General features: G+C 34.3%; 6 protein-coding genes across 16 annotated transcripts; 4 read left to right on the top strand and 2 right to left on the bottom strand.

The window, feature by feature from the left end:
- Positions 1-15,543: 15,543 nt before the first annotated feature.
- Positions 15,544-20,969, top strand: LOC111878018 (mitotic spindle checkpoint protein MAD1). Its single transcript, XM_023874529.3, has 15 exons — positions 15,544-15,862; positions 16,317-16,416; positions 16,632-16,792; positions 17,607-17,804; positions 17,870-17,962; positions 18,095-18,211; positions 18,357-18,604; positions 18,693-18,864; positions 18,991-19,299; positions 19,387-19,549; positions 19,624-19,714; positions 20,014-20,083; positions 20,187-20,315; positions 20,426-20,464; positions 20,613-20,969. The coding sequence occupies exons 1-15, from the start codon at positions 15,695-15,697 to the stop codon at positions 20,700-20,702; spliced, it is 2,148 nt and encodes a 715-aa protein (XP_023730297.1). The 5' UTR covers positions 15,544-15,694; the 3' UTR covers positions 20,703-20,969.
- Positions 20,970-27,269: 6,300 nt separating this feature from the next.
- Positions 27,270-31,874, bottom strand: LOC111878019 (DExH-box ATP-dependent RNA helicase DExH9). Its single transcript, XM_023874530.2, has 12 exons — positions 31,392-31,874; positions 30,517-31,275; positions 30,331-30,435; positions 30,088-30,198; positions 29,566-29,816; positions 29,357-29,480; positions 28,996-29,278; positions 28,754-28,908; positions 28,459-28,608; positions 28,143-28,375; positions 27,803-28,067; positions 27,270-27,721 (listed from the first exon to the last, which is right to left on the bottom strand). Exons 1-12 carry the CDS (start codon positions 31,683-31,685, stop codon positions 27,443-27,445), a joined length of 3,009 nt encoding a protein of 1,002 aa, XP_023730298.1. The 5' UTR covers positions 31,686-31,874; the 3' UTR covers positions 27,270-27,442.
- Positions 31,875-36,910: 5,036 nt separating this feature from the next.
- Positions 36,911-42,199, top strand: LOC111878021 (uncharacterized). The gene is made up of 18 exons (XM_023874531.3): positions 36,911-37,299; positions 38,064-38,303; positions 38,412-38,475; positions 38,569-38,698; positions 38,936-39,077; positions 39,181-39,423; positions 39,507-39,591; positions 39,662-39,764; positions 39,859-39,984; positions 40,093-40,206; positions 40,381-40,499; positions 40,596-40,683; positions 41,006-41,098; positions 41,167-41,256; positions 41,350-41,469; positions 41,548-41,639; positions 41,751-41,808; positions 41,901-42,199. Exons 1-18 carry the CDS (start codon positions 37,110-37,112, stop codon positions 41,979-41,981), a joined length of 2,178 nt encoding a protein of 725 aa, XP_023730299.1. The 5' UTR covers positions 36,911-37,109; the 3' UTR covers positions 41,982-42,199.
- A 4,843-nt stretch (positions 42,200-47,042) lies between these two features.
- On the top strand, positions 47,043-51,447 carry LOC111878022 (pentatricopeptide repeat-containing protein At1g05600). Of its 10 annotated transcripts, none has more exons than XM_042902798.2 (3): positions 47,043-47,817; positions 47,899-47,954; positions 48,958-51,447. In XM_042902798.2, the coding sequence occupies exon 3, from the start codon at positions 49,797-49,799 to the stop codon at positions 51,288-51,290; it is 1,494 nt and encodes a 497-aa protein (XP_042758732.1). In that variant the 5' UTR covers positions 47,043-47,817; positions 47,899-47,954; positions 48,958-49,796; the 3' UTR covers positions 51,291-51,447. The 10 variants fall into 10 exon arrangements, with proteins under 10 accessions (XP_042758732.1, XP_042758733.1, XP_042758734.1 ...); XM_042902799.2 differs by having other exon boundaries at positions 47,043-47,821; XM_042902800.2 differs by having other exon boundaries at positions 47,043-47,954; positions 48,880-49,337; positions 49,813-51,447.
- Positions 51,448-56,415: 4,968 nt separating this feature from the next.
- Positions 56,416-58,640, top strand: LOC111878024 (uncharacterized). The gene is made up of 3 exons (XM_023874539.3): positions 56,416-57,102; positions 57,195-57,344; positions 57,829-58,640. The coding sequence occupies exons 1-3, from the start codon at positions 56,497-56,499 to the stop codon at positions 58,078-58,080; spliced, it is 1,008 nt and encodes a 335-aa protein (XP_023730307.1). The 5' UTR covers positions 56,416-56,496; the 3' UTR covers positions 58,081-58,640.
- LOC111878023 (protein tesmin/TSO1-like CXC 2) lies at positions 58,241-62,581 on the bottom strand. Of its 2 annotated transcripts, none has more exons than XM_052771554.1 (10): positions 62,262-62,581; positions 61,325-61,485; positions 60,528-61,092; positions 59,959-60,440; positions 59,806-59,880; positions 59,544-59,718; positions 59,357-59,452; positions 59,163-59,229; positions 58,905-59,043; positions 58,241-58,816 (listed from the first exon to the last, which is right to left on the bottom strand). In XM_052771554.1, the coding sequence occupies exons 1-10, from the start codon at positions 62,355-62,357 to the stop codon at positions 58,471-58,473; spliced, it is 2,202 nt and encodes a 733-aa protein (XP_052627514.1). In that variant the 5' UTR covers positions 62,358-62,581; the 3' UTR covers positions 58,241-58,470. The 2 variants fall into 2 exon arrangements, with proteins under 2 accessions (XP_052627514.1, XP_023730306.1); XM_023874538.3 differs by having other exon boundaries at positions 58,281-58,813; positions 62,262-62,577.
- Positions 62,582-71,349: the final 8,768 nt, after the last annotated feature.

The raw sequence follows: 71,349 nt of genomic DNA, 5'->3' as shown, positions 1-71,349 counted from the left end.
AAGGTGGAGTATCAAAAGCCCTCGAGGGTACTTCAATAGCCAGAGATACCTGAGTGGAAGTGGGAGCGGATTACGATGGATTTCATTACCATGTTACCTAAGACAACGTGTGGACTTGACACCATTTGGGTAATCGTCGACAGATTAACCAAATCCGCACACTTCCTACCAATAAAGGAGACAAATAAAATGGAGAAACTGACAAGGATCTACATTAAAAAAGTTGTGCGACTTCACGGAGTACCGATATCCATTATCTCTGATAGAGATAGTCGGTTCCGGTCACGGTTCTGGCAGTCACTACAGAAGTCTATGGGAACTAGACTGGACATGAGTACAGCCTACCACCCACAGACCGACGGGCATAGTGAAAGGACCATTCAAACGTTAGAGGACATGCTAAAAGCTTGTGTGATAGACTTTGGTAAAGATTGGGATGCTCACTTACCCCTTATCGAATTCTCATACAATAATAGTTATCACACTAGCATCAAAGTTGCTCCGTTCGAATCCCTCTATGGCCGTAAGTGTAGATCCCCCCTGTTTCGGGCTGAGGTGTGCGATACGCAACTAGCAAGAGGGCAAATTCCTAACAGCGCACTCACTGGCCTGGAGATCATAAGGGAAACAACAGAAAAGATCGTCCAAATTCGAGAACGAATGAAGGCTTCGCAAGACCGACAAAAGAGCTAAACGGATAGGAGACGGAAGTCTTTGGAGTTCCAAGTTGGGGATCGAGTACTACTAAAAGTATCACCTTCGAAGCGATTAATACGTTTTGGAAAATAGGGGAAACTAAATCCGGACCATTCGAAATCCTAGCCAGGATTGGCCTGGTGGCATACAAGCTACGGTTACCATAGGAACTCAACCGCGTTCATCCTACCTTTCATGTGTCAAACTTAAAGAAATGTTTGTCTGACGAGACCCTTGTTATTACTTTGGAAGAAAATGAGATCAATGAGAACCTCCACTTCGTCGAGGAAACTGTTGAAATCATGGACCGAGAGGTCAAATCGACGAAACAAAGCCGCATTCCTATCGTAAAGGTCCGCTGGAACGCCAAGCGAGGACCCGAATTTACTTGGGAACGTGAGGACCAAATGAAGCAAAAATATCCACATCTATTCCCCAACCCTTGAATTCCCACTCAGAATGCAAATTTCAGGACGAAATTCCTTCTAACGGGAGGATAATGTGATAACCGTCAATTCAAGTCAAAGTCAAGGTCAACAAGTCAAACTGATCAAAATTAACTAGTACTTCTATGATAAAAGTTATTCTATGAATAAAAATGTGCATTTGTATGTCAAGAATTCAAGTGTCTCGGAGAATCTATGTGTTTATCAATGTAAAACCCTAAGAAGGGAGTTAAACGCATCAAAACACGACTATGGACCCTTTTGGGGACTTAAAATAATCATAAACGACGCATAACGGGGTTCACGAACCTTGCATTGCGAGGCTATACAATAATATTTACTAAAAATAAATCTCTCCCAAATCTCTCTCAACTTTTTATAGTCATCCAGGTCATCCCGACCCTTAGCTTGGCCAAAAACCACTTGAAACAGGAAGTTTACTTGAAAAACAGCCATATAGGACCGAAACCCTAATGGAACCGAGCCTCTTGGAAGCGAAACCCTAAGAAGCAAAACACCTCTTTTGGGACCAAAGCTACTTATGACTGAACCCTCTCAGGACAGAAGGTCCCCTTTAGAACCGAAGTCAGCAGTCTCGGACTGAACCTCATCAGAAACCGAAATGAACCGAGCCTTCGGTCCATTTTGCTTCCATTTCCCTTCGAACCCAAGACCCACCTTCGGTTCCTTCTTCTCCCTACCCTCGGTCCTTAACTCCAAGAACCGAACCCTCGCAGGTTCGCTCCTATTGTCCGGTTTTCAACTACTTTCGCCTGTTAAGCCCGTTTTTGACGGGGATTTTTCACCAAATTCATAGTTTTATCATTTTAAACTCCCTAAACTCATATTTTATTCATATATCAAGGATTTATTGAATATAAATCATTATTTTACAATAAAGAAAATAGCTTAGAATATCAAGTGGGTCAAGTGTGCCCACTTGCCTTCCATGCGTCTCCTCCTCATTAGCCAACCCTATCCACATCACACAAACCAAGGAAAACATCCTATCAATCTTGAAAATTGCTCCAGCAACCTCCTATATAAAGAAATCCCTCGAGGATTTCTTGGTTTTCCTTGATCATTTCCTTCACCATCAAACACTTAAACTTCTCTTACCCCTCAAGAAAGCTTCTTTTTCTCTCTACTTCCAGCCACTTTTTGAAGGAGGTCTTGAGCTATTAATTCACATTTTGGTAAGTATTTCATCTAAACTCAAGTGTTATTCCATGTTTTCATAACATCCTTGAATCATCTACACACATTTTAACACCAAAAATTGTTCTTAGGATCATCCAAAACTTCACGTGTTCATCAAGTGTTCTTGACTTGATACTTTTCATCTTCAACCTTCCGCTCTTCAAGAAATCACTCAAGGTGAGTTCATAACCCTAAATTTTTCAATTTTCTTTAGTTTTCAGGGGGGATACAAGTTAAAACACCAAAACATATTTAAAACTTAACTTGACAGCTTACAACAGAAAAGTTGTGACCTGTTCACGAACTGTTTAACCCGACTTAAACTTGATATTTTTCAAAACTGTTTAATATAAAAATATTTCAGGTTTATACCTTTAAAATGAATACTTGCACATCTCCATAAAAATTTCTACAATTTATGGTGATTTTTAGAAAACTGCCTATCACCGCAACAACAAAATCGAACCAGACTGTGAAGATGAACATTTTCACACTGGTTTGAGACCACCAAAAATTATAAGAAAATTTATGAATACATTAGACTCATTTTCCAAATTCTCAGATTTTACGGATTCAGTTTTCGACTTATGATGATTTTTCTATAAATATTCTAAAACATGGATAGTTAAGGGTACAACTGTCAAAAACAAGTTTAAGAGTTACTCACCTTGTAACATGTTGAGCAAGGTGTGTAAGATTTACACTTGGTAATTTCAATGTCATTTTGATTGAAATACAAAGTCATGCATATCAAGGTTTCATTAAATCATAAAACACTTTCGATAAACTATAATAGGTATAGTTTGAGCACCCCGCTTAACAAAGAAACGGTAATACAATCGATTTACAATACGAGTATTTCATTACAAACTACGTGAACTCGTTAATGAATAAAATTGTGAGACATTCACATTCAGGGTACCCTTAAGTACCAAAGAAAATTCCTTTAGTTATAACCAGAATCTCTTGTAGGGAGAACGTGTCATTTGTGTGTAGATCTATATTGGGTCAGACAAACCCGCACCTAAGCTGCTTGCAACAGCTAGACTGGCAGGTCTGGGGTGACAAATGCCATAACATTCCGACGCCTGAAGAACGTCCAGTACGAGGTCTTCAAGTTTTAGCATGGTTATAACAACTCACATGGGGAATTAACAAAACACACAGTTCACGGGGATTTAAGAATACCACTAAAAGGAGTTTTATTTAAATATAAAACCACACATAAGTATGACGATTTACTTACATATACTAAGCCTTGGTTAAGTTAAGACTACAATAAACCTTTTAGAAAATATTGGATTTTCTGGAAACAAACTTGTAACAAACTTTAAGGAACAACATCCCTTTTTCATTCATAATTTGCTTATGAACTCACCAGCTTTAATGTTGATACTTTTTCAAAAACAACTTGTATTCTCAGGTATTCAGTAATATAGATAACCACAAGATTTTGAAGGCAAGACGCTAAGGTGCAGATTTTTGCAATATTTTGATATCATATGTAATTTATTTGGAAACATGTATTTTTGCAATGACGTAACCTTTTAAATTATATTTATGATGGTTGTATTGGATTAATGTCTAAGTCCATAACTATAATTGGTAATACTTGACCCGGCCCGTTGGTCTATTTGGGTTGCAAGGCATCATGCATTTGGATAGACTATAATGAGAGAAATAACACTGATGGTTTATTAATATATTATAAGTTCTAATATATTAATAAGATTATTTAATTAGTATTGATCAAGAATTAATTAAGTGATCAAAAGAAGACTAATTAAATATATGGGTTGATTGTGTAAATCATCCATACTTGTATAGTGGGCTAAGACTCCATGGATTATCAAGTTGGGCTAAAACCCATAAGATGCTCCATGGATGCTCCAAGGTATATTTGAACCCATAGATCCAAGGAAATGGAAATCCATGACAATTAGGGTTTACTCTAATTGTCACTAACTATATAAGCATCTTATTGTTGACAAAATCGGTACTAGATTATATGTGAAAGGGCTAGCCGATTTTATGAAGTGTTCCAATTTCTCTCAAGTCATTCCATGTGTATTTGATGCTGTGTGAACCATTTGAGGTGTCACACTTGGGGCACTAGGTACTCAATCTTCATGAAGGCATTCTACATCAAATAGGTATGTAACTCTAACTTAATATATTCATATAAATCAATGTTATTATGCTAGTTAGGACGAATATCTTGGAAAGTTCATATTTGCATGTATATTAGAGAAAACATAGATCCAAGGTATTTAGGGTTGCATGTACACTTAGGAGTGTTAGAATGCTCAAAACCCAACAGTGGTATTAGAGCCTAGGCTTGTTTTCTTGTTATACTTGCAAAATTAACTGAAAATTGAATTTTGGTGCTGTCTGCACAGAAGACTCGCCGAGTCCACTGATGGACTCGCCAAGTCCAAGGCAAAAAGCATCCAACTTGCCGAGTTGGTTCGTGCACTCGACGAGTTGGACCCCCAGACAGCATATATTCGACTGTTTTGGCTAGAATTGGACTAAGAACATTACCCTAAGATGTTTTTGAACTTATAAACTTGGACTCCAGGTGAAGAAGGGTACAAGGGCAGCCAAATACGCGGAAATTACTAACAAATGGCTTGTGACCATATAGAATTTTGTACGGAGTCTTCATTTGGGCTTTCTTGATCAAATCACGATTATGAACATAGCATGTTGTGTTGATCGCCTTAGCCCAAAAGAAAACTGGCAGCTTTGAGTCACACAACATCGTCCTTGCAGCGTCTTGCAATGTTCGATTCCTCCGTTTAGCAACACCGTTTTGTTGAGGCGTGCGAACAGAACTATATTGACGTACAATTCCCTTTTCTGCGCAAAAGTGATCAAGAACCGCATTCTTGAATTTTGTTCCATTATCAGTTCAAAGCGCCTTCACTCGGTTATTGGTTTTGCTCTCTATCATTATGATGAACTTCTTAATCAAATCAAATACCCCAACTTTGTTGGATAAAAAGAAGACCCACGTAAAACGCGAGAAGTCAACGATCACAACTAGATAGTATGAATTTATGTTGATACTTAGGAAATTGACCAGACCAAATAAATCCATGTGCAATAATTGGAGCCCCTGGATGATTGAATTGACCTGTTTTGGGAGGTGTGGTTTTTGGTGATGCTTTCCCTGGGCACATGACACACACTTTTCGAATGTTATGAAGTCTCTGACAAGTAGACCACACACCATTTCATTTTCAGCAAGACGATTCAGATTTTTAGCGTTCACATGATCGATTCGTCGGTGCCACAACATAGCATTTTGTTCTGAGACTTTTGAAAAGAGACAGGTGACTTGTTTAGGAATGTTGCTATTCATGTCGATGATGTATGCATTTCCATCCCACTTTTATTTAACAAGAATCCACTCATCCGGGATGACAATGCCTAGCTTTAGAATCAGACATTCCTTATCAGTGAAGTGAGTTGAATAACCCATGTCACAAATCTGAGAGACGCTCAATAGGATATGCTTTAACTCGGGAGCATATTTGACGTTCTCGAAACTCAGCACTCCATTTAACACAGTTCCTTTCTGAGTAATTTTTCTGCCTTCTCCGCCCGCAAAGGAAACGAATCCCTCATTAAAAGTTTGAATGTCGTTCAACTGGGAGATGTCTCCTGTCATATGCTGGGAGCAGCCGTTGTCGACATACCAAGGTCTGACGACATTCCTCCGCAACTATCCCTACAGAATGAGCGGGACCATTTAGATTTGGGGACCCAGGTCATTACTTTCCTGGGTTGACCCTTTATGATCACAGATTTATCTTTTAAAGTTTTTGATTTTGAATCATCATTTAAAACATTTTCAGAGGATGACGATGACTGGTTGGAAATTACTTTGGGCACCCACTGTTATTTAGTTTTCTTAAAAATCACGGGTGTTTTTGAAACATTTTTCCTTCCCGTTTGCTTTGGTCATTTAGATTTTCTACCAGAACTGGTTGAAGATCCAGATTCGCTCTTTGACGAAACCGACCTCGGCTTAGCCTTATTCAATTTTGGCAAACTATTTGTGACTTTATTATTGAAAACCTGTTTGTTCTTTTGAAAAAATGCCCTTTTCTTGTTTTGATTAGCCTTCCAATCATCATCTCGAGGACGAGATCTCGAGGGCTTTCTAGTTAAAGACCTTCCTCGAGTCTCGTTCTCTACTCTTTGAGATAAAAAAATGCACAAATGCCCTATTAGGAAAATTCCTAGCGATGTGACCGACAGCGCTACAGTTAAAACAAATTTGCTTATTATTATTGTAACCGGTACTGCCTTTGTCTGATTTACTTTCTTTACTGACACCCTTACTTTTCCCACAAGAACATGTGCAAGAATTAGATTGTGTGATTGATGAGGGTGAACCATTTTGTGTGATTGGTGAAGTGGATGTGCTTGAAACAGAAACATCGCTATTGTCAAACAAATCATGAAATATATCGAAAAAGTTTGAGTTATCATTTTGTGATGCAAAATCATCACAAGATACATCATTTATTTTAACATCAAAAACAAACATGTTATCATTTGAAATAGAAACAGCAGGTTCAGAAACATTTTTATTTTCATAAACACATCCTTCAACTTCTTGCTTTGATTGACTTAAAGATTGATCTGCATGGGAAGCAGAAACATTAGTATTTTCAACATTAATATTACCTCCTGACACAAATCCATATTTAAGAAATGGATCTCTGTCCATCTCTTCTTCAGTCAATGGTTTAAACTGATAATTATGATTAAAAGGAGGAGACACTTTATCATATCCTAAACCCTTTTGTTGGTTATTTTTGAATTGCAAATTATGTTCTATCATGGACGCAACTACTTCACTTGACACATCAAATTTTCTAAAATTAAAATCTGCATTTTCAAATTTGTTTTTCAATGTGTCAAGCTCAGCAGTTAACTCAGCGAGTTGTTCAGTCACAAATCTATAATTGGCACACTTATTGCTATACTCTTCCTGAAGTTTTCTAAAATCATTTGTTTTTACTTCTAATTGAGCTTTTAGATGTTTTTGTCCTTTCCTAAGTTGATACCCTTCATATTTTAGGTCCTCGTTCTCTCTACGCAATAATTCTATATGCTCAAGTAAAATTTTGACATTATCAATGCATGTTTGAGAACAGGAAGATTGTCTTACCTCTTTCATCTCAGGTTCTGGAGTAGAAGATACCATAAAGGCAAACTGCAACTCCATCATCTCTTCTTCAGGATCAACCTCAACTTTCTCTTCTGGAGCATCATCGATTTGAGCAAAGTGAGCACTCTCAGGTCCTGAAATATTTAGTGCCTGAATCTGGTCCTCCTAGTCAAAGGACTGAGCAACCACTGCCAGATTACCAGTCTCACTGTTCATAGCAGCACTTCCACGACTATTTCCCACTGGAACCATTATTCTATCATTGCTTACCCTTCTATCTGGCTTTGGACACTCACGAGAAAAATGACCTGACTCGTGGCAATTGTAACATTGAAGCTTTCCCTTGTTAAACCCAACCTTCTTGTCAGCATTCATCCCCCAGTTGTTCTTTCCTGTCTTCTTTGAAAATTGCTTTGCCCTGAACATTGTCATTGATATCTACCAAGTAATATCCATTTCTTCCACATCTTCTGGATGAATTAGATCCAGATCAGCAAATGAGAGTTGAGGTGGAAGCTCTCCAGCTACAAAAGCGTTGTAGCAATTGACAAGTCCAGTGGCAAGAGCTAAGTTTTCATCGCTTTCTTTGGAATTGGGAGAAGGAACCATAACTAGTACTTTGGAGGAGGAAACAGGTTGTGGAACAACAAAATACTGACTTTGTGGATGAGACATAGATGATGAAGCAACAAATGGTGCAGCTGATGAAGCAACAAAAGTTTGATTCTGAGGTTGTTGAACGGCAAAAGCTTGACTTGGAGAGGAGGTAAAAGATGAAAAGGCATTATTTGAATAAATCCCAAGATTTGCAGTCGAGTAGGAATTCACATGATTGATCTCTCTTTGCTTATCATCAAGATCACAAGCTTTGATGATTGCCATAGTTTCAGCAAGACTGAGACGATTGAGATCTTTCGTCTTCTTGATGACAACCACATTCATATCCCATGCCTTCGGAAGTGAATTCAGCAGCTTTTTGTTTATCTCAAACTTAGTCACGTAAATCCCAGTTGAACTCATTTCAGTGGTGAGTGTGGTAAAACACTGCAACTGGGCTTCTAGAGTTTCTCCAAGAACATAATTAAACATATTGAATTTCTATCTTAACATGTCTTGGCGACTCTGTTTCATGTCTTCATTAACCTCATAGACCTCAATTAAAGCTTCCCATATTGCCTTGGCTGAATCATACACTCTAAATCCTTGAGTAATATCAGGAGATAAAGCCATAGTTAAAGTAGCCAACGCCCTTTCCTGTTCTTCAACCTTTTCAAAGTCTTCATCCGTGTAATCAGTATACACTTTGTCAATTATTTGTCCATTCGCAAGAGTAGTAGTGATTTTGGCTGGGCCTCTGAGAATGCTTCGCCAAACCTTAAAGTCTTTCATCTTGATGTATTTCTCAATCCGGTGTTTCCATTCCAGGAGCCCGTCTACAGATAACAAGCGTGGAATGTGAGTGGTTGTTCCCATGATTGAATCCAATTCATGATGAGTTGCTGAGATTTGGGAGTCCATTCTTGTTTGTTGTTTTTGACTTTTCAGAGATGAACAAATAGAGAATCAATCAAGAAAAACACTTAAAATTAAGAAGTTCAAACAACTGAGGAGTTTACGGTCGTACACTCCATATGTACACACTCAACCGTACACTGCAGTTGTACACTTCCAACCGTACACTCAACCGCACACTCTTAACCGTACACCTTCAATCTTCAACCGTACACCTTCAACCTTCAACCGTACACCTTCAATCTTCAACCGTACACCTTCAACCTTCAACCGTACACCTTCAATCTTCAACGGCACACCTTCAACTGAGCTCAACCGTACACTCCAAAAGCACTTGATTTTCAATCCAAAGCCTTAAATGATGTTTCAGAAACAGATAATCTATAAGAAATTTCGAATTATCTTCAAAAATGGTGAATTTACTATGGCCGTACACTCACAAGAATCCAAATTGACACTGATTTGGCTCTGATACCAATTGTAAAGTCTCAAATCTTAGATCCAAATCAGTGATCAAATGATATTGTAATCAATCATAGTGTAGAAGGAGTAGAAGAAGAATTAAGTCAAGCCTGCACACATTTATATCACATAAACGTCAAATACACCTTGGGAAATACACACTTACGTCACCCTAAGACTGACACATACACCTACTATTTATAGCACCCCCAACAGTACACGAGTGTACAGCCGCACATGCGTGTACGGCGATACAAAGGGTGTACGCTTGTACACACATGTCCAGTCATACACAGCCACACAAAAGTTACAACCACCATTACAAACACCAAGACATACCAAGACCTATACAATATGGATGCCTAGCTCAAACCACTATATTATAACCTATCAGTTGTTTGTGGTAGTGTCGAAAATTTACCAAATAAGGAATGGTTCTCATCACCCAAGTTTTAATTGGACAGAAACTTAGAATCATGCAATTGGTACTGTATAATGAATGAGAACCTTCTTATTTGGGAAATTAAGACTAATTCATTGTTCACATAAGTATATGAGTCAAGTGAAGGACTAAAAGATATAGTACGCATTGTTGTGCACCAGGTCAAGTCCACCAAAAAGAACGATAAGAATATTCGTCATGATTTGCTAAAAGTTTAGTAAACATGGGTATGCTTACAAGATTAAGTGTAATTCTGGATCATTGGAATAGTTTCGATGTATAGCAGAACGAATAAGAAGAATCGATTAGGAAGAAAGATAAAAGTTTCTCCAATCTGAAAGGAAGGAAGAGTACTTATGTATCGTGTTTTATGATTAACTTAGTGATTATGAAACCGTTTCACAATTGTGTAACATCCCAAGTTCAGGTATACCTCGTAACCCTTGGTCTTTTGAGTAATTGGCCATTTTAGTCCCTTTATGAGAAAAGGTGGTGAATGAGTATGCGGGGCGTACGCGAGTGTACGCTCAGCGTACTCATATGCATGCATTTGACGCGGAAGACACCTAGTACGCTGGGCGTACTAGGCTCAAAGTGAAAACCCTAATTTAGGGTGAGACCCTTATTTAAAGGAAATGATGGCCTCATTCCTGGCCACCATTCTCAGTCACCAACCCTCCTAAACCCTAGTTTTCGTTCTTAGAGCTTGTGAGTGCATTTGAGAGCCTTGGGAGCATTCTTGAGTTTCTTTGGAGTGAAGAAGGAGTCTTGAAAAAGAAGGAGTGGGATTTCAGGCCTTGGATCTGAGCTTATCTTAGTGTGAAGCTTTGTTTTGAGGTATAAAGCTCAGAGCTTTCTCACTCTTTTGGTTTTTGCATCTTAGTAGAGTATTCTAGGGTTTTGTCCCAAAAGTTGGAGACTCTATGTGATATTGTACTCCAGAGACCATGATCCACCCTCTTTGAGTATATTCAGTGGTGTAGTGTCATAAAAATCCTATCTTGGACGTTGGGATCAATCCATGCATGGGATATGTGCTTTTTGTCATAAGAGGGTGAGTGTTTTGTGTGTTTGGGACCTTTCCAGCCATGAAAAGGCTTAAAGTACCTGACTTTATGGGTTAAGAGCTATTAGAGAGTCTAGATCTGAAATATGAGCCAAGGTCTTAATTGTTTAAGACCAAACAAGTGAGAAGGGTGAAACTGGAGCGTACGTCGGGCGTAATTCCAGTACGCGCAGCGTAGGGGTCGCGCATCCCCGATGTCTGCATGGCAACCGAGTACGCCCAATGTAAGGAGCTGGTATGCGCGGCGTACTCCCTGTCGTTGACTTTTGTTGACTTTTAGGGTTTGGTCAATTTATGGACATTTAGGGTCATTGAGGGTTAAAATGGTCTTTTGGTCTTCTGTGAGTTAGTGTAGCCTCTTGAGAGTCGTGATTAATTAGGGATAATTGTCGTGTATGTTAGGTGGAGGCTAGACCGGTGATTTGAGTTCAATTTTTTGCTAACTTCTTGCAAGATGAGTCTTCTCACTATACTTTCCTTGAGTGGTACCTTGTGTGATTAAGTTGTTTATTGTGATTATCTGTGTATTTGATATTTTGCATTATGTCTTTGTGATTTATGATGAGTATTGTTATTATGAGCTTACTGATTTGGGACTGAAGGGTCCCACTGAGACACATTGACCGGAGGGTCTTATTGAGTTATAGCCTAAAGTGGCTAATGAGTTGTATGTGATATTTTGGGGAACTCACTAAGCTTCGTGCTTACCGTGTTATGTGTTATATGTTTTAGGTAGTTTCGATGATCGCGGGAAGGCTCCGGCTTGATTGTACACACACACTCGCATTGGAGATATGTCTTGGAGGATCCTAGTTTATGTGATAAACAACTTTTGATAAATAAATTGTATTAATGTTGATACTTGAGATTTTCGGGAAATATGACATGTGATTTTTATGTTAAAAATGAAAATTTTGGTTTGAAAAATTTTGGTGTTACAAATTGATCCTCCAAGGACACCTTAGTGAACTAGTATGACTAAGAAGAGGAATCGACAATTATTGAAATGGTTAAATCAAAAAGTGAATCATACTTTGTTCCAAAATCAAGTCTTAGAGTCGTACTCCAAGATTATGACTTGAGTGACATCATCTCAAGAAGGTTTAAAACACTCATCAAATGTGGAATAGAAAAATGTTTTTCTTACTCTTGCACATTTGAAATTGGTAAATTGTGATGTATTGGATAAGACAAAGACCAACTAAGACCAATTGTGTGAAGTGTTTGTCTTGATAAGAATCTGCACTAACTCTTGAATATTTGTTTGTCAAGAAATGCTTCTTGATAGGAGAATCTTATATGTAAAGAGGTCAGTGGGAGTCTTAATGATCTTGAATAGCTTCAGGAGCTAATCAAGAATAAACCTACTGTCTATCACTAGCACACAACTTGAGGTTTATAACCTATCGTGTTGACATATTCTTGTTTTATGTGTCATTCCAGTTTAGTTAACTATGCATGTGAGTCCTAAGAGTTCTCAATTGATTGCATAAGGCAAATCACCTTGATTGGTGAAAGTTCATTGATTTGTATGGGTGAGCTCCTTAAATACTTGGAAGACATGGTAGGCCCTTGTGCTGCCAGATGGCAAGAAATGAAGATTGAATAGGTTCAGTCCATATGAGTTTGGATTTGTCACAAACATTGTCTTGTGATAATTGTTATGAAAAATTCACATGGATAGGAACACATATACCTTAAAATCAAAGTGACAAGTTTTCTCTCCGTTTCATAAAAATGATTGTGAGGAAACACTTTCACTAAGAAGATTTAAAGGAGATAGAAATTGTGTAAATTGCATTCTCAAATTCGATTATGATTACGGCATCCCTCTTCATAGTTCGATTTGTGAGATTTGGCAATTAGTCTGAACATTTGGGACTTATTGTTGTAAGTTCTAGAATTGTTTAGACACACATATGAGCAATCTAAGGAAAAGGTGTATGAGTTTGAGGAACTTAGATAAAGCTTATCGAAGCTTCTTGTATTAGAAATATGAACTTTGGTAAAGAAGTCGATAAGTATTGATTTCTAGAAAGTCTAGCTAATTTCTAAATACATCTCAAAACTAGTGGGAGCATAAGTGTTATGCTGGTAAGGATATAATTATCATGTTAGTGTGAGCATGATTATTATGTTAAATGTTGCGAGTTAGCAATATTAATTATAGAAAACAAAAGTTTCAATTCGCAAAGTTGCAGAGGTTGAAAAATTGGTTTGCTATAATTAAGGGAGAGGAACTTATACTTCATTTCAAATCTAAAAGCTTAGATCGAGAAATTTTAATCAAATTTAGTCAAAGGACATATATGAACGTTATGTTGGAAAGGTTCAACATAAGGAAATTCCATATATGGCAATATTATAGCAGGAGATTGGTAAGTATCATGTCTTTATTATGTATTGTATCCCATACACTTCAGATATAGGATCGATTACATATGTTGTAATATTCGACCGTTCTGTATATTCCAAATGTCTTAGGGCATTAAGAGGGAAAAATGACCAGAACCGGTTATGACTAAAATAATTAAACAACTGTCAAGGACGATATAAAGCTCACTAAGGATTGGCCACTTGTGGGCAGTTGGAAGTATAGTAATGAATGGACCATATCGAAATTATTATGAATAAATAGGATTCTATTAAGAATGAGTTGTCATATGGCAAATATGGAAATGTTTCCATAATGGGAGTTAGATATTAAGAATCTGTGTAGATTAGAAACTTTTATGCAAGAAGGATGTTCAAAGGAATGTACCTTGGATGTGAGACTTCATATCTGTGGAGTTGTCTTGTAACAATCTCCAATAGAGCGTTTTGTAATATCATTGGCAAAGTCTTTGTGACTTCGGTGCTATGACATTACAAAATGATCAATGCATAAATTGTTAGAATCTAGCATATTCTAATAGTGACAAGAATTTGGTATTCTTACACTTGCAATAAGGATTAGAAATTGTGAAATAAGCATCATTGGAAATGTGTACCGTTGATATATTTCACAAAGTAAGGACCATAGGTAAACATAGTGTGCATGCTTGGAGCATATATGGGACAACTATTGTTATAATTCAAGTATTAAGTTGATTATCCAAAACATTATACAATGAATAATGTGTAATCAAAATGGTGATTAAATAATAAGTGTTTTATTTATACTCAAAAGTTTTGAGACCATATTGAATTTGATTATTCTTGTGTTTCATTTCACATGTTTTGACTTCCCGAATAACTAGATTTCGTCCATGGGCTCTAAGGAAGGAGTTCATGGGTTGCTTGTTGCCTAAGTTAGGTATTAGGGTTTACACCTGAAAACCCTAGCAGCCCACACAACTATAAAAGGACCCCTTTACTAGTGGAATTCACCCCTATGAGTTTCTGGGAAACCCCGACCGAATTCTTATTCTCTCCTAAGTCATCTTCATGCATTGGGTGTTTGTGACTCCATTAGAGATGCAACACTTGGGGCACTAGGCTTTCAGAAGTCAAGATCAAGAAGGATTAAACTTGTTATTGCTACATAACAAGAGAGGTAAAGATTATAACCCTAATCATATGTGATTTTTGATATATGTATGCTAGTAATATGGTTATTGCTTTGGTATTCATAGTTGTATGTTCAAATTAGAAAACCTAGATCCAAAGCAATTAGGGTTGCATGTACACCATAGGAATGATGTTACGCTCAAAACCTAACACATTCTTACATAATAGTATGTGTTTATGAAAACCATGTCTTACACTGCCCAAACGAATATCACCCAAAATAGTCAAATAACAGTGGATGACTAAACATGCATTCTAGCCTGATTTCATATTCATAAGCAACACAAGTTCAACAAGCATGCTTCTTTTAACATACATTATGATTTCAGCAAAAAAATAATAATAATAAAATTTTGAAAAAAAAAGACGCAAGAGTACTTCGGGGGACAGAGGAATGGCACAGAGGGGTCGATGACAATATCTTAATTGAATTTTAAGTCTCTTCAAATTAAAGTATGTTATTTTAACCATCCAAACGTTTTCAATGTTTAATGGTTAAGAGACAATATTTTAATTGAATAGTTAAGAGATAAAACAAACACCTTTTTAGCCATAAAGACTACTTCCAATGAATTTCAAAATCAAAGACCATCTTTGCAATAAATTTATCGCAAGACCAACCTCGACAATATTCTATAAATATGTTAGTTTGTTGTTTAAAAAAAGAGTTAATGTCATAAAAACCCTCAAGTTTTCTGGGTTTTGTCAGTTTTGTCCAAAGTTGAAATTTATGTCGGTTTTGCAAAGTTAATATAATGGTAACCTGTTATCACCAGTAAAAGGGTAAACCGAACATTTTTAGAAAAATGTTAGGGTAAAAATTGACATAAAATTCAACTTTGAGCAAAATTGATAAAACCTTAAAAATTTAAGGATTTTTATGACATTAACCCTTAAAAAGAATGTAATTTAATTTCGATCATTTTATGTCATCATTTGGGCTTACCCGCAGTTCAAGCCCGGCAAATTATACCCTGAATCGGTGATCCGAATACAACAGAACACAAACACAAAGGCAGCAAGAACATGGCGCCTTTCATTTCAAATTAACCTCTTCTCCTAATCAGACATCCATAGTCCAATTGATTCCCCTTCCAATCTTTCGAATTTGGAGTTCATAACCGGAGACAAAGATGATCGTAAGAACGCCTTTACCTAAGAAACGAAAGCCTGAAACGACCGGCAATTCGGAGAGCCCTAACTCTGATGGTCATTTGGTGATATTCGAGGACTTGCCGGTGCCGGAACCCTCACACCAACATTCCGACCAGATGATGTGCACTTACCAGTGTCGGCAAATGGTAGTACTTTTTCTATTACTTTACCACTGATCAGTAAAGCTCATCTATCAATTTGCGATGCATTGATTCGATTTTATGTGTTACTCTCGTTACCCAAATCGAGAGATAGAGAGATAGTTTGGGTCGGACGTAGTACTTTTCAAATTCAAAGGATTTGTGCGTTTTTTGTTTTGATTTTTACTAAACTTTAGCGTAGTCCTGTTCCCAGGGATTTGGCCCCTTTTTGCTGTACGTACCTCCATACGTGGCGTAGTATAAATACTTTGATACTTCTTATAGATTTTGTATTTTTTTATCAAATGTTTGTTTCACACCTAAAGGTGAAAATACTTTAACGGATGGAGCAATAGATTGTCACAAATCTTTTTTACTTTTGCACAGGTTTTTCTTGTAACTGCTAATTGCTAATTTTCTGCTTTTCATCTTTTGGGTGTAACACCTGTTGCCATTACAGGTCAAAGCAGATTTCTTAGATGCTTTGAGTAGTGCAGAGAAGCAATCACAAAACTATCATTCCAAACTTGAGGCAATGAATGATGACTTATTGAAATCTGGTGAGTAATAAACTCAATTCTAATGTTGTTGAATGCCTACCTACATTTCCTTCGTTCAATGCTTTTGGCACATACACCATTCTTTATTGTTTCATAGTAGTTGCTGTTGTTTTTTTTTTAACTATATCACTTTTTAGCCCACCACTTTTCATTATCATGTCTTTGAGAATTTACATTTACAGCCTTAGTTTAAGAGTGACTTTCACTTGCTGCAGAAGCTGAAAGGATGAAATTTCGCGATCAGATTCTATATGCAGAACAAGAACTAGCTGCTGCAAGAGGGCGTGAAGAGGCTCTGCAAGACCAGCTTTTGGAAGAGATAAATGAATCTCAAGAACGACTAAGAAAGCAAATCCATATCCATAGTGAACTTGAGGTTTAATATTAAACCATAACTATTCTAATATACTTATTTTTCATTCAAGTTTAAGTTCATTGCATAAGGGGCTGTACCTTTTTGTCTCATGAAGTTTTGGATGGGTAAAGAATGGCTGAATGGGTAATGATGTTTGTATGGATAAAGTGTTATCTACATGAGGTCTTTTTTCTTTTCTAGACTGAATAAACCATCTGAATGAGACTAAATTACCATTTTACTGTTACATTCCAAAAAACAAACTTAGAGCATTCACAATGGTGAGTTCAATGGGAGAGTTGAATGAGGTGGCAAGTCTATGTGTTATTCAATGGATGGAACTCTACCATTGTGAGATGCCACCATGGCATTCAATGGATTTGGAGTTCAATGGCCATTGAACTCTTCAATGGGAAAAAGGAAAGTTTTTAATTCATAAATATTTACTATAAATTACATTTTGTAATATTCTATTGAACTTTGTAGAGTTCAATGCATTGTAGGAAAAAAATTGTAGAGTTGTATGGATTGTAGATGCCCTTAACAATACTCATCAATTTTAACTGGAGAGGAGTTTGGGAGTAAAAAAGAAGGGCAAATAGGTAAAGTGTTAGTGTCTGAATACATTAAGCTAGGTTTTTTTGGCTTAATCCGTTAAGTCACTCTATCCAGATTAAGTCAAAAAAGAAATAACCATGTATAGCCATCCAGATTAAGTGCTTATCCATTAAGCCCATTAAGTAAAAAAAGAAACAGCCCCTTGGACTATCTAATTATTAGTTGATGTTTTTTTATAGAGTGCAATCTTGATATTTCTCTGATTCTCTTCTTTTAGGTCAAATTTAGGAAAGAGATGGATCTTCGCAAAAAAGCAGAATCTTTGTTATCCTCAGCTGAAGAAAAAGCAAGTCTTTTAGAGGGGAAATTGAGCCATGTCTCTGAAAGCACAGAGAGGGAAAAAGTTCGTCTTCAGAAGGATCTTACACAGCTTAAACAGGAATCAAAACTTTCAATTTCTAGAATTAGTGCAGATGTGAGTGGTCTTAATTCGTTAATTCTTGCATGATATGGAACTAATTACTGCTATTCTTTACTTAGCTTGAGAAAATGGAATGCAAAGCTATTAACTTTGAGAAAGAAGCAACTCTCCTGAAGGAACAACTTGAAAGTCTTCAAAGTCAACTTAATGAGGTTATAACTTTCTTCTGAATATGTAATATATCAGTTATAACTTGTATAGAAATAGTATTGAAATTTGTTTGTTGTCTAATGGTCTATGCTACTAAATACTAATAATATTTAGTGTTATGTTCTTATCCCCAGTGCTTGCATGAGAAGAATGAAGTAGAGAAAAAACTTTCCACTTTAACATATCAAGAAGCTCCTTCCTCAGATGACAGTATCTTGGTGAAGCATTTGAGAGAAGAGCTCAGAAATTATGTACGTTTTTTTTATCCTTCCTCATTTCATGAAATGTAATTTTGATAAAAGGGTCAAAAGGGCAACATCAATTACAGTAATGGAATCCACTGGCTTTAAAGTTAAAGCAGAAACAATAATCATTGTTTTGTATATTTGTGATCAGGAATCAGAAGTCCGTGAAGCTAGGAAATGGAAATCCTCTCATGAGGACATTGAGTTGTTGAGGGAGAAATTGCTGGAAGAAAAGAGCAGGAGAGAGAGGGCAGAGTTAGGGATTTCAGAATTATCAGAAGCACAATTAAATGCAAAGAAATTGCAGGATGAATTGTCATGTTGGGAATCAATGATGAAGGAGATTCCTGGTGTGACATGTGCTGCTGACATACCTCCCAAGTTTGCAGCATTGCAAAAGTTGGCACCAATAACTTTTTTCACAAGTTAATAAATATCTTTGGGGTGACTTATTTACCAAATTGACCTTTTTGGTTTTGCATGACAGGGATGTTATTGAGAGCATGATGAAGATGGGAGAGGTGAGTGCACGTTTGAAACAAGTAGAGGTTGCTTTTGATGCTGCTGAGAATGGTAGACAGACTGCTGAAACAGAGTCTGCATTGACCAAAGAGAAGGTTGAACTTTTGAAGTTGGATCTCAAAAGAAACGAGTTGCTGGTAAGTTTGTATCTTGTACCTTTTTTGATTTTGAAACTCTTTTTGATTCTCTTTTCTAATAAGAAAAGAAGTATTTTACTAAACAATAAAGTATTGATATTCTTAGGAATTGAAATATTATTGCAGCTTTCTTCAGTTACCGAGGAGAGGGATCGTTTGAAAACTGCTGTTGATCAGTTGAAGCAGCAAAAGAATGCTGAAACAGGGGCTGCAAGTGCAATGACTGATGGAACACTTGAATCATCTCTTGCCATTAAAGAAGATTATATAAAGAAACTGGAGAGCTCTGTACTTGAGCAAAAAGACGCAAATGCCCGTCAGCATAATGAAATAAAGCTGCTGAATGAGAGGCTGAATAATGAATTAAGAAGAATAAAGTCGTTGGAGAGGGAGGATGATCGACTCCGCTCAGAGATAGCTATATTGGAATCAAAGGTTGAAATTTCTTCAATGTTTTTTTTTTTTTTTGGTGTTATCTTAAAACTTTTTTTATAGATATATTTTTTATTTATTTATTGCCAGGTAGGGCATGGTGATTTTTCATCTGCAAGTACAAAAGTACTGCGTATGGTGAACAGCCTGGCAGTTGACAGCGAGGCGAAACAGACAATAGAGGCTTTGCAAAATGAATTACAGAAGACAAAAGAGAAGTTACAAGCTGTTGAGGAGTTGAAAAAACAGTCAGGTATATTCTTTTTTTCTTGCCAAAAACTGTCTGTGTGTTTATTTTGTGTGATGACAGCTGTGTTTGTTGTTCAGCTGATGCTGGGACATTGGTAGACTCGTATATTTCTGGGAAAACAGTGCAGTTAAAAGAGCAAATTGCTACCCTTGAGAAACGCGAGGAAAGGTAAGTGAAATGTTTAAGAAATAGCAACCTACTTTCATTTCTTTCTATTATATAATTTTTATTCTTATCAAGGCGTTGTAGTTTGAAAAGTATAGCAGCTTAGAGTGTTGGGACTTTGAGACATTATGCTAATGAAAATCTATCAATTATAGCAGTGAAAATTTTCTTGTATTTGGATGACACTGTTATAATTGTGTAGGTTTTTTGAAAAAAAAAATCAATGAATGTATTTTGCTATCTCTTATATTTAAGCCTATAAGTTATTTATGTTTGGAAATGTTTTGATGATACACACACAGGTATAAGACGGTTTTTGCAGATAGAATCTCAGTTTTTCGAAGGGCATGCTGTGAATTATTTGGTTACAAGGTAACATTATTACATTACATGAGGAAATTCATATTTTCACATTTGTTTTCATCAATATATTGATATTTCGGTAAATTGTTATTGTTTTTCTTGATATCTACAGATTGTGATGGATGATCACCAGCGATCGGATGGGATCCCTGTTACAAGATTTACCCTTCACTCAATATATGCTCAAAGTGAAGATGAAAAACTTCAATTCGAATACGAATCTGGGAACACAAAAATTCTTGTAAGATGATACATATTTATCTATTATTAATGGTTGTATTAATTAAAGAATATAAATAAAATAAATACGCATTCATGAGGCTTACAAGGCAGATTTTGTTTTGTGTTCAGGGAAATAACTACACACAGCAGCGTGACATATCCAAGCAGGTTTCTACTAACCACCTCTATTCTAATAAGGAATTGTTATTGCTTTCTGAGCTAAAACAAAACATCCAACTTTTTTTTTTTTTTTGTTAATGAGACAAAAATTGCAAGTTATGAAGATGAGTAAACAGTTTTGGGATGGATATTGCAGGTGGAGATTTTCATTGGGAAGATGAACTCGATTCCAGCTTTCACTGCCAATTTGACGATCGAGTCTTTCAATAAGCGCACACTATCATGAGAATCAAATGAAGCAACTCCTGTTGTTGCTTTGCATACAGATAGATACACTCACTCTACCCATCAATCTATCATTTTGTACCAAATTGAACTATGTTTTGCCAATTTGGGGCAATGGTGTTAGAAACTTATAGTATGTTGTTGCTGCTTACGTGTGTGTGTGTGTGTGTGTGTGTGTGTTCTTCCAAGGCTTAAAGGCAAGGAGTTGGAGAAATTATCTTTAATATAGTTTGTGTTCTTCCAAGGCTTAAAACAGTTTAGAGATCTATATCTTTTCCCTCGTCTCATCATGAAATATTCTAAAACATTTATATTAGATCTAGATAACAAATTAAAAAAGTCCCATAACTATGTCAACAAGTTGGGGTTAGCTCACTTGGCTAACAAGTTGTTACTAACAATGAAACCTTGGGTTCTATTATCTTGCTGTTTTAACAAAAAAAAATAATAATAATAACTATGTCAAGTGACACTCTTCGATTGATCACTATTGTTTTCGGTGTACAAAATAAGTAGAAACGCATATTTCAAGGTGTTGCTATATTTTATCTTTTTTTTTTTTTCTCTTTTTATTTCTTTCTTTGTCTTTTTGTTGCTATATGTATCTTGAATCCTTGATCTGATCACTATTATTATTATTATTATTATCTAATAACTCCAAGAACAATTTGTGTAAATTACTTGCAAAATAGTTAAACAATATGAACATTTTAAAGTACATTCTTCATAACTTCAATGACCATTTACGTAAACTTTGATTCACACTTTCAAATCACATGTTAATACTTTCAAATACTTAAACAACACGAAGAATCTTACTTTATCATGTCATGACTTTGTAACTCATACTTTCAAATCATATACACATTTACACTTTCAAATCATAAAACTCCGTATTAATTCATATTTTCAAATCACAGATGCACATATTCAAATATTTAGAAACCTAGATTCTCATATCTAGTTACCTCGAGGTTTTTATATTTCATGTCTCTATATGTATCCATATATTTACAACAATTGAATCATATGAGAAAATTTCAAACTAACCAAGTATGTATTTTTATTGGATAGTTCTAGTATATTTGTAGGTTGTTATACGTTATATTTTTGTTGTATAATTTTCAAATTGTATGCATTTTTAGTGGATAATTTTAGTATATTCAGAGCTTGTTATATATTATATTTTTGTTGGTTAATTTTCAAACTGATCAGGTCTGTATTTTTAGTCAACATGTGTTCAGCACTCGTGAAAATTTAATGGAGTGGGTTCAAAATGACGACGGTTTAGGGTTTGGGTGGATGAAGACCATCAGTGTCTCCTCCGCCTCTCTCCACCCCTAAATCTAACGATATCGGAGATAAAGACCATTGCTCATTCTTAATGTACAATATGTACTTGACTTTAACTTGTTTGGTATGAAACCATTGTTTTGAACAAACTTCTTGTCGGCTTTGTTTATTGCTCTAGAAGTAAAAACCAGGGTAACTTGTTATATCTATCGGCACATAAATTTATTTCCCTTTTGGTGCATCATTGGAACTCACGCATTAACGTAACCGCATTTTACAAATAGAATTTAGAGTGGAGGTTTCTACCTATCTTGGTATTAATCTGGTCGGGAAGGTAGATGCATTGTAACTCATCATCAAGAGGTTGAGAAAACAAAATTCTATTATGATAAAATTTGACTAGTTTGGTTATAATATAACAAAATAAAAAGGGAGGTGTATAATAACATGGAAATTGACAAAGAAATAAAGAGAATTTTAAAAAAATACTTAACCATTAGTTTTAACAGAGTTACAAATAACGACCAAAAATGTTTAACGTTGACCAACGCTGTACTGAAAGTGCCACTTCTCAGAAACCGCAATGACCATTCGTGAAATTTTGTTTTAAAATTTAAAGAAATAATAATAATAAATTCAATCAAGGTATAATAGTAATTTTGGACCAATTTTGGGAAAAAAAAAACACTTTGAACTAACCATCGCAAAGAATGAAGCCACATGAACCAAGAGCATAAGGGTTGGAAAACCACAGGGAGCAACCACGTAATTTTGTCTTTTTTGATCAGCAATATAAATTTCTAAATACACAGAATTGAATTCTAAATGCAAGAAAAATCGACTGAGTGGATATGTGTCGGTACCAAATTTTACTATTTTTAATCTATTAAATTAAATGTGACTCATAAACTGCCTGTTACTTAAAGAGAAAGTACGCAATGATTGTAATTTAAAAAAGTATTTATCTATCTATAGTACTTTCAAACTTAATTACAAAAATATAGTAAATTGTTTTTATTATTTGAAACAAAATTGTTACTTTTCCTTAGTTTAACGCCACCATCACGATACATAGTTTCTCTCGGTTAACATCATATCCGGCTACAACCATTTTTCCGGCAACGAAAACCAAATAAATACATACAATTTCAAGAATACTCAAAATTAAATTTAATACTAAACAAAAACACTACATGTGTCATGAATCTCATGTATATGATTTCCATCTTTTAAATCTGTCGACGCGTGACACTTGTTTCCCACACGTAATGATATAAATAAGTCCTTATATTTAATTAATATAAGAACTAATCTTGACAAACACAAAAAAAAATGAGAAAGTAGATTTACACAAGTTATACATAAATCATAATTCACAATTTCTGGTTAGAACATTGATCTTGTAAAATTGTTTTGGAGTTTAAAATAGAAATCACGTGGATTGGCAGAGGGCATTACTTTACTTTACTTTATGTTTATGTACCGAGTAGCCGGAGTAAAGAATATGAAGGTGAAAAATGATGGAGGAAAAATAAACCGATCATCCTTAAATTGCACTTTATCCATCAAAAACATCACGATTGATGCCTCGTCGGTTGTGCTTCGTGGGAAGATGGTTAGTTCGGAAACGGGATCGCAAGGTTCATAGTGTTGTAGGTTTTCCAGTACGGTAGTACTACACCCATGTCGGAGGTTCATCTCCCGAACTACATCAGTGTTGTAGGACTTTCCGCCACTACGTGAAGAGAGCTTCTTTGTGGACCTTACATCAACTTTCCCCATGCTTCCTCTGATTTAACGACAAAGTGGTGAATGGATGAATGCACCGGCGAGGTAAAACGTAAACCGAAGAGGGAATTTTGTAGGAGAGAAGGCAGATGGGGAACCGGTGGGTCCAATAATTTTATATATTTGTTAATAGATAAGTAATAAGTAATTATAAGCATTAAGCGTTCTACGGTTATTTTACCAGTATTTGGTAAATATTTTAAAAAGTACTATACATTTGTAAATATTTTTAGTGAATACAATGTTTAGTACTCGTTATTTAAAACTAATGAAAATGTTACTTTTTAATTTACATTAAATATCTTTATATTTGTATTAATTTTCAAATAAAACCTTATACTTTTTAAAACTTTATATATATATATATATATATATATATATATATATATATATATATATATATATATATATATAAAAGTGACTTATCGATATAACACAGAGAACACATTCCTATACAACTGTAAGAAATTGTTTTATTTATAAAGATCTTAAAAACTATACATAGTAAAATATAAATTTGATGTTATTAATTAGATAACTCAACTGTTGAATTATTATAATTACTATGTGAAATAGAGAAATGTAGGAATTCAGTCGAGCAGATGATCTATAGTAACGCCAAAGTGGTAAAATAGTAGGCATGATATTTGTAAAAACTTCAACTAGTATTTGATTAGTTTTTAGATTGCACTTCAAAATATTTAATCTTTTTTTTTACTTTAGAAACATCAAAATCGCACATATATAAATTTGCTAAATTTGAGATAGATACATTTTTCAGATTTAGGTTTTTTAGTGTAGATAATATATCTTTTGGTTTGCCAATTTTTTTCAACAAATTTTCTACTATTCGACATTTATTTTCAGTTAGCCGTCGTGGATAAGGATGACCTTCCAAATATAATGACGGCTGATGGTTATGAAATTCACATATCATTTTGATCTTCCAAGAATTAACTACTGACGAATATTTATTTTGTAGGCTAAATGGATGATTAATTTTTTTGTCCCCCCTTTTTTTAGATTTGTGTACTTCTGTATGTACCTCCATCAATTCTTGACGAGAATCGAATACATGACAATTATATTATTATTAATAGCTAACAATTATATTATTGAACACCTGACAATTATATACTAATGAATTTATACCTTATCCATTTTGAATGGTGATGTGTCATCGAAGAAATAATTACATTGAAATACAACATTAAAGTTACGTTTAGAATTTTTTTATGATGATGACATAACCTAAAGTATTTGCCACATTTTGCACCCAATCCATCAATTCTTGACGAGAATCGAATACATGACAATTATATTATTATTAATAGCTAACAATTATATTATTGAACACCTGACAATTATATACTAATGAATTTATACCTTATCCATTTTGAATGGTGATGTGTCATCGAAGAAATAATTATTTTCATTCAAACTTTCATTTTCATCTACTTCATTTGTGTCCATTGGATGGATATCCGTTTCGAATGACGATTTGCTATCGAAAAGATAATTACTTTTATTCAAGCTGTTATTTTCATCTAATTCATTTTTCTCTATTGGATGAATAGCATCTCTCTAAACATAACATAGAGAAAAACATACATTTAACAAAAACACAATAAAAAATAAGAAAGGTTAAGTACAAATACCACATAATATGTGTCATTCATCCATTCTTCCCAACTTGTCATTTAATAAAATCTATATTTATAACAAATATTGTATGTTTGCTTTTAACGAAAGTTACTTTCAAAATGACACTGCAAGTCACTTTTAGTTTAACAAATAAGAAATATCAATGGTCTATATATATATATATATATATATATATATATATATATATATATATATATATATATATATATATATATATATATATAAAGAAATTGAAACCAAATTTTCATTTTTATCCCTTCTATTTTTGTTAATGTTTCATAGTTTATATTTCTTATTTAACATATTAATTTTTTATTAATATTTAATAATATGCATTATTACTCTTCTTGTAAATGTATTCATGAGATAATTTTAATTATACAACTTTTATGATTAAATAATATGTTTCTATTTATTAGTTTTCAAAATTAATAAAGTTTCAAGGGTTTAAGATATAAATTAAAAAGATCTAAGGTCTTTTCTAAGGCTACAACTTAACCTAGAGGTATAAAATTGTAATATTACATTTTATGGACAGATTGATTGGCAATATATTCAATATGATCATTGAACCATATAGTGATACTAAAATTAAAAAATTATTCACATATATTTTTAAAAGTTTTAAGATTATTAACATGTATTTTTATATATGTATTTCAAATAACTAAAGAATAAAAACATAAGGATTTGTTTTGTAAGTTACGTCTAAGTCTATAGTCTAAACTAGGGGTGTGCATCAAACCGCACAAACCGCATAAACCGCCCACACCGCACCACATAATGCAGTTTAGATCTTTTGTGGTGCGGTTCGTGGTTCGTAATTTTGATAAACCGCACTATATGGTGCGGTTTGCGGTTTTTAGTTTCAAAACTACGGTTCAAACCGCACCGCATATATATATATATATATATATATATATATATATATATATATATATATATATAATCGATAACAATTCGATTTTATCAATAAACCTTATGTAATAGTAAGATTATGCGAGTAACTAAACTAAAGTAGTTCATTAAACGTGGATTCTTCAACAAACCACAATTTACATTAGCTCTTGGTAAATTACATTAGCGTTTACAAAGAAATTATGTAACTTCACCTCATGAAAATATATATTAGTTGTAAGATATTGTGATATAATATGTTGAATAAGATGTATAAAGATTTGACAGTATTAAGCAATGACCATAAATATATGTTAAAAAATTACAATATAGTATTTCTTTAATAAAATATAAAATTTTAATTTAGATCAAATGATTGAAAATAGATTCAAAGTTTAACAATTAATCAAACTGCACAAACCGCACTAAAACCGCAAAACCGTCCGTAACAAACCGCACCGCAAACCGCGGTTTACACCTTTCGCGGTGCGGTTCGTGGTTTCCAAAAATCTCAAACCGCATATGCAGTACGGTCTGCGGTTTTGACTGTAAACCGCACCAAATCGCACCGCAAACACCCCTAGTCTAAACTCTAAAGGGAAGAAAAGGAAAAAGATATAAAAAGAATTGAAATTACGAAAGTTGGAAAGCCTGATAGGATTGATTGTGCATTAATGAAATTAATATAATAATTGTTTATTGATTTCAATGTAATACACGAATTAGTTCGTGTGTATAGTGTATAGGAGGACCCATAAACTTTTAAGAAGCCAATGTGATAGCCACCAATCATGTACATCATGTCATAGTTGATTTATGACCTTTGCACTGTTTTACATAGCAAACAAACAGACAGTAACTTTAAAAAAAAAAAAATAAATAAATAAATAAATAAATAAATAAATAAAAAATAAAAAATAAAAAATAAAAACACAAAGAATCAGTAGATTAATAGTAAACTTGTCAAAACTAACAGAGCACCCCGAAATTCCGATTCCAACATTCTAAAATTACACTTGAAGGCCAATGAATAATAATAATAATAATAATACATAGAGAGAATGTCTGTCATTATCGTATCTATGGTATGTTTGTCTACTACAAATATAGTGAGGCTGCAAACACAATATCTCTCTTGATCTGTGAAACTGCATCCTCAAACTTGGCTTCAAGTTCAACTTCCCCAATGGATTTTGCTGCAAGTATCAACTGCTGAAGTATTTCTTCCAGCCTCCTGATCCCTCTGATCAAACTCCCTTCAAACACCTGTGTGATTTCCATGATCTCGTAGAATTTTGACCCTTTTGCCCATGAATAAACAGCCTCCATGATATCAGGCCGGAATGAATTTACAAAACTCTCCACATCAATTTCAACCTGTCAAAACTCAAATCATTCATATAAGGCTAAACAAACTACTTTGCTATTTTTTTTTTAATGAAATCATAAGAATGTAACCTTGCACTCTAGCTGCACTTTTGCAACTCTGCGTGCAGTATCTTGCAACTGTGTGAAAAGCATGTCCAGTTCTTCCCTGGGCTTTTGAGCATCCTGAAGCTTCTCTTGCCACACAAAACATGATAAAAGGGACACCATTTCTTCTATCTTTATATCTTTGAAAACCCCATTGAACATGAGCTCTGTTAACACCAGTTCATCAGCACTGCTAATTTCACAAGCAACTTTCCCCTTCAACTCCACAACATCCTCCCTAGTTACATATCTGAAAACAATTCAAAGTAAAAACATTGTAATTTATTTATACAGGTCAAAGTAAATAACATAATAAATATTTTACCCAAGTCTCCGAAGAACCCTTTTCCTTGCTTTGAGCTCATCTTTGAAGGCAAGTGCAGAGGAAGAACGCATTGACTTCTTGATTGTTTTAATTTGAGAAGTAATTTCTTTCTTTTTGTGCAACACTTTGAGTTTTTGCTCAATAAGTGGAGACTTTGAAACTTCATGTTTATCAAACAGGTTTTCTAAAGCCTCAATCCTGCGAACAGCCTTCCTATACGACCCACTTTGGACCTGTTGAATATCATATAAAAGAAAATGAGAACATGACCATTAATTGGAACTAAAGGATGCAAAATTAATACCAAAAATCAAACCTTCATGTCTTCTTCAGGGTCCAACAGTGGCATTCCTTGTTTGGAAAATCTGGAGAGAACTTCAGATACCTTTTTCAAGGTGTTTTCCCGATTTTCTAATGGCAAAAGATCCTTTGCGATTATAAGACGAACACTACTCAAGTTATCTATCTGTTCATAACAAAAAAAAATCAGATGCTTATACATCAGGTAACATCATCATACAACAAGAAATTGGGGCTATTTTCAAAAATGAGGATGAGGAGGGTATTTATGTCTTTTGCACACATAGATCTATTACAAGTTAGAATCTTACCTGAGAAACAAGAACAGAAACAACAACAGGTTCCCCAGGGGATTTTAATGGAACAATCTTGATTGTTTTCTTTGAAAGTTCATCCTTAGAAACTGCACATCTTGTAAGAATATCAACTGAATAGTTTGCATCTTCTGGGCTTTTATTTGCATCATCTGAATCACATACATATATATAAAAGTCATTTGCTATTCAAGCAACTAATTTTGTAAAAAAATCCTCATAGAAAATTAATATCCAACCTTCTGAAAGACCCTTCAACCTTTGAAAGTTGACAATTACACCCCATGTTACGTTATCCTCGGTTGACAAAGGAAGGGCATTTTCGTCATTATTTCCACAACGAACACAAACAAGCCTGCCAGGCTGCAAAAATGGCAAACAATATCTAGGAGAAAAGACAATATCACGAACATCATTCTTTAAGCTTCTATACTGCTGTAGCAGAGAGTAATAGTTTTCCAAGCTATCCTCCTCTTCAATGTGAATCGAGTCCCTTTCCTCCTGTAAAAGCTTCATTTGTCTCTACAAACAAATTAAACAAACAAATAAGTAAAACCTAATATGCAAATTTATATATACAATAAAAAAAAAATAACCAACCTCAAGATCAGGGATGGCTCGGTCAGCTTGGAACTGATAGAATGAATTCCTAAGCAAATTTTCTGGATTACCATCTTCACATCTCAGTTGATTCAAAAGCATATTGTAGCTTAAATGAAAAGCACTGGAAAATGGAAACCACATCAATTAGTTAGGGGTAAAATATAATTGAACATTTTCTGAAAGGGGTAATGGTAGGAAATGCAAACCTGTTTAAACAATCAGCACTTCCTTTGACCATCATTTTAGCAGTTGAAGGTTCGAGTTTTTCATCAAGCATAAGAATGCAGACACCACGATCATCTATTCCTCTACGTCCTGCACGACCACTCATCTGTATGTATTCACCACTTGATAGCCATCTGAATTTATCTCCATCAAACTTCCGGACATTTGAGAAGACAACTGTTTTTGCAGGCATGTTCAGACCTATGCTGAATGTCTCTGTGGCAAACAAACACTGATACAAAATGTTTCAATGTTAGAAACCGATGAAACTTGAAGAATATGCTACAAGAATCACATTCTTTCAAGCATTATACTAAACACCACTCTAGTCTTAGTGACTTAGTCAAAGCTAAACTTCAGTATAATGGAACAAAAGCAGAATTGTGAGGGAAAAGAACATAATACAGTGTTAATCAAGATTCATTGAGATGAAAACCAATTATAACCACTCAAACCAAAATGAAGGGATCACAAAGATTAATGAAGTATTATCTCATTCCAACCTTAATTAGACCTTCTTGGAATAGTATTTCAATGACTTCCTTCAGTATGGGGAGTAAGCCAGAATGATGCACACCAATCCCACGCTTCAAGAGGGGAAGCATATTTGACACCTGGCTAACCAAAAAGTATGAGAAAACAGAGCATTTACTTCCAAAAAGATTAAAAAAGAGTTTTGCAACTTAGGGTGATGGAAACATGTCAGTACTTAAATAGAAGTAAACAAATAGGTAAGATAATCTTGCCTGAGGTAGCTTTTTGTCATCATCTGATAGCATGTCCATAGCACTCCAAAAGATGGTTTCGATGTTCACTTTCTCATCATCCTCATTCAAGTCCATTTTCGCCATCTACAAGATGTTCAAGATTAGTAATTGTGAATTTGTGGTTTAATCAATAAAACAACCACAAGTGCAAAAAAAGATACCTACCTGCATTGCAAGAAATTCACATTCCCTTTTGCTGAAACTAAAGATTATAACAGGATCATATTGGCGTTGAATTATCATCTTCACCATTTTAAATATATCACTATCTTCACCACCTCTACCATTAACCAACCCTTTCTGCTTCTTCCCATAATCTTTCTTCTTGTCACCATCATTGGCAGGAACAAGAGCATTTAAAGCTTTTTGGAAACTATCTTCACGAAATTTTCCCTTTTCATCCACCACCAAATACAACCCATCACCACCAGTAGGAAAAAGGTAATGTTGAAGAGGTGTTGGCCTATAATCCGTATAAACAATATGACATGGTTGCTGATGAACCTTTGCAACCCAATCAGCAAATTCTTTAGCATTTGGGACTGTAGCAGAAAGGAACACAAAACGAGCATTTTTGGGAGCCATAACAATGCTCTCTTCCCAAACTACCCCTCTTTCTCTATCACGCATATAGTGTACCTCATCAAAAATGATCCATGCCACCTCCCTTGTGAGTTCTGATCCTTTGTACTGCATACTACGCCAGATTTCTGTGGTCATTACCAAGCAAGAAGCATTGGGTTCAATAGTAACATCTCCAGTCATCAACCCCACATCAGAAAACTCTTCTTTGAACTCTCTGTACTTTTGGTTACTCAGTGCCTTTATAGGAGAAGTGTATATTACTCGTTGCTTATTCTTCAGTGACATTGCAATAGCATATGATGCCACAACAGTTTTCCCTGCTGATGTATGTGCTGATACCTGTAAATTTGATAATTTAGTAAAAGCAACTTCCATGTATATGAATTGTATGACTATGAATAAAGAATTCTAAAAACCAAACGACAAATTGCTCTTCATAAAATAAAATTTGTTACCATAACGGATTCTCCTGCATTCAAGCAATTAATTGCCTCCGCCTGAAAAGGGTCGAGTGTAAAAGGAAATTCCTTAGCGGGCTTTGAGTCTTCCTCGGTATTTGACCGCCGAGGAACAGCAACGTAGTTCTCCGGGTATGAACAATCATGAACACACGCCACCCCGGCCTCCGCCTCATTGTTTGTTCCTATTAATCTGTTATCATTGTTCCTGTTGTCTTTCTGTTGTTTGTGCGGCGGAGGTGTAGAAGCTGAAGGACCTTCTTCTAACGACTTCCTCTTCACCGATCCCATTGATGGATTATGAACAAACTCTACGATGTTATGGTACAAAGGAATCTTTAAGCCTTCAAATTCAAGGGTTTAATGGAGTCCCAATTGCGGACAAACCACAAACCCTATGTGCTTCAAAACCAGTCGAAACGGAAAAAGGCGGCGAAGGTTTATGTTAAAAGGCTAGTAGCAAATGGCTACTCGTGCGGACCTGAGAAACCATGGTTTCCAAATAAAGAATGAATAAATTACACATTTAGACCCTGTGTTCCGCTCAGTTTGCAACTTTAGTCTTAACAGATTTAATTGTTATAATTTCAGTCCAACATAGTATTTTACAACCCAATATTTGGCTTGATCAAAATTAGGTTGTTACCTCTCTTGGTTGGAAACCCATAACATCCATATCTAAATATGTTTCATACATGCATACACACACAACATAAATACATTTCATATAACAATATAATAATTCATTATCATATATATAAATAGTTACATTCAAGTGTTACTATTTTCACTAAAACAACTATTTTCGACAATTGTTATTATCTTCCAAAAAAATATTCTTCAAAATGATTTGACGTTGACCTTCTTACTTGCTAGTGTCATACCCCCATTACCTTCACCTTCCAGACAAGAAACAAATCTTATATCTCTTGGTATTGTCACCATAACTTTCTTTTAATCCTCATCTCCTCTGTGTGTATATATATATATATATATATATATATATATATATATATATATATATATATATATATATATATATATATATAAACTATCCTACCCTTTATTGTAGGCCTCTACCCAACAAGTGGTTCTTTGTTTTTTAAGCAACGCTTTTTCCTGAATTTCGACCTGTCATAGACCATTTTCCATGTACATATGTTGGTTACTACTTGACGAAACCACATTTTATTCCCTCAAATAATCAAGACCATTGCAAATTTCTTCCACCAAACAACTCCATGTTTGCAGGACATTGTCCTAATGGATTTGTTACGCGTCCCTTTCTTGACCAATCAAAAATTGTGAAAATCTCAATTGATCCAACAACCAACCGCCTCCAGTTCACCCCTTTGATTAATCCAATAAAATCGTTGCCTTTAAATGAACTAAAACATTCATTTATTTAATCAATAAACATATATGAAAATCAAATCGATCACCACCCAAATGAACCCTTCAATATTTAAATTATCTCTTTTAAAATGGAAACCAAACCTTATTCTTGAACTCCAAGAAAAACCGATTGGTACTCTTTTAGACCTTTTATCGAATACCTTGTGTCCTACCAAAGCTGGAGCTTTGCAACCCAATTGGAATTCTATCTTTCCCAAAAACACACTAGTATAGATATTGTTGTTATTTTGATTCCGCTTTGAGAAATCTTATGAACATAATCCATCAGTCACAATTATCCATATAGCAAACAACTTCAAAGCTGTCTTTTGTAGATTTTTTCCACTTTATATTGGAAACCTTCACTAATACTTTTCATTCCTAATTTAAGCTTAAGTGTTTATTTGGTTTTGAAGAATTGGTACAACTTCATATGGGAATTATAGGTGTGCATTGTGACCCTTCTACGATTTTGTTGAGCTAATTTAGACAGTGATAAAGGTTCAGGCATACCCCAATGGGTGGGTTGTGTTTCTTCAGAATCAGAAAAAAAAAAAAAAAAAAAAAGGAAACTATTCCTATTGTGCTTTTCGGGGTTGTAAGAGATTAGTTTCTTCCTCTCCATCTTCATGATCATCCTCATCAAATCCAGTGTAACTCTAAAAAATGTTTAACTGGCTCTCCATATGGAGTTATATTACCATCATCAACCAACATCATTAGTTTTGCCTCATCATTCGCAGATTCATCAACAACAACAGTAAGGCCAACGTGAACAACAACCTTACCTCTAGACCTATAATCATCCCCATGTATAGGGTCGTTGTAAGAAAAACATTATTTGTTGTCATATGTAATAAATTACAAATTTGGTTACTTCCAACAACGAAATAACTATTTACAAAACAATTTTATCGGGAAATTGATTTGTAACACCCATAATCAGAAAGACCAAGAAAGGAAAGGAAAACCCTAAGTCAAGGGGGTCAACTCGTCGAGTCCAGGGTGGAACTCGACGAGTCCGAGTGGGATCCGGGTCGAAGAGTAAGTGACCGACTCGACGAGTCGGCAAAAGGACTCGGCGAGTCCAGTCTGAAGAGGAAAACCCTAAATTCGGGACTTTGTGCACTATATAAACATCTCATTCTCTCCCTTAGGGTTCTCTATAGCCTCTCTTATCCAGAACACAAAACCCTAAGCCTCCATTTTAGCACATTCAATCTTTTTTGCCATTTTGGATGATTTGAAGGAAGAAGGAGGAAGGGAACCTTTGGTGATTCAAGAATTAGCTTTAGACCCATAATTGGTGGGACTTTTCAGAGCATTAGGAGGTAAGAAGTCGTTACCTTCACTCTTTTGCTTGAAGTGTTACGCTTGTTATGAGATTTGGGGCTTTTATGGCATGATTAAGAGCCATTTCGAGTTAGAAGTCCAGATCTGAAGTTGCTACTTCAGATCTAGGTGTGTTTCGGCCTAGAGAACCATAAAGTATCAGTCTTGAGGGTGTTGGTGAAGCATGCTTGTCTAGAACCCTATCCCTAGAGTGTTTTGGGCTTTTAGCTTCTTGGTTTCACGTAAAGTTTGCAACTTTACGTGGGGGATAGATTGTAGAAGAGTGGATATATGGTTTGGAGCCCCTGCATGGCTCGAAAAGCCACTGTATGGATTAAGAACTGAAGCTACTCGGCGAGTCACATGGGTGGACTCGGCGACTTGGATGAAAATAGGCAGGAACTCGACGAGTTGGAAGAACAACTCGGCGAGTCTGTTGAATATTGCCATGGACTCGGCGAGTTTGTTCTTGGACTCGGCGATTTGGATCGCAAAACCTCAACCTTTTCTGGTTAAGACTTAGATTGATGAGTTTAGTGGTGACTCAGTGAGTTGGACAGGATGGGACTCAGAGATTTTTGAACTCGACGAGTCGTCGGGGTGACTCAACGAGTTGAGGCGTAATGTGTGAGTTTATGAGTATAAGGACTCGACGAGTCAACGGGTTGACTCGGCGAGTAGGGTCAGTCAGGAAGGTTGACTTTGACCAGGACTTTGACTTTGTCAAGAGTGGACATAGTTGGCTTCTAGAGTTCTGTTTGGATATGAGTGTTATATGATATTGATATTGATAGCTCGAGGAGCTAGAGGAGCAGCGGTTTAGAGAATTATCGGACAACAGCCATAGGGTTATCGGCAAGTTCAGCAGTGCAGGTGAGTTTCCCTTTGTGTGGATGGGTCTAAGGCCATAATGTCGGCCCATGTAGATATGAGTAGGAAGACCCAAGGGTTAGCCCTAGGCACTGTATGCCAGTATGATATTTAGGACCAAGGTCCATTGATAGCGGGCGGGTGTCCAAGGAATGGTTTGCATGATAGAGTATATTTGTTGTATGTGTGATACTTGTATGTGCCTGGTAGGAAGGTGAGTGTGGGTGAGGTCTCGTATCTCACCAATAGCAGAGTGTGGACGATGTTCCACATCTCATTAGCAGTAGAACAGGGGCAAGGCCCAAGCTAAGGAAGGAGTGAGTGTGGGCTGGGCCCGTATCTCACTGTCAGTAGGAGCGTGGACGGGGTTCCATGACTCATCAGTAACAGGACAAGGGCGAGGCCCAAGATAGGTGAGGCCTTAGGACATGATTCATTAGTATATGTTTAGCTTATGTGTTGTGATATGTTTATGTGTTAGTGTATGTTAGCGGGAGAGGCCCAGTGACAGGCGAGACCTAAGTGAAACATATTTGTATCTGAGCGGGGCTCGAAGCCAAGCGGGGCCTGGAGTGGCGGGGCCGTTGTAGCGGGCGAAGCCCGGAATAGTGGGCGTGGCCCAGTATGTGCAGTATGTGTTTATGCATGATATGTGGTAGGTTGGGGGAACTCACTAAGCTTCGTGCTTACGGTTTTCAGTTTTGGTTTCAGGTACTTCCGGTAGCGGAGGGAAGAGCTCGGGGTGATCGCATGACACACACCATTGATTAGTCAGCATGGGATGTTTTACTCTGATAATGAAATTATGTTTTGGAATTAATACTCTGAATTATGGTATGTTTTATGATATGTTTTTATAAATATGGTTTTAGTAATGATTTAAAGAAAACTTTTCAGTCGTGATTTTTGGGACGTTACATGATTAGTACCACTTTCTGTAACATTATTAGCAACAAACAATTGTATTGTGTTGGAAGGCATAGTAGTAACAAAACTAAGAAAATATCTAACATCTCTATCATCAAGAATTTGGATAAATATATTTTATCCAGGACATTGAAAAAAGATAGATGAATTTGATTAGTGTGTAACATGGACTTGGAAGCAACCAATGTAACTAACCCAACGAAGTTGATATCATTGCTTATATCTACACCAAAGCATGTGTAATCCGAAGCAAGATATTGCATATATCCGTCGATACGCTGCCATTGCCCTCCATTAGAAACTGGAACTCGAAAAAACTCGTATACATACTCATTTCGGAACGTTTATGGAAAGTATCGAACACATAAACATACTAAACACACAAATGTATTGCATATTTAGAAGAAAAACATACATAAACCCTAATTCTAGCTCTCCGAAACACCACTCCGAAATGTACAACCATTCCGGACTTCAGTCTGGAATACACTTTTTCAGTTCGGAAGGTAGAGAGTGTCAAATTCCGGACCTCATCCACACCAACCGGCACCCACTCTGGAACAAAACTTCGTGCTCCAGAATATGGTATTTCGGATCATATGGTAATTTTTTTTTAAAAAATGTTGGTTATTTTTATTAAAATGGCGCAACAATTTTATTTTTCAACCACATGAAAGATAAGAAATGATTCATTTTTTGATTTGATCGTAACTGTTTCATTTTCTTGGTTTCTTTTAAGATGCAAAAAAATAAATAAAATTAATGTTATGGATTAGATTGGTTGAGAGGTACTCTATTGTTGTGTTATAAGTTGTAATTTCTAACCAACTACTTAGTTGTTTAAAAAAATTCGTTTTGGTGTAATAAAATTACAAGTTTATCTTAATTAGGCAATTCTTATTTGGTTTGCTTGTAATTTCGCCAACAGATTTTTTCCCTTTTGGCGTTTGGCTACTTTACTAGCAATTACTATTTATATTATTATTGTTATTATTGTTATTTGAAGATTTGAAGATATCTCAGCCGAGTCTCCCACCGACGACCACCACCGTCTCAAGATCTACGCCTCCCGAAATTGCAGGTCGTTAGACTATTGCCATTTACGTTTTCTACTCCAGTATTCAACTTAGATCCATCAAACTGATCTACGCCATATTTTGGAGGTCCCTTGGTTGCCAAAATTCAAACTAGATGGGGGCCGTGCCTTCAACACCGCGGTGGGGCAGCGAGTTGTCGCAGGACACGGCGGAGTATTTAATCGGAACATTTGTTGGTGATAAAACGTTTCCGCTCGTTTCTGATTACTGGCAGAAATTACTGGAGCTCCCTTTTGATCTCCATTGGCCGGCTAATCGTGTTGAACAAGCTTGCCAGGAATTCGGTTAGTTGTAGCGTTCTGTTTCCATCAATATAATGTACTTCTCTGTTAGGGGTTTAGATGAATAGTTGTTCTATACTTGTGAGCTTTTAAGCTGATGGCGCGGAGGGGTTCCGGTATGATCTGGAGAACTATCCCTCCAAATGCTACCTCAAATAGGGGAATTCCTAAGATTTTTTTCATTTCATGTTTAAGTTAGGCGTAAAAACTGGTTCGTTTTACTTTCATTCTCTTGATAATCTGTCAAGCCACCTTCCTTACAAAATAAAACTGGTTCGTTTTACATTCATTCTCTTGATAATCTGTCAAGTCACCTTCCTTACAAAACCTTTGACAAAGTGTAGTTACTATTTGGTTTGCTTCTGATTTTTCTGTTATACCATATTGAGTAATTCGGTGCTTCTGCCCAGAGTGATAGCTGATAACACCTATATGCTTCTCATAAGTTTTCCGCAAGCTTTAAGAGGTCATTGCTGGAATTCTATCCCTCCACCTATTCAAATTGTTGGCACAGTATGCAAGACTGGACCCTAATGTTTTTGTGTTAGAAATTGCATTATCTTGCTGCTATTTTCATTTCAATTTCTGAGCTCCTATTTAATTAGTAGTCTTAACTTTATCCATTGAGATGTATTATAAGTGATTAGTTTAGTTTTTTCTTTCTGAAATCTAAGCTAAACTTGATTTTGTAGACTAGATATAGATTGCATTTGCTAGGGTCTTATTTTGGATATTGATTTGTTCTATTGATTTGTTCTATTTCACAGCACGGAATAATGGTTCTACAAGGCACCTCGCAAAGATGTTAATCCACTTAACCTGGTGTTTGCAAGAGTCACTTTCTAACCCTGGTGGCCTATCTGTGTCTTCAATGAAGGCTGTAAATGCATCTTACATATCCTCTGTATTTCTTAAGTATTCAATTGAGAATTCAACAAGTGAGAACCTTGAAGATTTGTATTTGTCCCTAGATGAGAGTGAAACAGTACAAAGCAATATCTGTAAAGGTAATTCATCTAATATGTTAATACATTTTTTCTGATTTGAAGTGTCTTACATAAATATAACAATTAATTTGTATTTTCAACATTTATGTATTCCATTGTTGACTGCAGATGAGAGCATTATAAGTATGGTTATGCATGCTGTGCTTAGCTATATCGGCAGAGTCGAAATAAGGTATACTTTTGATTATTCTTATTATTATTATGTTCATTATATAAATTGCTTTTTTCTAATTGTGTATGTATAAATACTATTGTTTTTTGGAAGTCCCAAGACATATCTCCTACATCATGAACTGCTGAACTTCATGCTCATTGCCATGTCTACACAGCTTCTTTCTGGTCCATCACCTGGACCAAATGATGTTCACCCTTTCATTGATGCAGCAATGAGTGAGGTAACCACTAACAATGTCAATATATATATATATATATATATATATATATATATATATATATATAATGAGGGTATTCTGGTCTATTAATAAAAAAAGAAAGAACGGAATTGAAATCCTTCCACCCTACCCTATATAATGACATCCTTCAAACATGGAATTTGAAGGATTCCTATGGAACTGAATTCCCTCCATATAAGAATGCCAATCCTTTCTTTTCTCTTATCACCATATTTGCAGGATAGTTCTCTAGTAGGTTTGGTTGTTCACAAACTGCTACATAATTACATCACACGCCCTCGATCCAAAAGTAGTTCATCTTATACCTTATTGTCTGAAGAAAATCAGCTTGGTGTTCTGAAAAGAGTTGGTTCAGCAGCTGGTAATAATATATAATCTTCCAAAAACTAATAATCTTTTTTTTTCTTCCCAATGTGCATATATCTTGTATGTCTAAAAGAATGTTCTTTATACCTCATTTGCAGCAAATATAGTGCTATTACCACTTAGTTACTTTGTGAATTCAAGTGTGGAAGCTTCAAGAAGTCAACTAGCAGACAGCAGTATCAATATACTACTTATACTCATTCATTATCGTAAATGTATTCTTGTGGAATCTGTCAAGAACATCAATGTCAGTGTCACTTCTGAATCTCTTCTGAAAGATGAAACATATTTTGCTGAAAATCCATATTGCAAAGCCTTGGAAAATGTTAAGGATGTTGAGTGTAAGAAATATATATTGAAACTACCATGTTCCCTTGTTATTTCTGAGTAACTGACATAGTTTATCACCACCACCTCCTTGCAGTTGATAGGGTGGATATTGAGGGAAATGCACACAGTGGTCCACTTGTCAGATTGGCTTTTGCTTCTCTCTTTGATACACTTGGCATGTAAGACCTCATTTCACTTCAAAATTTTATTATAGCTATTGTATTTTACATAAGTGATTGATCTTTGCAGGTGTTTGGCTGATGAAACTGCTGTTTTGCTACTGTATGCTTTGGTTCATGGGAATTCAGACTTTTTGGAATATGTGTTGGTGCGAACTGATATTGATACATTGGTATGAATCTATTATTTCAAAAAGCAAAATACATTTAGTGTTGTTTGTTGTCTATCTTGTCTGAGTTTTATTCTTTTTCAATTAAAATGGCCAGTTAATGCCTTTGTTGGAGACACTCTATGATGCTTCAAGGAGAACATCAAATCAAATCTACATGGTGCTGATTATTCTGCTTATACTTAGTCAAGATGCTTCTTTTAATGCTAGCATCCACAAACTGGTAAATTTGTTTTACTTTTATCAGATATAATATGGTCTTTTATTTACTTTAGTCATAATCTTGTTATTTGGGGAACTTATCCTAATTTATGGACATTTTTTTTTAAAGATTCTGCCTTCTGTTCCATGGTATCAAGAGCGACTTCTTCATCAAACATCTCTTGGTTCTCTTATGGTCATCATCCTAATTAGGACAGTGAAGTATAACATGTCTAAGATGCGGGTAAGACAATATATAACAGAATCTAATTGCACTTATAATAATTATTATGTGTTACATAATGTTTGTATAGATGCAATACGTATTATATAATATAGATATAGCTGCATGTATACGTGTGTGTGTTTATGCTTTATAATAGTTATATTTGAAGTAACTTTTTATAAATTGGAACAGGATGTTTATCTACATACAAATTGCCTTGCAGCTTTAGCTAACATGGCTCCTCATGTGCATCGATTAAGTTCATATGCATCACAACGCCTTGTTAGCCTTTTTGATATGTTGTCACGCAAGTAAGCAGCATCTTCCCGATTATAGCGTTGTACTTTGATTTTTTATTTATTTTTATTTTGTAATCACTGACTGTTTTTCATGGGAATAATATACAGATATGCAAAACTAGCAGAGCTAAAGAACGATAAAATGCAGATAAATGATGGTGAACTCAAAGATGATGATAAACTTCCTGAAGATACGGTATTTAATCTGAACTACATGGTTAAATTGTTAATTATAGCATACTACTTTTATTTTATTCTATTAAAAGCATTATACCTTTGAAAAGCTTTTCTTATAAAGCATTGTACTTTGAAAAAGATACTCAATTATAGCAGTGAAAATTGCTGTGTTATGTGTTTGGTGGATGACATTGCTATAAATGGGTGAGATTTTTCAAAGTACAATTCTGTAATTAGAGCTATAATAGATTTAAAAAAAAAAAAAAAAAAAAAAAAAAAAAAAAAAACTGAAAGTAGGTTGTTATTTGTTGCATTTAAGCTTTTTTATCTTTATTCACCAGTCAGCAGAATTGCATATCTATACGGACTTCTTGAGGATTGTGTTGGAGATACTGAATGCAATCCTGACTTACGCACTTCCAAGGAACCCAGAGGTACAAACAGCATATTGCCCAAAAAGACGTAAATGCCCTTTGAGATTGACTTTGTAAAAATTTGGCAGGTGATTTATGCAATTATGCACAGGCAGGAGGTTTTTCAACCTTTCCGGAATCATCCACGCTTCAATGAGTTGCTGGAGAACATTTTTTCTGTATGCACCAAAAATACAATTCAAGATGTTACTTTTATCTTAATAAATAATATAATATTGAAAGAAAATCATTGAATTGATGATGGTTGGTAGGTGTTGGACTTCTTCAATAGCCGAATGGATGCACAAAAGTTGGATGGTGAATGGTCAGTTGAGAAGGTGCTTCAAGTAATCAACACAAACTGCAGATTTTGGCGAGGAGATGGGATGAAGGTAATAATAAAAATCCTACTTTTTTTTTTTTTTTTTTTAAATGTTTATATTATTAACAATGTTATGCTGTAAATTCAGATGTTCACCCAATTACGCTTCACATATGAACAAGAAAGCCACCCTGAAGAGTTCTTCATTCCATACGTCTGGCAGTTGCTAATCTCTCGCAGGTATATCTATAAATATCCATTTTTTTTTTAAACTTTTCTAAATTAATAAAAATACATAATTTGCACTTTATTTATTCTACTTTTTTAAAATCAAGTTTGTTACATGTGCAGTGGTTTCAGGTTTAATCCCAGTAGCATAAACTTATTCCCGGTTGAGCTGCCTGTTGAGGTTTGTTTTATACTTTTATTGATTTATTGAGTTATTGAAAATGCAATTGGATTGGTTTAATTTAAAAATAAAAATAAATAAACGAAATGCAGGTTAGTTATGGAGCTGTGGATGGGAATACAGAAGAACATATGCTGTTAAATGTGAAGGAGGCTGTGGAGTCGTCTGTTTAACACAACACATCCTTTTATGTACATATATGCATAGAGAAAAATAAACAACACATAAATAAATAAAAGAATGTATACACATTGTGATTTTCTATTTCCAACACAGAGTTTTGAGTTTTGACAGCCATATTATCAATATGATAGGAGTAGTTAATTGTTTTAGCCAAAACCATTATTGATTGAGGTGTTTGCTTATTCTATTATTCTTTGTTGATTAAAAACTGTGTAGCTTCATTTCATTTTCTTAGTTGCTGGGTGAGATAGTAATGATGCTTGTCTGTTCATTGGCTATGTTGGCTTCTTCACCATTTGTGACCTTGATTTGATTTGTTGGATCTTTTTCCCCATTTACAATTTTACAACTTTTTTCACAAAATGTTGAAGCACATTTACATTGCTAATATGAAAAAAGAATTGCAAGTATGTGGCTCTACTATCCTTGGTAAAATAAAATTCGTAATGGATAAAAAATCTAATTACGAAATACATTGCTATTATAAAGGAAAATTTAATATTTTCTATATATTAATAAAAAGAACACAAAACTACAAGATTGGTCCCCGTGATATTAAAAAAAAAAAAAAAAAAAACTTTAGATGAGATCCAAAAACTTTTTCACTTATCTAAAATCAAGGTTTTTCCATGTTTTTAGTTGTTGGTAAACTTGAAATGATATTTTTAGTCTTTTAATTTTCTTTCTTCTTTTTTGTTTTTATTTTAATGTTTTGTTAATTTAAAAATAAAAGAAAAAGAAAAAAAAACCCACCCCACCCCAGTGCTCTCTCTCTCTTATTTATTTATTTATTTTTTAAATTAACAAAGCATTAAAAAAAGGAAATTAAAAGGGTAAAATGTCATTTCAAGTTTATTAGGGACTAAAAACAAAGAAATTCTTGATTTTGGATCTTCTGATGCAAGTGAAATGGGAAACGGTAAGTAATAGGGAGAAAGAAGAGAGACTTGAGAGAAACATATCAAATTGGGGTGTCGAGTTCAGCATGCTGAACCATGTCATGATGTCGCCATACCCTTCAATCTTATAAGTTCAATATACATACACCTTAATTTTTTAATATACATCCCATAAAATTCATCAAAAGGGAACAGGTAATCCGTCACCCCCTATCCTTTGTTTATCCCCCCCTCCCCCATTATTTGACATTTGACACACCCACACCCACACACACACACACACACACACACACACACATATATATATATATATATATATATATATATATATATATATATATATTAATAAATATTATTATAAATAATTAATCAACATTGCAATTAAATTGTAAACAATAATAATTATTATACATATTTATCTGTTAAAACTAGAACGATAATAATGATTATAAATATTTAGTCGTTTAATATACGGGTGACCCGTTCAGCTATAGTTAAAAAAAAATTTAAGTTCTAGAAAATAATAAATTATTATATAGAAAAATAAATATATAAAAACCAATTTATAAAAATGTTCAAATAAATACAACAAATTAATAGAGATATATAAAATATAAGTTATTTTTGTAGAACTAAAAATTGAAATAGTTAAAACCGTAAATATTTAAAAAAAATTAATATATATATATATATATATATATATATATATATATATATATATATATATATATATATATATATATATATATATAAAAGAGAATAAAAAATTATTAAATCAATCAAATCAACATTATTTTTTTTGGCTTTATTGTCTTGTATCTTTTTGTAAAATATTATTATTATTATTGTTGTTTTACAATTTTTATTGTTTTTGTTTTGTATCTGATTCCATAAAAATCGTTGTAGTTCAAAAAAAAAAAATCTGATATAACCATAAAGATTTTGATTTGTTTTTAAAAGCGTTGTGGGATTCAAACTACGTTGATTTTTATAGAAAGTCATTATTGATTTATAATACGAATAATATTTAAGAACAAAAAACAAAATTTAATAAAGTTGATGCTCAGTGAAGGTAGTAACTAGTAACAAATAACTGGTCTATGTTTTAATAAAATCATCAACTCTTTTTTTATCAACTAATTTATAGAAAAAAATAAATTTGTAGATGCCTCATTGTTAAATTAGTACCCATTCTACACGTTTTATGTCTTACTATCTCATACTCCCTCCGTTCCAAAATTATAGTTCATCTTTTTTTTCGTTCCGAAATAATAGTGCACTTCTAAAAATAAATAACACTTTTACCAAAAAGTCCCTCATTGTTACTTAACCAACTAAGCATTTAATGAAACATTAAATACAAAGTAAGGACAAAATTGTCATTTTAATGTATAAAGTTAGTGGTAATTAATGTTTCCTTAATCTGTGTATTTTTTGTCTGTGGACAATAATTTTGGGACAGAGGGAGTATTATATATATATATATATATATATATATATATATATATATATATATATATATATATATATATATATATATATATATATATATATATTACCAAAATTGGTATGTGAGGGGATTCACTATTCATTCCACGGAAGCAGCAAAAGGATTTCATACTTTCAATTATTTTTTTATTTTCCTCCCTTTACTTTTATTTGTTTTTATATTTTGTGCCCCTAAACTAATTTTTATGTAACAACTTTTATCCTTATATTTTAAAATTTTATATATATTTATATTCTTTCTCCTTAATTAATTTTTATTTAACAGTTTTCAACCCTTATAATTTTAAAGTTAAATTATTAGTATTTTATACATTATAATTTGGTAGCTTACTATATTTTAAAGTTACATTTTGGCCCCTTATATAATTTTTTAATAATCTTTTTTTTTATTAATTTCTTAAAGATACACTTTCAAGTCAATTGTTTGTATCCATGTTTTATTTTGATATTTTTGTACTCCACTTTATATGATTTAATCGTCTTTGTTGTATATATGGTGTCAAACTAATTTTTTAACATATCGGAGCTTCTGCAGCAACGCACGGATGGTCCAAACCCTAGTTTAAAATTAATGTTCAAGATATCTATTAATAATACAAATTAATCAAATGATAAAAAAATTATAAAATAATAAAAAAAAAGGACAAAATTGCAAGAATGGTCCCTGTGGTATGTCAAAACTAGCAACTTTGGTCCAAAATGGGTTTGGCTCGCAAGGATGGTCCAATAGTTTCGTTTTGTTGCGAGTTTGGTTCAATTTCCTATTAACTTTTTTATAATGACGGATTTGCCCCTTACTATTTTATTTTCCATTTTCTTTTATTACAACAATTAAAAATAAAACAAAAATAAAATACCCTCTCCCCCTCCCCCCTCTCCCTCCCCCCCCCCCCCTTCTCCCTCTCTTATAAAATACCCACCGTACACTACCAGTCTCCTTCCCCTATTCCAACCTCCACCTTCATAACCCCCTTCATAGCCACTGTCGACCATCATTGCATCACATACTACCTATCGACTCCGACGACGACACCACTTCCTAGAAACCCTAACGCCATCGATTTGGATTACATCTCTCGACCATTGTTGGCTGCTTATTGTCGTCATCGACTTGTGGACGCGATAATCACCGCCCTTTCCCATATGTGCGTGCGTGCTTTTTATTATTTTGTCTTATGTTTGTGTCTTAGACTAGAAATCACAAGTGAATCGTGAGTAGTTGACCCACATTCCAATTTCCATTTTTGAAATCGTTGTCAACGATGGTGGTTAACATAGTTCTAGGGTTTTGATTTTTATGAATATAAATGGCAGGTTGAACAACAATTGCAAGGGAGGAGAAACGACATTATGTTCTGATCTCCGGTAATTGTAGTTCACGTGGATGACCATTAATCTAAGAAATCGATTATCACAACCATACCCTTGATCCAAGAAATCGATTATCACAAGCTTATTAACAAATGAATTGAAATTACAGCCACGAAATGTATTAGCAAACTATTAATTGATGAACAAAGTGACTATGTTTCAGTTGCTATCCTCCATGCCCAGAGCTTCAAGAACACAACCCAATAAAAAGGAAACTAATTGGAGGGCGAGGGGACATTATGTTTTCTAATTGAGAGAAAAGTCATTGGAAGAAGGTAAGCCGAAAACTGATCTTGCCCCTACTCCGAAAGAAACTCGGGATCACATTCAAGGAAGATGAAAAGGGTGTGTAAACCCAGTTTAAGAACAATTTAATATTTTGTTTTCTGGGTTCAAATTTTTTCTCTATGGGTTTCTGTGGTGGATCGATTTTCTATCATTTTCAAAACCAAGTCAATTTCTTGCAGATCTCTTTATAGGTGGAGGTGTGTGTAAAAGATCGTGAACTTGGTTGTGTGGATTTGATAATGACGAAAATAGTTTCAATTCCTAAAACTGAGAGAGAGGTATTTTATTTTTGTTTTATTTTTAATTGTTTGTTAATTAGTGTAGTAAAAGAAAAATAGAAAATAAAATAATAAGGGGCAAATCCGTCATTATAAAAAAGTTCATAGGAAATTGGACTGAACTCGCAACAAAACGAAACTATTGGATCATCCTTGCGAGCCAAAACCCATTTTGGACCAAAGTTGCTAGTTTTGACATACCACAGGGACCATTCTTGCAATTTTGTCTAAAAAAAGGACGACATATTAATATTAAAATCAATATTATAGTATAATTTTGACAAAATTGCAAAAATGGTCCCTATGGTATGCAATTTTTTAGGGTTTTAGTCCAAACCCCGACTTTTTTTGATTGGTAGTCCTTTTGAGCTAGTTTGTTTGCAGTTTTGGTCCCTGACAAAACTAAAAAGACTATTATACCCTTAATGATTTTAGACAAAATTGCAAAAATGGTCCCTGTGGCATGCAATTTTTTGGGGTTTTAGTCAAAACTCTGACTTTTTTTATTGGTAGTCCTTTTGAGCTAGATTGTTTGCAGTTTTGGTCTGTGACCAAACTAAAAAGACTATTATACCCTTAATGATTTTATTTTCCATTTTTCTTTCAGTTTTTAATATTATTATTATTATTAAATATAAAAGTGGGCCCACTTATCCACCCCTGTCCCCACCTCTCACTCTCTCTCGAATTGTGGTCAGAAGGACAAAACCCACCAACTGGTCACACTACCTCTTTCTCTCTACCACAGATTCCGATGAGAGCTCTGATCAACGACCCAAAATGACGATGTCAACTTCCTTCCTTTCGATTTCTTCTCCTTCTTTCTTGGTCTTCTCCATAACGTTGGTCTCTGTATCTCGAGTGTTTGCTCGATACCTTCGGTCACCAGAGATGGTGACTGGAAATCTTTAAGTTTTCTCTTTCAAATCTACCTATCAAATCCTCTATTTCTCAGTTCTTTCTTTTTCCCCAAATCCCCTTCTCCAGCTCTTCATTACTATAGAGATTTAAGGCCAAGGTAAAAGGTATTTTAGGTTAAGGATCACATGACTTTTGTTGATATCTCGATTACAGGTTCAAATTTTGTCTTAATATTCCTAATCTCAAGAAGGAGACAATCGATTTTTTGAAAAAAATAAGAGAACTACTCACCACTACTATTGTTCACACCAACTCTTTGACATCGCTAGAAAATACACACATACGCATCTGTCTACACCAACTCTTTGACATCACCAGATGCCTTATACAACCATACTTTTTGAGAAAACGAAGATGTAGATGATGGTCTGACCAACGACTACAAACAAAGATAACCCCAGATGCAAAAAAGGATTACAAGCAAAATAAAAAGCGAACCTTTTGGGGGTCAGGTTCTATTAGTAATTGAAAACCAGACATTTTTGGTGGAAAGTCAAATGCGTCCATGGCAATTGCTTTAGCTGTTGTAGCCTGTACATCACTTGGGGACGATGAAATAGGTTGGTATGTTTCGTGCCATATTTGTGATTTCTTCCTTGGCTCATGAATTTTAGACACCGAATTGATGGTTCTTGTTTTAGGTTGTTTTGGTTTCTGATTAGGTGAAAAAGGTGTTGAAGTGAAGCAGTTTGAGTTGGTATCATGTTCTGTATTGGGATTTAGGGGAAAAAACGATATATATATATATATATATATATATATATATATATATATATATATATATATATATATATATATATATATATATATATATATATATATATATATATATATATATATATATATATATATATATATATATATAGGGAAAAGTGAATATACCCTTAAAGGTATATAAGCTTAGGTACCCAAACTCATCATAATACGTTGTTTTGTATCATATAATACGTTGTTTTGTATCATATAATACATTCTAATTGTCTAATGTTCTTATAATTTAACTTCTAACTTGATTTACTTCCAAGATTTTTATAAATTACACATTTATCTTTCTCTTACATAATTTTCATTTTCATCTACAATATATATAGCCTAATAAGTGTTCGGCAAAAAGATGTGATGTAAGAGAAAGATTATACGAAAATTTCGAATATCTTGAAAGTAAATCAACTTAAGATTGAAGTTTATGAACATTATAATGAATATATCAAACAAAACGACGTATTATGGTGTGTTCGGGTACCTAAGCTTATATACCCTTAAGGGTATATTCACTTATATATATATATATATATATATATATATATATATATATATATATATATATATATATATATAGAGAGAGAGAGAGAGAGAGAGAGAGAGAGAGAGAGGCCAAAATTATTTATTTATTTTATTTTTTATTTAAATTAAATAGAAAAAAGTAAAAAATATATCAGAAGGGCATTATAGTCATTTCAGTTTTACGAGAGACCAAATCTACGTACAAACATGAGCAAAAGAACCACCAATACAAAAAAGTCGTGATTTGGACTAAAACCTTAAAAAATAATAATAATAATAATAATAATAATAATAATAATAATAATAATAAAAATGCATACCTACCATTTTTTGTGCAGTTTTGTCTATAATTTTTTTGTGAAAGATAGTTGCCCATGCTTGCATTAAAACCGCACCTGTTCCATCCTTTCAATCAGACATCGTAAGAGACGGTAATCGTGTTGGCTTCGCCGATGAGATCTCAGGTGCGGATGAAATCTATAGCTACTCTTGATGCCATGAACTTCATCGGTAGAAGTTAAGTGCTAAGAATGTGGAATAATTGAATTTCGTTCCCGGCTATCTCCTCCACTTCAGATTGTTTCTTGTGCTTGAGTTTGTAACATTCTCGTCGTTTCTCTGAATCAAATCCGTTATTTAAAGTACTCCGACTTCAGAGGTAATTACGCTTTTTTTCTTGATTCTTTCTTATTTGATATTCTGGGTGTAGCTCTTCGTGGACACCAACTGTTCGATGTAATGCCTGCCTTGATGGTTGATACAGTGTACTTCTAATGAAGTCTTTTCACCATAATGGGTAAGCTATGTAGGTTTCTACACTCGTAAAGTACCTAAAGCACTACAATTATATCCCCGATACATAATAAATTAAGTTGTTATCGTGTCAAATCCAAAACTGTAAATGCTGAAAGAAGATTCAGTTCCCCACTTCAACAAACTTGATCCCAAATTTTAGTTTTGTAAGTTCTAGAGAAGTGGGAAAGAGACAGAGGAGCGTTTTGGGGTTTTAGAGCATAACAATAGGAAAAAATAGAAGGTTTATTTTTTAAATGATTCATACGATTGGATTTAACACAAGAATGATTTCAAATTGAATATTCTTAATCGAGTCACATTGTCACAAATACCACCTTGTTACTCCCATTTGAAGAAAAGAGTTGTTCATTTTTGCTTCAATATGCTAAATCAACATGTTTTGCAAAATCATGTTATCTAATATAAACTAAATTGTAGCTAATTCGTGATTGCAATATACATGTCTTTGAAACCAGGGTATATGAATATCAGATGGCCACGTGTACTTACACCAACATACCTATCTCAGATCATCCAGAACCAGAAAAACCCATTGAAAGCCCTCCAAATCTTTAACCAAGCAAAAAACAAATACCCAAATTATCATCACAATGGCCCTGTATATGCCACCATGATCAACAAGCTCATCATCACAGATCGAATACTTGATATGAAACAAGTGATTAACCAAATGAAACACGATTCATGTGAGTGTCAAGATTCAGTCTTTTCAGATGCAATCAAAGCCTATGCGAAATCCAGAATGATAAATGAAGCCATCTCTCTCTTTAAAAATCTCCATCACTTCAACTGTGTAAACTGGACACAATCTTTCAACACCATATTGCAGATAATGGTGAAAGAATCCAAATTCGAATCTGCTCATCATCTTTTCTTGGAGAATTTCAGCAAATGGGAAGTGAAATCAAGAACCCGTTCACTAACATGGTTAATTGATGTTCTCTGTGAAAACAAACGTTCCGATCTTGCCCTTCAAGTCTTCCAAGAAATGAATCATCAGTACTGTTATCCAACCAGGGACACCTATCAAATCCTAATGACAGGATTATGTGAAGATGGAAGAATTAACGAAGCAATCCACTTGTTGTACTCAATGTTCTGGAGAATTTCCAAAAAGGGTAGTGGTGAAGATGTTTTAGTGTATAAAATCCTGTTAGATACTTTATGTTCATATGGGCATGTTGAGGAGGCTGCAGATATTTTAAATAAGGTCCTTAGGAAAGGTCTTAAAGCCCCTAAAAAGAAACGTATGCCACTTGATTTCAATCAGTGTAGGAATGGTAGAGACATAGAAAAAGCAAAGAGTCTAATGAGTGATGCCCTTATTAAGGGGGTGATTCCAAGTTCTGAGAGCTATAACACAATGACTGTTGACCTTTATTCAAAGGGTGATCTAAATCTTGCAGAAAAAGTAGTTCAAGAAATGGAGGACAATGGATTTACACCAGGGGTATTGGTTTATGAAGCTAAAGTGATGGCTTTATGTAGGGCAAATAAGGTTGATGAGGCTGAAAAGGTGATTGCAAAGTGTGTTCCAAGTGTTAATTTATACAACAGTTTGATTAAAGGTCTTTGTAATGAAAAAAAATCTGTAGAGGCTCTTGGGTATTTCAAGAAGATGTGTAGGCAATTAGGGTGTGTTCCAAATAAGGAGACTTATTGCATATTGGTAGATGGGTTATGTCATGATGGGAGTTATATTGAAGCAAGTGAGGTTTTGGAGAAAATGTTGGTGAAGTCTTATTGGCCAAATAGTGATACTTTTAGTATGCTTATAAAGGGTCTTTGCTTGATAGGAAGATCATATGAAGCAATTATATGGCTGGAAGAGATGATTACCCAAGAAAAGATCCCTGATGTTTCCACATGGAGTTCTCTGGTTGCTTCTGTTATATATGATACAGTGGTTTTTTCTGAAATATTGGAGTCTTGAGAAATTTATGTATAGTTAAAAAAAATTGTTGTTTTTAAATGAGATTGACTATTTCATGTAACCGATATTATGCTTAGGGAAAGTTGAATCGAGACACTAAGAAATTGAGGGCCTTTTGGCCATACTATTTAAAGAAGAGAAAATGACATTTTTTTAACTGAATAGCCAAAAATCATAAAAATAACCTTAATAATAACTATAATTTTCGCATTTAATTGTAACTATAAAAATTCTTCCTCCACCGTGTATTAATTATTTTTTTTTAATTTTACGTTTTACATGTAGTTTATCGGTTGGTTATAACATAATGTTATTTCTAGTCGGTCTGTCAAACATAGTCTTGTAATTTTTTCTATGTATATCATTATCTTATAATAATTTAGTAAAGGATAAATGTAATTTTGAATCAAAAGAAACTTGGTAAATTTTTTACAAAGATAAAAAGGTGTTAGGAACATTTTAGTGCATCATGTTGCTAAAGAAATATATTTATCCATTTTAGGCTGTTTTAAAGAATACAACGTTTTCTTCTTTTGGTAACGACATAAAAAGGGAAAATACCGTAAATAGTCAAAAAAAAATGGGGGTGTTTTCAAAAAATAGACATAAAAATTGACTTTTCCGGATATAGTCATGCATTCCGCGGAGGTAGCTCCATTTTTTGATATAGTCATCCATTTATGTCTATTTTTTGATATAGTCATCCATTTATGTCTATTTTTTGAAAACACTCCCCATTTTTTGACTATTTACGGTATTTTCTCACATAAAAAACTTTATCACCGATTTAACAGGTTTTGTTATTTTGCTCTTGAAAACGTTTTATGCATTTAAGCAATAATGTATATTTGCATTACATTATATGTTTAGACAAAGAACTAACTTACATATTGATAATTTTGTAAATCCATTGATTGTTGCCACGACACTCCACCACAAAGAACTATGAATAAGTCGTAAGAACTTATTTTGGATAAGAAAATTTTAGTTGAAGATTATAGTTGTGAAGAATACATTTACAAAGTCTTTTTATGGTTTTTTTTGCCAAGTTTGCATGGCATATGGTAATTTGCATTCTTAACAAACCAAATTCCAACAAGACAATTTGGCAAAGTAAAATATATTAGAAGAAGTGGTGTCACTTTTAATACATCCCTTTTGCTGTCACCTAAACGTCATTTAGGATTTGTCAAGCTTTTTTAAAACTTTGCCATTAGATGCGCGGTTTGCCACCACTTTTGTCACATTTTTTTAATTAAAACTAATTTATATAAAAAATAATCAATTTAAACAAATTAATCTTTATAAAAACTAAAGTTTCATTAACTTGAAAGAAGAATTCCAAGACAATTAAAAAAAGAAAGAAAATCGGTATTAAAAATATGAAACATACATAAACCCACATATTATATTTTTTGCAATCTCGTCTTTGACCTTTAACGTTAGTTCTCTTACGCGTCCGGTAAGGTTACTAGTATTTTTTTCAGTAAGTTTGTCATGTCATGAGATTTTTCTTCTTTTTTGCGACACTCAAATATTGCTCGAAAGTAGTCTTTAAAGTTGTCTATTTTGTTTGTCATTTGCTCGAGTCACTCGAACTACTTGCAACCCTTTATCCTTTCGTTTAGCTTGGTCTCTTCCCATGGGAGCAAGGGCGGATCTTTATTAGGGCTAGGGGGTTGTCCCCCCCCCCCCCCCCCCCCCCCCCCCCCCGCGGTGATTTTTTTTATCACAATTAGTCCCTATACTTTAATTCTATACATATTAGGCCAAAAAAATATAAAATTTTGGCTGTGACCCCTTGTTTATCGATTTTTATACATATTATATTTCTGGCCCCCAAATAAAATGTTGAAGCTCCGCTCCTGCATGGGATGACTAGCTATTGGAACCTCAATATGATCATCTTTATTGAGGTCAATTCTGATATGCGTATCCGACGATTGGTTATAAGTGATTTTGGATGTTTTGGTTCTTTTAGAAGAACCTCTCGTGAATGATTCTGAAGTTTGGATATCTTGCCAATTTTTTGACGTCTTCATAATAATCCAAAAATGAAGAAATTTGAAAGGTGCCCCCCTTATCATTCTGGTAAAGTGCCCCCTTATCGAGTAAATTTGATTTTCTTTTATGTAGTCTCCAAACTTCATTTCCGAGAGAAAACGCCAAGTAACTTTCCGGTAAAAAGTTGACGCGTCTTGGTTGTTGTCGACCTTTGGGTCTTCCGAAACATCTACTCACGCATGAGGCAACAACACTTCTTCCTCCGGTGTCCAATTCTTGGAAGGTGTCTTTCCTTTTTTTTTGGGTCCCAGTTAACGTAGACTCTCTTCTAGCTCGGAATCCGTTTCGGGTACGACTTCGGGTTGAGAGTGATTTTCGAATTGGGCTTGGTATTGAAATTGGAATTGCAAGTCGAGAAGATTGTCAAATGGGTTAAAGTCATTTTCCAGTTAGAATTGTACTTGAGATCGGAATATAAATTGGGGTTGGGATTGAGATTGAGATTGTAATTGTGGTTGGTTATGAATAGAATATGTAGTTTAGTATGCACCAGGATAATAATAATTAGAAGATGAATAAATAGGTCGATCACTTAAAATTTGGAAGAAGGTAGGTGATGACGGTGAGTTTTGAATTGGGTATTTTTCTTGCTTGTTCTTGAAGTTTGTGAGTTGGATGGAGAAGTAATTTTTTTCATAAAATATAGACTGTGTGAAAAGTTGAGGGTTGTTGTGTATTATAAAATAAGATAGTTGTTGGTATTTATAAAGGTTGTAAAAAGATTAAGATTTTGAATTAAAAAAAAAACAATAACTTTTTGATTAAAAAAATAGGCATATTTTTAAATTATGAAAAATTTAATCTTTCTCTCTCATCAGTAATGACCTCCCGAGTTCGAGACGCGGTGTTTGCCAAGTCCAACTTGGATTTGCTAAAGGGGTACCAAGACAACTATGTGCAGCCTAAAGGGTCCACAAAGTCCACGATGAGAGGTGAAGACTTTTTACCTTCCAGAGCTTCTCAAGAAGGTAATGATCCAAGATCCACAAGCTTGCTTCCACTTCTATCCTCCTTGATGCAACACCTTCTTCCTTAAGCACATTGAAACACACTTTTTAGCTCAAATAACACTTGAGGGACTAGGGTTTTGCAAGGGACGACTCTAAAGATTTGGAGGCTGAAAAGGTGGGGATAAATGAGCCATAAGGATGTTTAAATACCCCTCAAACCCTAAAACTTAGGGTCTCTTTCGGACATGAGTACACCTAACGTACATATGTGTACGCCCAGCGTATTAGGGCGCGCCCTAGTATGCTTAGCATACTCCTCCTGCCTCAATATTACAATCTTGCCACTAGGGTTTCTTATACCAAAATGTCATAAATTAAAACCAATGGATGAATTTGAAACTACCTGAAAATCGGGGTGTTACACAATTGAATGGAGAGTGAAAGTTAAGTAAAATGTTGTACATTGCTATTACATTACTAATATTTTTTAAATAGTCCTTGTTAAATGTAATTTTAATAAATAGACCCTAATAAAGTGTAATGATAGATAAGTGATTTATAATAAATTTGTATAAATGGACATGCATTTAAAAATATATTATAAATAAGAAAAAAAATATGCTAAGAATGCAAGTAATAGCATTGTACTTTCATTACTTTTTGTTTGTCTGTCATTTGTACAAAAAAAAAATGAAAATAATATGCTAAATTGGGCATAAATACAATAAATGGAAAAATGGAAGTAAACGACCAATTCCTGGATGTATCAGAAAAATCATGGGCTAAAAGCACGAAATGGCAATCTACTTTCATTTTGATGTCCAGTATAGGATTTTGACATAAATGGTCCATGATTAAATAAAATCACACAGATGGTAAATATCATAAAGTAATGCATAAATGAGAAAATAAAATAAAAGTATGTAAGTACATTACTATTTCCTACTAAAAAGTCATGTGTAACCTGATTGGATATCATAAAGTAATGCAACTATAATTTAGATATTATAGTTTATATCTGAAAAATTAGAAGTTGTATAAGAACAATCACGGGTTAAAAGCATGAAATGACAATCTACTTTCATTTTGATGTCCAATATATCATCTTACATAAATGGACAATGATTAAATTAAATCACATAGATAGTAAAAATCATAAAGTAATGCATGAATGAGAAAAATAAATTAAAAGCATGTAATTACATTATTATTTCCTACAGAACAGTCATGTGTAACCTAAGTGAGCCTGCAATTTAGATATTATAGTTCATATCTTAAAAACTAGAAGTTTTAAAATGGACATGGGTAAAAGGGTCTTTTTCTGTTTGATAAACTAGGATTACAGAAAAATAAGGAACGGTTAAAAGATGTTAACCTGATTGCAATATATTATGGATTTTAAACTTTAGATATATTACGTTAAATAAGGTAGTGGTCATCAGTTGGAATAGATAATTATTGATAGTAAATGTGGATTTATATTGATTTATACGTAATTGAATAAGGTTTAATGAATTTCCATTTAAAAAAAAAAAACATGCATGACAATGAAGATACTTATTTATTAAGATACGAGATTTTGTAGTGGCCCTATCCGGAAATGTGTGACTATTTTGAGTGATAATGAAAACTTTATGCTATTTTATAGCAAACCATTAGTTATAGTAGCTAGACTGGTTATTTTATCTTGAAATTGGAATTACAATTATTATTAACTACATTTAAGTCGGTTAAAAAACACTTAAGAGATAAAAATTTGTTTAAAGCTAATTTATAGTTTGGTTAGTTATGAATTGTCATGTCACGATTTTATACATGTGATGTGATGCACGTGACATATTACTCAAGATTATAAAGCGTTTTGTTACTTTTGTGTAGATAAAGTCATACAATTTTTTTCTATTTAATTTTGAAAATGTTTAATTACTCGTTAGCCTAAACAAAATTTGTTACCTTGAACAATAATAAAAATAACAAAAAAGAAATACTAATATAGTTAAGAATGATAAACCTTCGAAGTTATTGAGGACAAGGTTTTATGAAATCAGACAGGAAACCACATGGGTATTTTGTTAAGTATTAACTCATATTTTATATATGGCCGTTGAAATTCAAAATTCAAACCATTTTCTTTGTCTCTCTCCATTCTGATCCAAGTTTTAAACCAGATCTCAGAAACTAATGTTTATCAAATGCTAATGGGAACTACTGTGCAAACACCCAATTCCTCCGTGAAATCGTCTTCCCCCATGGAAGACGACAGCTTCTACTTAACCCGTTGCCGGAGAGATGCCAACTGCAAGTGCAAAACCTGTGTCGCCAGCATCAATGCGACCCTTGATTTGATGAGCGCCCATAGAAGCACGCTCACTAAGCTCTCCTCTTCAAAACCATCTCCTCCTCAAACCCCACTTTTCAGCAATCCTTCAACCCTCTCCACTCCTATATCCGAGACTTCTCGTCCCATGGTATCTACACCCCTCAGTCCAGCTATCAGGAAAAGTTTCCGGCAGAAAATGAACAGTAAAAAGACAAAACTTGGATATGTCTTAAAGATGATGAAATGGGTTCTGATTCTTTGCTTGATTGTAATAGGGAAACTGGGGTTTTCTTTTTTAACTTCTAGAGTCATGAAAACCAAATTTTCCCCAGAAATAGTCAGAAAACTGAGTGAGAAATCATCCGGAATTCAAGATGTGAAAGAACGTTTAGTGTTTTTGAATAATGAACTACAAAGCTTTATGGGAGATGGTGTCTCAGAAGCTAGCTCTACATATCCCAATTGGGAAATAGTTCAGGTGCTCTATTATATCATATGTATGCAATGTTCTTTATGTTTGTGCGTGAAAGTAGAACATTTGTGATTAATGAACTTTGTTTATGTGTTTAGGATGGTTTGATCTTGAGATCTCGTTGTCAACTCCACAAATCCTGGATGGAAGAAGTGAGCATATGGGGATGGCCTTTGCAAACTTCTGGATTGCTTACAACTGAATTTGCTTCAAGATCATTCACTATCTTATCAGGAACAGTTACAGAGGTAAGCTAGTTTTGATTTACAGCATCATCTTTTTCATTTATTTGTGATTTTGTATATTGTAGGATCACACTTTCATTTTTTTCCCCTTATATCATTGTACTTTTAGATTTTTTTCTTTAAAACACTTATGATTTGAAAAATCTACCCATTTATAGCATTGTACTTCCAATTTTTTTCTATTAGAAGGTAATATTTTTTAAAATTCTGTCCAATTATAAGAGTGAAAACTGTTTTGCGTTTTGTATTTGGATGACATTGTTATAATTATGTAGAGTTTTCAAAGTTTGTGTTGAAAAATCTACTCGTTTATGGCAATATACTTCCATTTTTTCTTATTAAAAGAGTGAAAATGACATTGCCATAATTAGGAAGATTTTTCAAAGTAAAATGTATGAGGTAAAAAAAATGAAAGTACAATGCTCTCATAAACAAATGAATAAAATATGTTGCTATTTCTTCCATCTAATCCTATGAATATATGTAGTGGTCAAATGGGGAGTCGAGTCATTCGATTCGAAAAGCAAATACTTCATGGGAACAAGGAAAATGGAGTGCATCATTATGGCGTTTAGATCAAAACACATGGATCCTTGAGTATACACAAAGCTTTATCTTTGAGAACACAAGACCTTTTCTATCAACAATGGAGTTCTTCAAACTCATGATGATGAGAGTATCTCGATGCATGAAGCAGTTGTGTATGTTTTCTGGTGGCAATCATTTAGCTCCCACATGACAGAATTCAAGTATGTTTGTGTTCTTAACTCGTATCATTCTTCATTAGAAGTTAGAACTAACTATGTTTGTTAGTTAGTTGTGTACATGTCAACTAATGTTTCATTGTATCTGATGATATATGACATGTTCAGTTGTTATCATGATAATCAATCAAATCATTGACCATAATTTATGTTTTTATGATAAGCAAACACGAGCTAAGAACATCATCATATTATTATTTTACAAGCAGAGTTGTAGTAACCTTAATCTTAATAATAAGCAACCTTACAACGACGACATCAAAATTAAAAATTAAAAAAATATAAAAAGAAAAAAGAAAAGAAAAACTACACAGTAACAACTAAAGGCATCGAAAGTGGTTGATTGATTTGCAGCATATCATCAATCAATGCTTAGAGTTGGGAGTGAGACATGGAAATGAAGGAATGGATTGCAATATCAATTTCCTGCTGCTTCTTTGTCCAAGTCCTGAGTGTGGTGGGGACACCCTTTTGCTGTTTGGTGAGCAAGATTTGACACCACTGATTGGGGAACCATTTTCTTCAAGTATTTCAGGTATCTTATCTTCTCCAACTGTCTGCAATTGCTTATTATCTGCTGCTGTCTTCATTCCAACTTTGAATGGATTCAGCTTTCCAAATCTTTGGCTAGATGATGCTGATGATCCAATGGCCAGAAAAGATCGGGGTGGTTTGCCCTTTGAAGAGCTTATCATAGAAATAGATTGCCTGCTTTTATATATCATATATGTAATTAGACATCTTTCGGGTGGAAGTGGAATGGAATGAATGATGAAGGAATGGAATTAGTTATTATTACCTGCCAAAACGTGAAGGTGTTGGTGGAGTAGCAGAAATTGGCTCGACTTCATGGTGTATTGCCATCTTCTGAAACCTTCCATCGGTTCCATTCCCTTCACACTCATCAACAACATTCATTTCTGGATCCATTTCCGAACCTATAAACCAAAACATCTCAATTAATGGACTTAATAACAGTTGTTTCTTTTTTGACTTGATGCAGAAAAAAAAAAACAGCTTGATAGAGAAAGAAAGAAATACAAATACAAATACTTACCATCCTTCCGACCAAATGTATTCTTACAGCCTTCACATCTGCAGTTGATGGAGCATCCAACACCACCCTTCACAAAAGAACCACATATACCCTAAATTAGAATATTGCCTTTGACTTTGACTAATGTCAATAGACAAAATGTCCATGTAACAAACAAACACAAGCAAGCGAAGTAGGGCAAGAGGAAGAAGAACCTGAAAGCATTCACAGTATTTCTTCAAGCAACCTGATTTTTTGCAATTGCATCCTCGTTTATGTCGAGCTGAAGCTGGAGTGTTGCTAGATTCATCCTGCAAAAAGAAAAACAACCCATCATTCATATTGATAGATACTTGTAATATATATAAAAAAAGAAAATGTGTGAATCCAATTCCAACGAACCTCTTGCATGGAATCAGAGGTTTTAATAACTTTGGGAGCAAATGCAAGAGGGTTGCGGGATTCAATCTGCTTGCGAGTTTGAAGAACTGTATCTTCATGTATCGGTTTGTTGAAACATTCTTGACATGAACATGGCTCCACACAGTAAACCCCAGCAGCAAAGCATTCACAGTAACTGAAAATAAATTTTATCGATTAGCAACCTAACTATTAATCTGTAACTTTTAAACCAATCAATAATAAAGGGATTTAAAGAACTTACAGCTTCAAGCACTTTGATTTCTTACAGTTACAACGCTTGCAAGCCTCTGTTTCTCCTGCATGTTCCATTCTACGCCTGTAAATTTAACAAAAAATGTCAAACAAAGATGCAATGTGGCAATCAATAAATAAAGAAATGAAAGTGATAACTTGCCTCTTCTTTCTTGGACTACTCTGACTTAACTCTTCATTAACTACAAATCCAAGTGCTTTAGAAACATCTTCTGTAACCGGAACTCCACTCTGATCATTCTCCAAACCAGATGCATCACCCATTGATGTTATCAATTCTTGACCGGAAGGAGTGGAATTGTAGGCGGCAGAAGGTGGTGCAATTATAAGTTGTCCACCGGATCCCGAGCTTTCATGCTTAACAACTTTTTGATCCACTAAAGTTGAAGCAAGAGCATTTAGATGCAATCCAATTCCAGGCAGAATACATCTAGATGATTCATTTCCATTCCCATTTCCGTTTCCGTTTCCGGTCCTCATTGGAATTAAAGAGTTGTCATTTGGAAGACCGGTTTCATTGGAATCAGTTACATTTGAGATGTCTTCTAAGTGCTTTCTTCGAGACCCCATCATCTCAAAAACTAGACAACGCCTTCTCATGCCACGATATAAATTTGATCCAACCTATTGATTTATATAGACAATTAGAGACATTAAAAATGCATTTTCAAAGTTAAATCAAACTTTTATTACTCTTCTTTAAATTCTCACCTCGTTATCCTCCATATCATCTGCCAGCTCACCGACCTCAAAATTGTTTAAAGATGTACTAGCACCTTCATGCTTTTCTGAAGGATTATCATTCTTAGCTTCGGGTTTTTGGTCTAAAGTGGTTTGAGTGGGGCCCTTATAGGGGATAGTATCACTAGGTGAATCAAAATTAAGCAACTCTGAAGCATCGGATATCAAACTGTCCCAATCACATGCGGATACTTTATTATGGAGTGAGTCAATCCCTTCAATATCTGATTCTATTCTTATTGGATCATTTGCAGAGTGATTATTGACAAATGGGACAATTGATGATGATGATGGATTATCCATTTTTGATGTGTTTATTGTGTCGGGGCTAACTGCTTCATAGCTTAATTTTCTTGATTCAAGATTTGAGGGCCTGTTTGATGGCACAACAGAAGTTTCAGAAACGGAATCGGAATTGAATTCCGTTTGTGGATTTAGTGAGTTCTGAGTCACGTTTGGATTCCCTTCGTTGGTATCGGATTTCTTTGCATCTTCGGATGTAAGTTCCGGTTTTGATGGATCGGAAAACTGGTGCCTGAAAAGTCAAGATTGTAAGTGACAAAAAAAAAAGTCTAGTGGGGTTTTGTTTAGTTGGATGGAATGGAATGATGAAGGAATGGTTCATTCCAATTTATCTGACAAAACAAACAGCTTTTTATTCATTACAATGGAATTAGCCATTCCATTCCTTTTCCAATTCCATCATGCCATACCCTACCAAATGGAATTAGCATTTACTTTATATCCACATTCTTCAATCCCATTACCTTCTTAGGAATCGAGAATCTTTGAGGGAACTGACATGAGGCGAAGTGAAAACAGATGGAAGGGATGCAAAACTTAAAGCGCTAAATGTCTGTGTGAAATGCACAGATTTAACGGGCTTGATAGGTGAAAGACTATTGATATAATTGAAGACTGGGGAATCCTGCAAAAAGACAAGAAAACCCTTCAATTAGACATCCAAAAGAACAACAAATCAAAGATCATTGATGTAATTGATAAAATCAGGTGCGTAACATGAAGGATAACTAAGTAATTTAACATCTATCAGTTCCAAACATCTCCTAGTAAAACCCGAACCGACCAATTCTGGGATTTTTAAACCTAGAGAAAATAAAAATAACAAATTGAGCAAAGAATTGGTAGAAAACTGCATATATCTCTATAGATCTAGAGAGGAAAATTTCCAAATACATCATAAAGAATAATTGAGACCAAAATCATATCTTACTTTAAATTCGGATTGAAATTTACAAACAAACCCTAATTCTCAAGAAGAAGAAGAAGAAAAAGATCCGTAGAAGGGTTGGTCAATCTGCCATAAAACCCTACGGAATTAATTAGGGCAAGGGAGGCAGAAATTAAACCCACGAGTATATCAAATCGAAAGGGTAATTGGTTACCCCATAAAAGAACATACATTAAACAAAAAATAAATACCAAATTCATCGAATTGACTTCACCAAAAAAGGGCGAAATGCCGCCGAACAACAAGAAATCAATAATCAAACTTGATCTAAGATCAATGCTATGAAAAAGACGCAAAATTGAAGAAATCGGAGAAACCCATGAACATCCAAAGCCAAACCCTACTAAGATAGCGAAATCGCCGCATCGGTTCACTAAAACAAACCATAAACACAAAACTTTCCCAGTAACAGAAGCGAAGAACCAAATCGCGCACACGAAAACCCAATTCACCTCGAATTTAGAAAGTGGAGTAGCGATCTGGGTTCTTTCCGGAGTATCCATTACAACAACAGCACTTTCTTTGTCTTGATCTTTCTCATCACCCATCTTCTTCTTCAACCTGAATCCAGTGTCGTCGGCTCCAGCCTCGTGAGTCTTGGAGTGACTGCAGAGTGCAGAGTAGTGGTGTTGTTTTTTATTGTATTCTTTTTTGTTTTTGTGGTAACAGTAGAAGACTAGAAGATAGTAGATGAGAATGAGATTCAAGAAGAAGCGGGAAGGGCGGGAAGTGAAGCAAGTTTTTATTTTTTTTCCTTGATGCTGATGAAATATGCACAGGCCCACACCCACGCCACGCAAGGAACAAAGAGAGATTGGTTATAAAACAAATGTTAAATGTTATGTGGAAAAGTAAAAGGTAACGTAAACTAATGATGATGATTTGCAATTAAGATTTAAGATTTAAGGGTGTGTCAGATATTATTTAACATTAATTCACCCAACTTATGTTCTTGTCGCTCGATTCTTTCCTTTTTTTCATCCCACTTGGTTTCTTGTGTCTGTCTTCTAATGCATTGACTGTATAAAACACTCCATATTTTAACGCTTACTTTCATTTTGTCAAATTTTCATTATTTACTACTTGGTTTTACATTGCTTGTTTTTATTTGTTGGGTATATTATTTTTATTATACTTCAAAATTATGTAACATTTTTTTAGTTATCTTGTTTTCTTAAAAAGATGCAACCTCTTTTACTGAATAATCTAAACAAGTAGTAACGATATTTTATAGTTATTTCACATTGGTTAAGCAATCAGGTTTTAATTTAGAATATATAACAAAGGTATAATGATTATTATTTGAAATTGTTTATGTGGATTAAAATGTTTCATTATTATTATGTAATATAATGACAAGTTGACAAAAATCAAAATGTTTTTTTTATGTTTTAGCTATGAAAAAATCTAATCATCATATATGAATATGTCAAAACGCATCTCAAAAAGTTTGATGTGAGCATATATATTATTATAATAAAATTTTAATCCAATTTTATCTGTATTCATCAGAACATATATTTTATGTTTATTATTTATAGAGGACATTTATAGTAGTTCATAGAAATAATTTGTTTCTTTTTGTTTGGTATGAGAGGGGAGAGGGGGATGGGGATGAAATAGGAAAAGAGTTGTTCAACTACGCTTCCTTCTCTTATTTAGGTTGATGGTCAAATACTTTTTGAAACATAAATAGAATCAAAAACATATTAAATTTCAAGTTAAAAAATTAAAAAATAATAATAATAAATAAAAATAAATAAATACCCTACAAACATAACATGTCAGTATCAAAATTTAACTGATTAGTTAAAATATAATATAATCATGTTAATAAAAAAGTATTTATAAAATGTGATATATTTTATAAAGATTGAAACACAAAAATAAGACAATAATTAGATAGCAAAAAAGCAATGTAAAATTTTCCATTCACTTCATAAAAGTGTAAATATCTACTTTATTGAAAATCTCTCATATTATTATTCTATATTTGATCTTTATTATTATTTATTATTATCGGTAAAGTGGATTTTTTTTATTTATGATCACGAGATTTTTTATTTTGTTTTCATTGAATGGATTTATTTTTAATCATAAAGCATTTGTATTCCTTTTTAGTTCTCATGCATTAAAGGGATAATGACTTGTTTATTGACCAAAATACAAGTTTTTACTTGATTTATGTAATATAATAAATTCAATAGTCATTTTTTTATAATATAATAAATAAATGTAATATAATTTGTATTATGATCTTTATATTTTTAATTTTAGGCTGGCTAAAGGTGTTTAACAAAAAAAAACTTATTAGATATCAAGTTAGAGTAAGGTGACTTATAAAAAATGATTTATAAGTGGTTTCTCACTGCAATAAATTATTTTTATCCATACAATTTTTTAACTTATAACGGTGTGGAACCGCTAATAAGTTGATAAGCTCCTTAAATAAGCTTAACCAAACACCTCCTTACTATTCAAATAGCTAAAAAGAAAGTAAAATAATTATAAATAATAATAATAATAATAATAATAATAATAATAATAATAATAATAAAATAATAATAACAACAACAATATTATTGGCCCAACATGGTGGACTTCTTGAGCATCACCAACTTCTAAGCATTATATAGGACTTCATAGCACATGTGGTTCATCAAAGCGCACCCTACACCAAGATAGTGCATCTTGCATGAAGATTGCTTGCTCAACATGTTCCCAATGTGATGCAACTTCCTTCAATGTGGTGCAACTCCTTCCAAAATTGGTGCAACATCTCCACTTGGCGCAACATCTAACAATTTGGCGCAAGATCTCCCATGAGTGGCACAACTCCCTTCCTTTTGGCACAACTTCATCATAAACGGCGCAACACCCTTCCACTTGGCGCAACTTGTATCATGATGGCGTAACTTCTTCGTACATGGCACTACGTGTTGCTCCAAGTTACTCCAAATGAGTCCCAAGTGCTCCATTGAACTCAAATGCTCAATGAGAATGCTTCAAACGCTCAAGTCACATTTAACAATCTCCACCATGACTTGAGCATCCTTTAAACTCCACCTTAAACAAAAACTTCCTCTCCCTTCCTACCATCAAGCCTCAAAGGGGATTACCTCCTGCAAACATCAACCAAGTCCAAGCAAATCTTGAACTTCTCTTTGGGTAACGACCTTGTCACCATGTCTTCCGGATTCTCCTTGGCACCAAACTTTTGAATGCATAACTTATCATATAACATGATAGGTTTCTCCACCTTCAAAAGAAGAGTTTGAATGAGACCAACCACCAATGATTTTATTGTCTCCATATCACTTTCATGGTCCAAATTTATCAATCCAACCAAATTTGTATGTCATGCATTGGCACCATACACCAGACAAACATCAAGCGTTCCCTTCAAGTATCGCAATATCCACTTGACCACTTCTCAATGGGTTTTCCCCTGATTGTCTCGAACCGCCAAAGAAGTACCAACACGTTTGGACTGATCACGATAGAACGACCGCATGACTTTCTCAATGTAGTGAGAAATGTATAACCATCATGCTCTTCAATCATTCTGAATCTCCATCTTTGTTATCTTCCTTTTAGCTCCTAGATCCTTCATCACAAACTCATTCTCCAAGAGCATCATCAAGTTGTCTTTTCTGATATCAGCATCACCATACACTTCTTTCCTAGGTTGTTTAAGGGATTCCTCATGTGTATATTGTTCCATGCCTCCATGTTGTTCCTAATTTATCATAAAATTGTGTGGGGTTTCTATTTCAAACTCTACCTTCTGGATAACAGCCTGATCATTCCCTGCAACACTTGTATCACCTCCTATTTGGTTACATATAGCAGATTCAAAGGTCACATCTCTACTAAAAACGAATTTTGGAGTCTTTCCTTTTTTTATACACCACAAACGATGACCTTTACCTCCATATGCATATCCTAGAAATATGTACTTCATTGGCCTCGACTCTGTTTACCATCATTCACATGGGCATAAGCATGGCATCCAAACATTCGTAAACTAGAATTCTCAAACGCTTTCCCAGACCACACCTCTCGAGGAGTCTTATAATCAATTACAGTTGATGGATATCTATTCACCAACTAACAAGCAATGTTATCTGCTTCCCCTATAATTGCTCCAATAAATCAACAGATACTCGCATGTACTGAGCATGCTCCACTAGTGTTTGGTTCATCTGTTCTGCCACTCTGCTTTGTTGTGGTGTTAGTTGTACAGTGCGATGCCTCACTGTACCTTTTGTTTTGCAGAAGTTACCAAACGAAGCCTTGTAAAACTCCAACTTATTTTACGTTTTGAGTGACCTGACATGGTTGCCGATCTATTTCTCATCCATCGTCTTCCACTCCTTTAACCGCCCAAAAACTTCATCTTCGTCCTTTGTATTCAGAAAGTACACCTAGGTCTTCCTTGAATAATCATTGATAAAAGTCACAAAGTACTGGCATCCACCATGAGACTTCACAAGAGAGGGACTCCATAGATCTGAGTGAACACACTTGAGGATCTTAGTGCTTGAGTGTTGAATCATATTGAACTTTACCCTGCATTATATCTCTTGAACACAAACTTCACCATGTTTAGCATTTCCAGATGCATCTCCACCAAACAACCCCTTCTTGCTCATATGTCCCAACTTGTGATGCCATTGTTGGATTAAGGTGTATAAGTCAGTAACTAAATTGGTATGTTCTTATAATTAGAAGCAAAGTCCTTTTTGGGTTGCCCATAAATAACTAGAAATGATATTATGATAGAGGAGTGTGATTTATTAAATTTTTATATGATTGATAAACTAATTGGAAATCATAGAAAAGTGATTTGTTAATATATTATGCGACTAATATATTAATTGGTAATAGACAAATGATTTGTTAGTTTATTATGTGATTTAAATTAATACAAGATCAATCGTTACATAACTGATTTGTTAATTTATATGGTTAATAAATTAATAAGAAATCAATTAGTCTTGATTAATTATTAATCAGAGTTAATATGTAATTAATTCGGGATTAATTTGAATTAATTGACGATGCAAGGGATGAATTTTAATTATTCAATAGTTGAACAAAAAGTCATTTCTAGAAGCATTCATATCATGGATGATTTTTTGGAGTTCCTTAGCATTTCCGGAAGCCTCTTGGTTGTATAAAAGGAAAATATTTGAATTATGATTAAATCTATTATTTAATTAATTCAAATCTTGTTTTGCCTGCAAGTTAACTAAACTATAAATAGGACCCCTTTGCTTGCAATTTTCGTTCACCACATTACCTAAAGGCATAGGAATGAAATTTTCCTTATATCTCCTTTATCATCCTCATTATAGGGTTTCTGGTTTAGGGTGTGGGTCATTAGAGGCATCATCATTTTGGTGCTTGCTTTTCAAGGAACTTCAAGAGGATTTGATGTGATTATTTGATATAATAATCAAGAGGTGTCTAGCACTAATCTTTATGTTAATGTAGATTTTCATAGCCTCTTTCTAGGGTTTATTGATGTGTTACACTCGAGTCTTGGTAAGTTCCCTTCTAACTCTTTAAATTGTGATTTTTGCACTTCGGTCCTTACTCGAGGCGTATCTGGATGGTATGATGAGCGTACGGGGCTTAAGGTGAAACGGCGGCGTTTTGGGAGTATGTTGGTCGTACTCTGAGAACGTTTGACGTACTTCGTCTGGACATAAATCATAATCTTTAGGGTTTGGACCTTATATATTAAACCTTAAGTCCCATTTCCAGCCTCTATCACTAGAAACATTCCCCCTTGCAAACCCTAGCCCCATTGTTGCATTTGAAGCTCGAGAGTGTGTTTTCGTGTATTTCAAAGGAAGAAGAAGAAGGTGGTGAAGCTTGGGAGTTAGAAGTAAGCTTGGATCTGGAAATGTTGCATCATCCTCAATCTCCAGTAGGTATAAAGTTCACACCGTGATGATTAACTTTATAGATCTTGTTGGTATGATGATATTATGAGCTTTTATCCCTAAAATATGACTTTCTTGTGCATGGCATGCTATAGAACGTATAATCTGTCCTTGTGGACGTTTTTCTATGTCTAGAGTAATAAAAATAGGATCTTGACTCTTGGTTCTTCCCCATGCATGAGTATGATTGTGTTAATGGATTAAGGTGTTGGGGTTTTTAGTGTTAAGCAATTAATGGCCATGCAAGACCATTTAGGACTTGGATCTATAATTTGGACGTAAAGGCTTAAGTATTAAGCACTTAATGAGTTAGGAAAGCATTTAGCTGCATACGTGGTTAAGTCCCCATTTCTGGTCAGAGAGCGAGTACGCCCCACGTACATCTGAGTACACCCCCGCGTACGAGGTTGGGTCAACTCGACTGGTTTGTTGAGTTTGACCAATTTTGACCAAAGGGTATTATGGGTAATTTGATATTGGTTTTAAGTTAGGCAATAATTTGAATAATAGGTGTCGGGTAGAGCCAGTTTTCAGAGCAGAGATTTATTCAATTTTTGTTCGGACCGAAAGGTAAGTTTTCGTCACTATACCCGTGGATCGAAGGCACCAATCCCGACCCACTAGATTATGTATATTGGTTATAGGATAGTACTATGATAGTATACGATCGATTAGTAGATCTGTAAGATTATTTGTATTTGTTGGATCTGTGTTTTTGTTATCTGTTACATATGTCGACATACTGTGGTTGGGTTGAGGCAGTTCTACTTTGTGTTGAAGGCTAAGACACCTGGGGGTTCCTGTAACATACATGTTTTGAAATCGTGTTTTGTAACGAATAAAATTGTGAAATACTATGTGAAATTGTGTGTTGAGTTCTAACAAATAGTTTTTACTAGTAATGTAGTAAAACTATGTTTATAATCACTCAGAAAATATTAGAAATCTTATGAGATTCCAATTAAAAGTCAAATAGTGAAATTTAGCGAAAATATAAAAATTGAAATAAGTAAAATTTTATTATTGAAAGTTCTAAATAATATCGTTAGAAACTTGTAGGCGAAAACCTCGTCGAAATCTGAGTTATAACGAAGAAGTTATGATCAATCGAAGATCCGCGACAAAACCGGCACGACGCCGAATGACGTAAAAAGTGAGTTTTTGATAAACTAGTTTTTAGCCTTAGCAATCTAAATGAAATTCGTAGTATTCATTAAAGCGAGAAGTTCGATAAAAAGAACGTCAAAATCTGACTTCGTATGGGGAAATTATGATTTTTCTAAATTTCGGAATAGCAGTAGACAGCTAAAAACTCGAATTTTAGATCGAGTGATTTTTAGCCGGCACAACCTAAACAAGAATTGAAGATCTCGTCAATAGTAGTACAACGGTAAAAAGTCTGACGAAAACGGATGTCGGATGAAGAAGTTATGAATTTTTAACGGATTTTCCTGTCCCGGTCTGTTAAAAATAATAATATTAAAAATAAAGTCAAAATTAGCCAATGAAGTATAAATGAAAGTTGTAGATAATAATTTTACCTACGCGTTCATATAAAGAACGTAAAAAACGGAGCTCGTATGCGAAAGTTATGGATTTTAGAAGATTAGGGCTCATTTTCCGAGGAATCTCTCATGGATAAGCCTTATCCGGAAGAGCCATGTCACCTTGCATGAACAGTAGCTGCGTGTCGCGCACCCGTCGCCTTCCGATTGGGCCGAGCTTCGGTCTGGTATGCATCCGACCCGCCTTTTGACGTCCTAGGCAACGTCTAAGACGCCTCCTAAGACGCCTCGCATATGGCTGCCACTTGCCCTTCGCATACGAAGCCACGTCCGAGCCGAGCCAGCTGTTGCGTCCGAACCTCGCTGCTGCGCCATCTGCCTTCGCATCCTGTTGCCGCGTGTCCCTTATGCCAGCACATCATCCGAACCTCGGCCCTATAAAAGGAAGGCTGCGAGCCTTCCCGGGTAATCTTAGAAAATTGACAATTTTCACCCCTTTTTCCATATTTTGACTATTTCCATATCCCCCGAAGCCCCGGTATCATTTTTAAAGCCCGGAATACGTCCCGAAGTGCCTGTGAAGCCCGAAAAATTTATCTTTTCGGTTTTGAAGCCTTACCTTCGCAGAGCCCGGTTTTTAATTAAGCCCCCGGTTTTCAACATAGAAAGTCATATTTAAAGCCGAAGTGCTGCCCAAATTACTATTTTGACCCTCGGTTAATTCAAGGTGAGTTCAATATATAGGAACAATTGTATGTTATGTTTTATATGTGCTATGTGCTTTTCAGTGTTATTATTCCGAGTTATTTTCCCGTTATATTTTTATTCGCTTTTTTTGTAGCAAAAGTTATACCTTTGACCATGTGATCAGTGAAAGGACTTAGATTCACATTGGTACTGCTATGTAGCCTCTGGCCATGTAGAGCATGTCTCCGTATGAGAATGACTTCTATTCTATGGCATTGGCAAATGGTTAGACAGGGCTATAAGCCTGAAATCTACCAAGATGTTAATCAGAAATCTTATGTCTTCTGTGCCATTTGGGTTGAAGCTTTATTGATGTATATCAAGTATGGAAATTGTTATGTCTCATTGACTGTATACCTTTGAATCAAGTCATTGATTGATATGGAAAGCTTAACACATGATTCACATATGCCTTTGTTGTTCCTTGTTTCTCTTTGCTTCTGCCATATTTAAGTATATATATGGCATAACGTTATATTGTATCTATTATTGAAATCACTAAGCGTCACCACTTACCCTATCAATATTTAACAATTGCAGGAGATAAGTAATTAGTATGATCGTATACTGTTGGAAGATTTAGAATAGTTTGTAATAGTACTTTTGTACTTCAGTTTATGTTTGTATAAATTACAATATCCTGGGTAGTCATGTAATATATAACACTTTGTAATAGTCGGTTTGTATCCAGTCGTTTGTAACCTCTTTATCAATGTAAAGTATTGCTTTTATGAATATGCAAGTAGCATGTTTTGGAGTAATAATATTGTAAAGTATGAAAATTTGGGTCTTTCAGAAATACGAAAGTTAGAGTCTTTCAAAATGTTTGGTAAAATCAAAATCTTTGCTGAAATCATATACTTATATGCTGAAATCATAAAATTATATGCAAGTTTATATGCTGAAATCATAAATCTTACATGCTGAAATCATAAATCTTTGCTGAATATGTTAAAGTCTTTGCTGAAATGGATTTTTTTAAACTTATTTGCTCAATCTTTATCACTTGTATTTCTTGAATGGAGATCAAGTTTATGTTTATATGCATGTTTTTGCTTAAATCATTGAATATGCTAAACTTATTTGTTGATTGTTGTTGGATTAGTGTCTAAGTCCATAACTATTTTGGTATGTACTTGACCCAATTATGAGCATGGTCCTTTTGGGTTGCCTTCACCATATCAACTTGTAGGATGAATTATGGAGAGATGGGATTAATTATGATTTATTAATATATTATGAGAATAATATATTAAAGGAGAAATCATATTGTTTCATTAATATTGGTCAAGAATTAATTGATAATTACTTTTTTGGTCAAAAGAGATTAATTA

Source organism: Lactuca sativa, chromosome 5 (assembly GCF_002870075.4).
Source record: "Lactuca sativa cultivar Salinas chromosome 5, Lsat_Salinas_v11, whole genome shotgun sequence".
Taxonomy (NCBI): domain Eukaryota; kingdom Viridiplantae; phylum Streptophyta; class Magnoliopsida; order Asterales; family Asteraceae; genus Lactuca; species Lactuca sativa.
Note: the sequence above shows the minus strand (reverse complement) of the source record. Positions and strands in the feature narration are given on the sequence as shown.

What these genes read in the sequence shown, in the direction of transcription:
- LOC111878018 (XM_023874529.3), top strand. Translation starts at nt 15,695, where the DNA reads ATGATCGTAAGAACGCCTTTACCTAAGAAACGAAAGCCTGAAACGACC. An exon ending in ATATCCATAGTGAACTTGAG is followed by an intron (nt 16,793 to 17,606) that starts GTTTAATATTAA and finishes CTCTTCTTTTAG; the next exon opens with GTCAAATTTAGGAAAGAGAT. An exon ending in GAGAAGAGCTCAGAAATTAT is followed by an intron (nt 18,212 to 18,356) that starts GTACGTTTTTTT and finishes ATTTGTGATCAG; the next exon opens with GAATCAGAAGTCCGTGAAGC.
- LOC111878019 (XM_023874530.2), bottom strand. Translation starts at nt 31,685, where the DNA reads ATGGGATCGGTGAAGAGGAAGTCGTTAGAAGAAGGTCCTTCAGCTTCT. An exon ending in GTTGAAGGGTCTTTCAGAAG is followed by an intron (nt 28,909 to 28,995) that starts GTTGGATATTAA and finishes TATGTGATTCAG; the next exon opens with ATGATGCAAATAAAAGCCCA. An exon ending in AGGGTTCTTCGGAGACTTGG is followed by an intron (nt 28,068 to 28,142) that starts GTAAAATATTTA and finishes AATTGTTTTCAG; the next exon opens with ATATGTAACTAGGGAGGATG.
- LOC111878021 (XM_023874531.3), top strand. Translation starts at nt 37,110, where the DNA reads ATGGGGGCCGTGCCTTCAACACCGCGGTGGGGCAGCGAGTTGTCGCAG. An exon ending in ACAAGCTTGCCAGGAATTCG is followed by an intron (nt 37,300 to 38,063) that starts GTTAGTTGTAGC and finishes TCTATTTCACAG; the next exon opens with CACGGAATAATGGTTCTACA. An exon ending in ATAACATGTCTAAGATGCGG is followed by an intron (nt 40,207 to 40,380) that starts GTAAGACAATAT and finishes AAATTGGAACAG; the next exon opens with GATGTTTATCTACATACAAA.
- LOC111878022 (XM_023874532.3), top strand. Translation starts at nt 47,763, where the DNA reads ATGGCAATTGCTTTAGCTGTTGTAGCCTGTACATCACTTGGGGACGAT. An exon ending in ACTTGGGGACGATGAAATAG is followed by an intron (nt 47,818 to 49,812) that starts GTTGGTATGTTT and finishes CTTTGAAACCAG; the next exon opens with GGTATATGAATATCAGATGG.
- LOC111878024 (XM_023874539.3), top strand. Translation starts at nt 56,497, where the DNA reads ATGCTAATGGGAACTACTGTGCAAACACCCAATTCCTCCGTGAAATCG. An exon ending in CCAATTGGGAAATAGTTCAG is followed by an intron (nt 57,103 to 57,194) that starts GTGCTCTATTAT and finishes TTATGTGTTTAG; the next exon opens with GATGGTTTGATCTTGAGATC. An exon ending in TATCAGGAACAGTTACAGAG is followed by an intron (nt 57,345 to 57,828) that starts GTAAGCTAGTTT and finishes GAATATATGTAG; the next exon opens with TGGTCAAATGGGGAGTCGAG.
- LOC111878023 (XM_052771554.1), bottom strand. Translation starts at nt 62,357, where the DNA reads ATGGGTGATGAGAAAGATCAAGACAAAGAAAGTGCTGTTGTTGTAATG. An exon ending in ATGATATGGAGGATAACGAG is followed by an intron (nt 60,441 to 60,527) that starts GTGAGAATTTAA and finishes ATAAATCAATAG; the next exon opens with GTTGGATCAAATTTATATCG. An exon ending in AGTAGTCCAAGAAAGAAGAG is followed by an intron (nt 59,881 to 59,958) that starts GCAAGTTATCAC and finishes TTAAATTTACAG; the next exon opens with GCGTAGAATGGAACATGCAG.